We start from the raw sequence: 72,089 nt of genomic DNA on the forward strand, positions 1-72,089 counted from the left end.
GTGCCTTTGTAAGGCTGGGGTGACAGTTGGGGCGTTCGAGGCTAATGTTAATGATGACTCCAATTCGTTGCATCTTCTCTGCAACTGTCGGATCACCGTGTCAATTGCGGAATCTCCTTTGACTTGATCTCTTGTTGTAAGCTTGATGTTGGCCGAAGTTCGTCTGGGGGCCTTCGGAAGCCCGCTTCCAGTCGGCACGTTGTCCAGAAAGATATTCTGATATTTTTCGACCAGCTCTTTAAGTGCTACTAGTCGTGAAGAGTACTCACTTCCAGTGGGTAATGCCGCTTGCTGGACTTCTTCATCTAGGTCGCAAAACTGCTGCCAGAGATCGTTTAACTGATTAAGCTTACCGGAATAGTAGCCGTCTCGGTGGCGTCGGTCGGCAGAATCCTTGCCATAATTCTTAATGAGCTGTTAGATTTTCCCTTGCAGCTCGTTTTGGGTGTCTAGTAATCGATTGTGTAGATCGATTCTTGTGTGACTTGTTTCCTCTATGAATGAAGTAGACATATTGTGTGTCTTGGAAACAAAGAATCTTGTGAAGCTGGATGAAGCTGAGTATCCTGTGAAGCTGGATGCAGCTGAGTATCCTGTGAAGCTGGATGAAGCTGAGTATCCTGTGAAGCTGGATGAAGCTGAGTATCCTGTGAAGCTGGATGAAGCTGAAGTTCCTGTGACGCTGGAAGAAGAAGCGTATCCTGTGAAGCTGGATGAAGCTGAAGTTCCTGTGACGCTGGAAGAAGAAGCGTATCCTGTGAAGCTGGATTAAGCTGAAGTTCCTGTGACGCTGGAAGAAGAAGCGTATCCTGTGAAGCTGGATTAAGCTGAAGTTCCTGTGACGCTGGAAGAAGAAGCGAATCCTGTGAAGCTGGATGAAGCTGAAGTTCCTGTGACGCTGGAAGAAGAAGCGAATCCTGTGAAGCTGGATGAAGCTGAAGTTCCTGTGACGCTGGAAGATGAAGCGAATCCTGTGAAGCTGGATTAAGCTGAAGTTCCTGTGACGCTGGAAGACGAAGCGTATCCTGTGAAGCTGGATTAAGCTGAAGTTCCTGTGACGCTGGAAGAAGAAGCGAGTCCTGTGAAGCTGGATGAAGCTGAAGTTCCTGTGACGCTGGAAGAAGAAGCGAATCCTGTGAAGCTGGATTAAGCTGAAGTTCCTGTGACGCTGGAAGAAGAAGCGAGTCCTGTGAAGCTGGATGAAGCTGAAGTTCCTGTGACGCTGGAAGAAGAAGCGAATCCTGTGAAGCTGGATTAAGCTGAAGTTCCTGTGACGCTGGAAGACGAAGCGTATCCTGTGAAGCTGGATTAAGCTGAAGTTCCTGTGACGCTGGAAGAAGAAGCGTATCCTGTGAAGCTGGATAAAGCTGTGAGTCCTTTAGTGGGAAGGGGGTTGCTTGAGTGTGATCCTTTGTTGTTAAAGGATCACGTCGGGGTCACCAATGTTTGTGCCTAACCGAAGTAGACACTTCCGGGTCACACCGCGGGACAAGGGGGTAATGAGCACTTGTCGCTGGCACGGGGACGCTTTGATGGCAGGACGATCGCGTCGCGGCAATGGTAACGATGGTTACTACGATGCCGGACCACAGGCGATGCTGGAGCTGCGCTGAGGGTGAGCTAACGTGGTTAGCTGCTAGTTGAGATAGTGTATTACGAGCCCTATTCCCAGATGTAGGAAGTAGAACCTCGGAGTTAAGAGGTGTGTTGATAACTGATTTATTCTTCATTTGATACCTGCTTATATACTACTTGGAACACGGAAGTTTAGTGGAATGATTAGTGAAGTGCGCTATATTCTAAAGTAGGTAGGTAGGTCAGGGAGTTTTGATTATGGTAGCAGTTTGTGTGGTTAGCTCGGCAGACACTGCAAAATGTGCTGACTGCATTGGCCGGTCAGTGTGCCGTTGAGTCGGTGAGACGGTGAGTTAGTGAGACATATAATATGCTGATCAGCCATTCTCATATGCAGTGGGTGCTACTGAGCGCCTGGTACTGTTCCCAACTTGGCTACTGCTTGATTTGTTGGGTGTGGTCATGTTGAGTACCTTTGGTACTCTTTTAAATTTCTTTTTAAATTTCAAGTCACATAGCCGTTGAGATTCCTCAACTTTTGATTTATAACACTTTTTGCCCTAAAAATTACCGTTTGGAAGATATTAAGCGATAAGAAGTGCAACTCGTTTCAGCTCCGTATACGAAATATTTCATACTTATTGGAATAAGCAAGAAAAAACCAATTTGATGAAAAATATTCTTATTAGATTTTTTAAACGGAAAATCTGTTATGGTTTTAGGGTCCTTTACTCGCATGAAGCTAATCGAAATAGGAAACTTGACCTATTTGTTCTACCACTTTGGAATAACCCGCTAGTTCGGCGGGAAATATAAGAAACCACAGGTTTCTCTTGGAATCTGAAACTATACAGCACTTGAGATTCCAAACTTGTGCTATTAAAACAGGTAATTGAAGCGATAAAACTTGTTATTAAACAGTTTAATAATACAAAAACACCTCTTAAATTTCTGATATCAACAATTGTGACGAAAAATGATATTACATTCGATAAAATAAATAAGCTATATTAAATTTTTGTATTCGGCACGCTACAACAGAAAATTTTCGTGTAGGTAAATAAATATTTACTGTTGCGGGCCGAAATCATAAATTTAATATAGTTTATGAAACAAATTATAGCTTCGGTGTTTCTTGACATATTATCTTATGCTATTGGGCATAACATTTCTTGTATTTTTAAGAATTACGAATTAAATTTAAGAAAAAACGGATGACTCTAACATATAGCTGGCAAAGAAACGGTCAGAGAAATAATAAGATAAAAAATTATTTTTAAAAAAATGTTGCTTTGCTGATTTTGATCGTATTTTCTTATATTCTGGGTATAGAATATTTTATCTTTTCTGAATTACGAAATTATTTTCACACAAAAATCTGACGACTATAATATTTTGCTATGGGGTGGTGTTGGGACACGAATAACATGGACACAGGTGTTTACCCGTTAATAATATACCCGTTTTTTCTATTTTAGATTACAGTAAAAACCATAACAAGTGTTTGTGCCTAACCGAAGTAGACACTTCCGGGTCACACCGCGGGACAAGGGGGTAATGAGCACTTGTCGCTGGCACGGGGACGCTTTGATGGCAGGACGATCGCGTCGCGGCAATGGTAACGATGGTTACTACGATGCCGGACCACAGGCGATGCTGGAGCTGCGCTGAGGGTGAGCTAACGTGGTTAGCTGCTAGTTGAGATAGTGTATTACGAGCCCTATTCCCAGATGTAGGAAGTAGAACCTCGGAGTTAAGAGGTGTGTTGATAACTGATTTATTCTTCATTTGATACCTGCTTATATACTACTTGGAACACGGAAGTTTAGTGGAATGATTAGTGAAGTGCGCTATATTCTAAAGTAGGTAGGTAGGTCAGGGAGTTTTGATTATGGTAGCAGTTTGTGTGGTTAGCTCGGCAGACACTGCAAAATGTGCTGACTGCATTGGCCGGTCAGTGTGCCGTTGAGTCGGTGAGACGGTGAGTTAGTGAGACATATAATATGCTGATCAGCCATTCTCATATGCAGTGGGTGCTACTGAGCGCCTGGTACTGTTCCCAACTTGGCTACTGCTTGATTTGTTGGGTGTGGTCATGTTGAGTACCTTTGGGTACGAACAACAAGGTTGCCACGAAGCTAGATAACAGTTAATAATGCAGTTACTACGCAATCCTTAAATTAGGTAATCAACATGTCCTTAAAATCAGGAATTGCCGCCATCGAAAGGGTTATACGAAGGTTGATAGCAGGTATGATTCAAACCTATATATTGACTCGTAATCCTAATCCCCGGATTAGTCTGTGAAAACCAGTTGCCGAGTGACAACGTATACATTGTTGTGTGTATGTTTTAAACTCAATCGTAATCCTAATCCCCGGATTAGTCTGTGAAAACCAGTTGCAGAGTGACAACGTATACATTGTTGTGTGTATGTTTTAAACTCAATTAATATAAACACACCGAAAGTGTAAGGTGAAAAGTGAATGAAAATCCACCAAAAATTATAAGGTAAAATGTGAAAATAAGTCCATAAAAAATATAAGGTGAAAAGTGATTAAAAAGTGATCGCGCTAGGGACGCTGAAGCGCACGCAAGCGCCATGTCGAATTCGGAAGAGCGACAACGACAACAGGTGCAAAATACTGCTGACCATGCTACCTGGGATTCGATCGAGCAAAATCCAGGACTCGAGCGCGCACGGGACACTGCAGTGGACGCAAGCGCCAGGTCGGATTCCGAAGAGCGACGACGACAGCAGGTGCAAAAGACTGCTGACCGTGCTACGTTGAGATCGGTCGAGGAAAATCGAGGACAAGAGCGCGCACGGGACGCTGTAGCGCGCGCAATAGATTCCGAGGAGCGACGACGAGAGCAGTCTCGAAACACTGCTGATCATGCTACCTGGAGATCGATCGGGAAAAATCGAGGACCCGAGCGCGCACGGGACGCTGCAGCGCGCGCAATAGTCAGGTCGGATTCCGAGGAGCGAGGACGAGAGCAGTCGCGTAAATACTGTTGATCATACTACCTGGAGATCGGTCGACGAAAATTGAGGACTCGAGCGCGCACGGGACGCTGCAGCGCACGCAAGCGCCAGGTCGAATTCGGAAGAGCACAGACGACAACAGTTGCAAAATACTGCTGTCCATGCTACGTGGAGATCGATCGAGGAAAATCGAGAGACCGAGCGCGCACGGGACGCTGCAGCTCGGGGTCGGGTTCCGAGGAGCGACGACGAGAGCAGTCGCGAAACACTGCTGATCATGCTACCTGGAGATCGATCGGGAAAAATCGAGGACCCGAGCGCGCACGGGACGCTGCAGCGCGCGCAATAGTCAGGTCGGATTCCGAGGAGCGAGGACGAGAGCAGTCGCGTAAATACTGTTGATCATACTACCTGGAGATCGGTCGACGAAAATAGAGGACCCGAGCGTTCACGGGACGCTGTAGCTCATAGGATCACTAGGAACAACCCTATCACTAGGACACAGGAGCAAAGGACCAGCACAGTGCATCATCGGAACATAAGACTTCAGCAAAGACTTCGGGAACAACAAATTCAGGAAATGGAAATGAACGTGGTTTCCATCTCAGGTAATGGTTTGAACATACGTACTATTTCTTCTAAATACATGTCGTCAAGGCGTTTCCAAAGGTAAGATGTCTCTCAAATGGCTTCGACTTTCCAGAGATACCTGAATGCCTTAAAAACTTTACATATCTTGTGGAGCGCCTTATTTTTCATCGAATTCCCTTCATGCGCAATATATCCCTTGGATATGGAAGGCAATGCGGAATAAGAGGCGCTGTAGAAAATGTTTCAATTTCAGTACCGGATACTGTAAGCGTACTTTCGCGCCCTTTAATTCGGCCCATGTAGTCTAGGTTCATTTAAAAAGAATGTTAGAATATTCCTATAATTTAATGACGGAAACTATTCGACCCGCTCGGGTTATTCAAGCTGTCCGATACTTGGTTAAGACTGAGCTCTACAGAAAGCACACCATTTCTTTTGTATGGGATGCATACAAAGTTAGTTTTGGAAACCCTATGGGTGTATAAAGTAGCTTAAATTAGAAAACGTTTGTTCTACGACTTTTGGAAAAACCCTCTAGTTTAGCGGAAAATCAAAAAAAGCTAGATTTAAAATGCTTATAGTATCTAAACAACTAATGCTACAGAAACGTGCTATATATCTCTGATAAGATAATTTAATTTGCTAAATACCCTTCATATAGTAAAGTGTAAAGTGAATGTAATAGATTTCGAGTTATGACAGTAAAGTTATTTTTAAAAACCACTTTTTGACTATTTTCTCCAAATTGAGTCAAACGATTTCTTTTTAAATTTCAAATCATATAGCCGTTGAGATTCCTCAACTTTTGATTTATAACACTTTTTGCCCTAAAAATTACCGTTTGGAAGATATTAAGCGATAAGAAGTGCAACTCGTTTCAGCTCCGTATACGAAATATTTCATACTTATTGGAATAAGCAAGAAAAAAACCAATTTGATGAAAAATATTCTTATTAGATTTTTTAAACGGAAAATCTGTTATGGTTTTTTGGGTCCTTTACTTGCATGAAGCTAATCGAAACAGGAAACTTGATCTATTTGTTTTACCACTTTGGAATAACCCGCTAGTTTGGCGCGAAATATACGAAACGACAGGTTTCTCTTGGAATCTGAAACTATACAGCCCTTGAGATTCCAAACTTGTGCTATTAAAACAGGTAATTGAAGCGATAAAACTTGTTACTAAACAGTTTAATATTCATGGGGACGACTCCTAGTCATGGTATTGGGGTACTTAAACTCTTGTGCAAAAAAAAACTTCTGATATCAAACAAAAACACCTCTTAAATTTCTGATATCAACAATTGTGACGAAAAATGATATTACATTCGATAAAATAAATAAGCTATATTAAATTTTTGTATTCGGCACGCTACAACACAAAATTTATGTGTAGGTAAATAAATATTTACTGTTGCGGGCCGAAATCATAAATTTAATATAGTTTATGAAACAATTATAGCTTCGGTGTTTCTTGACATATTATCTTATGCTATTGGGCATAACATTTTTTGTATTTTTAAGAATTTCGAATTAAATTTAAGAAAAAACGGATGACTCTAACATATAGCTGTCAAAGTAACGGTCAGAGAAATAATAAGATAAATAATTATTTTTTAAAAAAATGTTGCTTTGTTGATTTTGATCGTATTTTCTTATATTCTGGGTATAGAATATTTTATCTTTTCAGAATTACGAAAATATTTTCACACAAAAATCTGACGACTATAATATTTTGCTGAATGGGGTGGTGTTGGGACACGAATAACATAAACACAGGTGTTTAATTTATAAGGTAGGTATCCTACCTTATAATATACCCGTTTTTTTCTATTTTAGATTACAGAAAAAACCATAACAAGGTTGTCACGAAGCTAGATAACATGTAATAATGCAGTTACTACGCAATCCTTAAATTAGGTAATCAACATGTCCTTAAAATTAGGAATTGCCCGCCATCGAAAGGGTTATACGAAGGTTGATAGCAGGTATGATTCAAACCTATATATTGACTCGTAATCCTAATCCCCGGATTAGTCTGTGGAAACCAGTTGCCGAGTGACAACGTATACATTGTTGTGTGTATGTTTTATACTCAATTAATATAAACACACCGAAAGTGTAAGGTGAACAGTGAATAAAAATCCACCAAAAAGTATAAGGTAAAATGTGAAAATAAGTCCATAAAAAACAAGGAAGAACGCTATAGTCGAGTACCTCGACTATCAGATACCCGTTACTCAGCTAAATAGAGATATGCAAGTAGCAAAGCGAGATTAAAATGCGCCACTTACCGGCGGTATACATATGCGTGGCATTTTTTTTTGTTCCAATCGATAGGTATTGACGAGACCAATACATTTCAGTTAAAATTGTTTCTCTAGCATGAAAATTGTGGGCGTCGCGGTTTGTGGGCGGCAAAGTGGGCGTGGCAAACTTTTTTTTGGACCAATCGATAGGTATTGATGAGAACAATACATTTCAGTTAAAATTTTTTATCTAGCATCAAAACTGTAGGAGCCACAGTTTTGGGCGGTTTGTGGGCGTTAGAGTGGGCGTGGCACTCTACTGAAACAAACTTGCGCTGCGCAGGAATCTCAGGAATCTGCGTGCCTAATCCCACTATTGTAACTCTGATAGTTTCCGAGATCTCAGCGTTCATACGGACAGACGGACATGGCTAGATCGACTCGGCTAGTGATCCTGATCAAGAATATATATACTTTATGGGGTCGGAAACGCTTCCTTCTGCCTGTTACATACTTTCCGACGAATCTAGTATACCCTTTTTCTCTACGAGTAAAATAAGGTGATTAAGTGATTAAAAAGTGATCGCGCTAGGGACGCTGAAGCGCACGCAAGCGCCAGGTCGAATTCGGAAGAGCGACAACGACAGCAGGTGCAAAATACTACTGACCATGCTACCTGGGAGTCGATCGAGCAAAATCCAGGACTCGAGCGCGCACGGGACACTGCAGTGGACGCAAGCGCCAGGTCGGATTCCGAAGAGCGACGACGAAAGCAGGTGCAAAAGACTGCTGACCGTGCTACGTTGAGATCGGTCGAGGAAAATCGATGACAAGAGCGCGCACGGGACGCTGCAGCGCGCGCAATAGTCAGGTCAGATTCCGAGGAGCGAGGACGAGAGCAGTCGCGTAAACACTGTTGATCATACTACCTGGAGATCGGTCGAGGAAAATTGAGGACTCGAGCGCGCACGGGACGCTGCAGCGCACGCAAGCGCCAGGTCGAATTCGGAAGAGCACAGACGACAACAGTTGCAAAATACTGCTGTCCATGCTACGTGGAGATCGATCGAGGAAAATCGAGAGACCGAGCGCGCACGGGACGCTGCAGCTTGGGGTCGGGTTCCAAGGAGCGACGACGAGAGCAGTCGCGAAACACTGCTGATCATGCTACCTGGAGATCGATCGAGGAAAATAGAGGACCCGAGCGTTCACGGGACGCTGCAGCTCATAGGATCACTAGGAACAACCCTATCACTAGGACACAGGAGCAAAGGACCAGCACAGTGCATCATCGGAACATAAGACTTCAGCAAAGACTTCGGGAACAACAAATTCAGGAAATGGAAATGAACGTGGTTTCCATCTCAGGTAATGGTTTGAACATACGTACTATTTCTTCTAAATACATGTCGTCAAGGCGTTTCCAAAGGTAAGATGTCTCTCTAATGGCTTCGACTTTCCAGAGATACCTGAATGCCTTAAAAACTTTACATATCTTGTGGAGCGCCTTATTTTTCATCGAATTCCCTTCATGCGCAATATATCCCTTGGATATGGAAGGCAATGCGGAATAAGAGGCGCTGTAGAAAATGTTCCAATTTCAGTACCGGATACTGTAAGCGTACTTTCGCGCACCTTTGATTCGGCCCATGTAATCCAGGTTCATTTAAAAAGAATGTAAGTGTTTGTGCCTAACCGAAGTAGACACTTCCGGGTCACACCGCGGGACAAGGGGGTAATGAGCACTTGTCGCTGGCACGGGGACGCTTTGATGGCAGGACGATCGCGTCGCGGCAATGGTAACGATGGTTACTGTGATGCCGGACCACAGGCGATGCTGGAGCTGCGCTGAGGGTGAGCTAACGTGGTTAGCTACTAGTTAAGATAGTGTATTACGAGCCCTATTCCCAGATGTAGGAAGTAGAACCGCGGAGTTAAGAGGTGTTTTGATAACTGTTTTATTCTTCATTTGGAACATGTTTATATACTACTTGGAACACGGAAGTTTAGTGTAATGATTAGTGAAGTAAGCTATATTCTAAAGTAGGTAGGTAGGTCAGGGAGTTTTGATTATGGTAGCAGTTTGTGTAGTTGGCTCGGCAGACACTGCAAAATGTGCTGACTGCATTGGCCGGTCAGTGTGCCGTTTAGTCGGTGAGACGGTGAGTTGGTGAGACATATAATATGCTGATCAGCCATTCTCATATGCAGTGGGTGCTACTGAGCGCCTGGTACTGTTCCCAACTTGGCTACTGCTTGATTTGTTGGGTGTGGTCATGTTGAGTACCTTTGGGTACGAACATTCTCCCCCCCATTGAGGGGTACCCTCAATTAAGTCGTGATGTTGGTCAGCCCTTGACCGAATTGTATAGGAAGCACCTAACAAATCATTGACCAAGGTGGATCTTTCCTTCAACTGCGGTTTGTGATTCAGGTCCTTCACATCTTCTTGATGCTGCTTAACACTCCCCTTTGCGATAAAATTGACATTACCGTGGGGACTGAAATTGTGCCCTCGTAGAACTTGATCATTTGGCACGTCTATGGTATGTGGACGTTCTGCAACAAAACTAAGATCTTTCTTGGTTAAGTTTAGAAATGGTGAACCAAAGTCAGCCTTCTTGTAGATTTTGAATTGATGAGAAGTAGGTTCTATATTCATCGGATTTTTATCTTTCGTTAGTTCATAAGCAACGTTCGGTCCTGCAAAATCATCTCTGTTTTCTATTAGATTGGGGATGATTTCCGTATCAGATGAGGTTTCTTTATTGAGATAACCTGTGATTACATAACCAAGCCTTGTGCCTTGTGCCAAAGGTTTATTAGGTCCTAGTTCAAGACGTTCACCGGTAATTACACGAGAAAATACTTCAACCCCTAAAGTTAGGTCAATGGGTCCTGGTTGCCGAAAGTCAGGATCTGCTAATGGCAGTCCCTCGGGAATATTAAGATCGGTTGTAATCGGTACTGACGGTTGGTCTGTAATGACTGTGGGCATAATAAATACCTCTAATAGTTTTTCAAACCCTGATGTACAGGATGAGAGCTTTAGTGTTGATCTAATTGCTGTTGATATCTTTCCTCCGATTCCAGATATTTCAATCGGTGAACCTTCCTTAAGAGATAGCAGATCTGCCATTCTCCTTGAGATAAGATTCACCTGTGATCCACCATCTATTACAGCGCGACATGTTTGTAATTGACCGTTTGGCCCTTGTAATGAGACCTTCGCGGTCGCGAGCAGAGTATATCCTCCTACGTTGTCGTAGCCTGCAATGGTTACTGCGCCGGCCACTGGATTGCTAGTTGGTCCTTTGTGTAACAGTGAATGATGCCGTTGTTGGCAGACTCGACAATTGGTCGGTGATCCACAGTTTTCAACCATATGAGCTGTAGACAAACAATTTGTGCATGCTCCTATTTGAATAATGGCTTGGCGCCGTGTTTTGGGGTCCATTTCCAGGAAACGGCTACATGCTCTAAGATTATGTGGTCCTAGGTGACAAATCTTACAGCTCTCTTCGTTGTGAACTGACTGATGGCGTAGTGTTGCTGTAGGTTGAGCGCTTATCGTCTCCAGCATGCAAGCGCGCCGTTCAATAAACGTTAGTACACACCTTAACTTTGGAATTTCCGTTGGTGCATCCGCTGAATTTTCTAGAGCAGCTAGAGACTGCTGGTCTAGTTTTCTTCTGATAAGAAAACACAGGATTGGATCCCAGGATTTTGTGCTGATATCGAGGTTTTTAAGAGTACTCATTGAGTTTTGTATAGTGTCATGTAAGGCCCTTAGTTGGCGCGAGGAGCCGTCTATAGGCCTATGGTCAATAATTTTAGCTATGGAGGCGAATACTAATATTTTGCCGTTCTGGTACCTGGCCTTCAACCGCAACCAGGTGTCGTCATAGCCACCCTGTGAGAAGGCTGTGTCTGTCAAGACGTTCCTCGCTTCACCACGAAGCGAACTCTGTAGAATATGTAGTTTTTGACTGGCCGAATATGGTTTGTTATGTACCAATTCCACAAAGAGATCATGGAACCGTGGCCAGTCTAGATACTCGCCGTTGAACTCCGGAATGCTAATTGGCGGAAGTGTCAAGTTTAGGCTCATTGGCGCGTCGTTTTCTCGTAGCAGGTTCATTTCGTATTCCTCGTATAATGTGTGGAATTGGGCTAGCTCTGCTTCTGCCAGAGCTGCGGCCCCAGGTGTGCTATCCAATTCGTCGTGGGCTTGCCTCAGTAACGCCCAATGGAGATCCAGGTGCCTTTGTAGGGCTGGGGTGACAGTTGGGGCGTTCGAGGCTAATGTTAATGATGACTCCAATTCGTTGCATCTTCTCTGCAACTGTCGGATCACCGTGTCAATTGCGGAATCTCCTTTGACTTGATCTCTTGTTGTGAGCTTGATGTTGGCCGAAGTTCGTCTGGGGGCCTTCGGAAGCCCGCTTCCAGTCGGCACGTTGTCCAGAAAGATATTCTGATATTTTTCGACCAGCTCTTTAAGTGCTACTAGTCGTGAAGAGTACTCACTTCCAGTGGGTTATGCCGCTTGCTGGACTTCTTCATCTAGGTCGCAAAACTGCTGCCAGAGATCGTTTAACTGATTTAGCTTACCGGAATAGTAGCCGTCTCGGTGGCGTCGGTCGGCAGAATCCTTGCCATAATTCTTAATGAGCTGTTGGATTTTCCCTTGCAGCTCGTTTTGGGTGTCTAGTAATCGATTGTGTAGATCGATTCTTGTGTGACTTGTTTCCTCTATGAATGAAGTAGACATATTGTGTGTCTTGGAAAAAAAGAATCCTGTGAAGCTGGATGAAGCGGAGTATCCTGTGAAGCTGGATGAAGCTGAGTATCCTGTGAAGCTGGATGAAGCTGAAGTTCCTGTGACGCTGGAAGAAGAAGCGTATCCTGTGAAGCTGGATGAAGCTGAAGTTCCTGTGACGCTGGAAGAAGAAGCGAATCCTGTGAAGCTGGATTAAGCTGAAGTTCCTGTGACGCTGGAAGACGAAGCGTATCCTGTGAAGCTGGATTAAGCTGAAGTTCCTGTGACGCTGGAAGACGAAGCGTATCCTGTGAAGCTGGATTAAGCTGAAGTTCCTGTGACGCTGGAAGACGAAGCGTATCCTGTGAAGCTGGAGTAAGCTGAAGTTCCTGTGACGCTGGAAGAAGAAGCGTATCCTGTGAAGCTGGATTAAGCTGAAGTTCCTGTGACGCTGGAAGAAGAAGCGTATCCTGTGGAGCTGGATAAAGCTGTGAGTCCTTCAGTGGGAAGGGGGTTGCTTGAGTGTGATCCTTTGTTGTTAAAGGATCACGTCGGGGTCACCAATGTTTGTGCCTAACCGAAGTAGACACTTCCGGGTCACACCGCGGGACAAGGGGGTAATGAGCACTTGTCGCTGGCACGGGGACGCTTTGATGGCAGGACGATCGCGTCGCGGCAATGGTAACGATGGTTACTGTGATGCCGGACCACAGGCGATGCTGGAGCTGCGCTGAGGGTGAGCTAACGTGGTTAGCTACTAGTTGAGATAGTTTATTACGAGTAGGTAGGTCAGGGAGTTTTGATTATGGTAGCAGTTTGTGTAGTTGGCTCGGCAGACACTGCAAAATGTGCTGACTGCATTGGCCGGTCAGTGTGCCGTTTAGTCGGTGAGACGGTGAGTTGGTGAGACATATAATATGCTGATCAGCCATTCTCATATGCAGTGGGTGCTACTGAGCGCCTGGTACTGTTCCCAACTTGGCTACTGCTTGATTTGTTGGGTGTGGTCATGTTGAGTACCTTTGGGTACGAACAGTAAGAATATTCCCATAATTTAATGACGGAAACTAGTCGACCCGCTCGGGTTATTCAAGCTGTCCGATACTTGGTTAAGACTGAGCTCTACAGAAAGCACAACATTTCTTATGTATGGGATGCATACAAAGTTAGTTTTGGAAACCCTGTGGGTGTATAAAGTAGCTTAAATTAGAAAACGTTTGTTCTACGACTTTTGGAAAAACCCGCTAGTTTAGCGGAAAATCAAAAAAAGCTAGATTTAAAATGCTTATAGTATCTAAACAACTAATGCTATAGAAACGTGCTATATATCTCTGATAAGATAATTTAATTTGCTAAATACCCTTCATATAGTAAAGTTGTCTGAATGTAATAGATTTCGAGTTATGACAAAAAGTTATTTTTAAAACCACTTTTTGACTATTTTCTCAAAATTGAGTCAAACGATTTCTTTTTAAATTTCAAATCATATTGCCCTTGAGATTCCTCAACTTTTGATTTATAACACTTTTTGCCCTAAAAATTACTGTTTGGAAGATATTAAGCGATAAGAAGTGCAACTCGTTTCAGCTCCGTATACGAAATATTTCATACTTATTGGAATAAGCAAGAAAAAAACCAATTTGATATATAGATATTCTTATTAGATTTTTTAAACGGAAAATCTGTTATGGTTTTAGTGTCCTTTACTTGCATGAAGCTAATCGAAATAGGAAACTTGATCTATTTGTTCTACAACTTTGGAATTACCCGGTAGTTCGGCGGGAAATATAAGAAACGACAGGTTTCTCTTGGAATCTGAAACTATACAGCCCTTGAGATTCCAAACTTGTGCTATTAAAACAGGTAATTGAAGCGATAAAACTTGTTATTAAACAGTTTAATATTCATGGGGACGACTCCTAGTCATGGTATTGGGGTACTTAAACTCTTGTGCAAAAAAAACTTCTGATATCAAACAAAAACACCTCTTAAATTTCTGATATCAACAATTGTGACGAAAAATGATATTACATTCGATAAAACAAATAAGCTATATTAAATTTTTGTATTCGGCATGCTACAACAGAAAATTTACGTGTAGGTAAATAAATATTTACTGTTGCGGGCCGAAATCATAAATTTAATATAGTTTATGAAACAAATTATAGCTTCGGTGTTTCTTGACATTTTATCTTATGCTATTGGGCATAACATTTTTTGTATTTTTAAGAATTTCGAATTAAATTTAAGAAAAAACGGATGACTCTAACATATAGCTGTCAAAGTAACGGTCAGAGAAATAATAAGATAAATAATTATTTTTTAAAAAAATGTTGCTTTGTTGATTTTGATCGTATTTTCTTATATTCTGGGTATAGAATATTTTATCTTTTCAGAATTACGAAAATATTTTCACACAAAAATCTGACGACTATAATAGTTTGCTGAATGGGGTGGTGTTGGGACACGAATAACATGAACACAGGTGTTTAAATTATAAGGTAGGTATCCTACCTTATAATATACCCGTTTTTTCTATTATGGTTTACAGAAAAAACCATAACAAGGTTGCCACGAAGCTAGATAACAGGTAATAATGCAGTTACTACGCAATCCTTAAATTAGGTAATCAACATGTCCTTAAAATCAGGAATTGCCCGCCATCGAAAGGGTTATACGAAGGTTAATAGCAGGTATGATTCAAACCTATATATTGACTCGTAATCCTAATCCCCGGATTAGTCTGTGAAAACCAGTTGCCGAGTGACAACGTATACATTGTTGTGTGTATGTTTTATACTCAATTAATATAAACACACCGAAAGTGTAAGGTGAAAAGTGAATAAAAATCCACCAAAAAGTAAAAGGTAAAATGTGAAAATAAGTCCATAAAAAACAAGGAAGAACGCTATAGTCGAGTACCTCGACTATGGAGATATGCAAGCAGCAAAGCGAGATTAAAATGCGCCACCTACCGGCGGTAGACAGATTTAAGCGTTATGGGCGTTAGAGTGGGCGTGGCCAATTTATTTTTGGATCAATCGATAGGTATTGACGACACCAATACATTTCAGTTAAAATTTCTTATCTAGAATGCAAATTGTGGGCGTCACAGGTTTTCGCGGTTTGTGGGCGTTTAAGTGGGCGTGGCAAACTTTTTTTTAGGTCAATCGATAGGTAGGTTAGGTTAGGTTAGGTTTGGGCGGCTGTCGGACTATAGTCCGACACACTTAGACCTCAACGGGTCCGTTGTGATACCGCATGATCTCGTTTCTTCCTTCTCTAGGGTCAGGTTTCTAGTAGTTTCGGCTTGTGTTAAGCTGATCAGCATGTCTTCCACCCGGAAGATTTAATAAAGGCACTTATGCTTTTGAGATTAATCTCCGATATTTCGGTAAGATCGTCGATGAAGGGGCTTCCTAAGTGTTTCAGTCTGAGTCTGCATAGGGCTGGGCAGAAGCAGAGAAGGTGTTCTACCGTTTCCACTTCTTCCTCATCCCTACAGCTTCTGCAGAAATCATTTTGCGGGGCTTTTAGCCTGCCGGCATGCGCGCCAACAAGCCAGTGGCCTGTAAGAGCTCGGATCAACATGCCACACTCTGTGCGGCTGAGCTTGAGTAACTCCGAGGTTTTCTTGTTGTTTATCACAGGCCATGTCTGGTGAGAGATGCGACACTGTGGTGCGTTTTGCCAATGGGTGTTGGCTAGTGTGTTGAAGTGGTTTTTTATGTTTAGCTTGCAAGTATCCATGGGCATACCGACATTTTCCTCTCCTGGTAGGAGAGGCTTGGTGGTGCCCTGCCTGGCTAATTCGTCCGCTATGCAGTTGCCTACGATGTCCCGGTGACCCGGAACCCATATTAGGCTGATAGTAAACTGATTTGCCATCTCGTGGAGAGATCTGCGACAGTCTGCTATTGTACGAGAATTGGTGTTTGTCGAGTAGATCGACTTAATAGCCGCTTGGCTGTCACTATATATGTCTAGGTGTCCTCTCTGGAGGCTAAGGTTCCTTAAACAGGTTAGTGCTTCTTTTATAGCGTGGACCTCCGCCTGAAAGACGCTACAGTGGTTCGGGAGCCTGAATGACTTCCTGATATCTAATTGTTCGGAGTATACACCTCCGCCGACTTGTCCTTCTAATTTGGAGCCATCTGTATAGAAACAGATTGCGTCCGTCGTGCCCGGTCGGCCCTGTTCCCATTCCTCTCTATCAGGAATCAGCGCCTCAAAGGGTGTGTGACTATACTCAATAGATTTGCATAGATCCGTGATTTTCGGACTCGATTTATCATGCTGGAGAATTTTAGCATGGCCATATAATTGGGCTTTCCACTGCCCTGTGTCCATCAGTCGAATAGCTGCCGATTTGGCCCTTTCCATGCCTGCTAAGTCCAGGCTAGGGAGGTTCAAGATCGCATTCAGCGCTTCATTCGGGGTGGTTCGAAGGGCTCCACTAATACACAAAGACGCCATTCGCTGTACTTTGTTTAGAGGAGTCAGTATGCATTGTTTGTGTAAGGCGGTCCACCGCAGAGCCACTCCGTACAGTAGGATTGGCTTGACAACCGCTGTGTATATCCAGTTAACTATTCTTGGGGACATGCCCCATCTTAGCCCGATTGCTTTTTTACAGGAGTAAAGTGCAATGGTCGCTTTTTTGGTTCTCTCTTGGTTGTTTAAGCCCCATTTGAGGCGTTTATCTAGTACTAACCCCAAGTACGTGATCGCTAAAGGAGAGATTACAATTGTTTAAAATGGGTGGGTTAAGTTGAGGAATATTGACCCTATTCGTAAATAGAACAAGTTCTGTTTTCGAGGGATTTACCCCGAGTCCGTTCGCTATCGTCCATTCCGATAGCATTTTAAGTTTAGCGGTCATAAGATCGCAAAGTGTTTGTGGATATTTTCCATTAAAGATGATGGCGACGTCGTCTGCGTATGCCACGACCTTACAACCTCCTCCCTCCAGAATCCGCAGTAGTTTATTTACTGCGATATTCCACAAGAGGGGTGATAGTACACCTCCTTGCGGGGTGCCTCTGTTCACTAGTCTAGTCTGGGTTGAGGTCCCTAGTGTGGCTGTGACCATTCTGCTTATCAGCAATTTATGGATTAGCCTCACCATTGGCGGCTCAACCCCTAGTTCTGTGAGAGATTCTGTTATAGCGGTGGGAAGCACGTTATTGAAGGCTCCCTCTATATCCAGGAAGGCGATCAGTGTGTATTCCTTGATGTTGAGTGATTTCTCGATGCTGTTTACCACCAAGTGTAGCGCCGATTCGGTTGACTTACCTTTGGTGTAAGCGTGTTGTGCTTCTGATACTTGTGTCGGGTCTACGGTGGCCCTTATGTGAAGGCTAATCATTCTTTCAAAGCTCTTAAGCAGGAATGATGTTAGGCTTATTGGCCTAAAATCCTTTGCTGTGGTGTGAGTGGCCTTCCCTGCCTTGGGAATGAAGACCACTTTTGTTTCTTGCCATGCTGTTGGTAGTTCTCCTACCGCCAGGATGGATTGGAAGATTTTTTTCAACCAGTTTATGGCTATTTGTCCTGCTTTCTGGATGTGAGCCGGTGTTATCCTGTCCGGTCCCGGCGATTTGTATGGTTTGAAACTATGAATGGACCATTTCATGTTGCGGTCTGATAGGAGTGGATCTATTTCGATTCCCTCTCCTGTTCCTCTTTCAGGTGGATGACCTGCTTGTTGGCTCCCCGGGAAGTGAGCGTCTAGGAGCAGGTCCAAGGACTCTTTACTGGAGTCTGACCATGATCCATCTGCTTTTTGAAGATAGCCCAAAGGCGCGGCTGTCTTAGAGAGTATTTTCCTGAGCCTTGCGGCATCAGTTGTTTTTTCTATGTCAGAGCAGAAGGTCTGCCATGCCATTCGTTTTGCTCTTCTAATGGCCTTTTTGTAAGAGGCTAGTTCAAACTTGTAGTTCAGCCAATTGGTGTCCTCATTTCCCGCCTTTGCTCTGTTAAACAGGCATCTGCAGTTGGTTCTGAGGATACATAGTTGTTGGATCCACCAGGGGGGTTTTTTCCTTCCTCTTGGTTTCTCTGTGGGGCATGCCACTTTGAAGGCAGTGTTGCATGCCTCTGTGAATTTGTATACTGTTTCGTCCAGCTCATGTGGGTTTGTGATGCTTTCTGACGGTTCCATGGGGAGGATATTTGTCAGAACTTCTTTGTACCTGTGCCAGTCTGCTCGTCTGGGGTTGGCGAAGCTGACCGGCAAGGGCGAATCAAGGGACAATACGGTTTCTATGAATCTATGGTCCGAGAAGGAGTGCTCGTCAGAGACTGCCCAGTTTTTGACTGCGCCTACGAGGGAATCTGATACCAAAGTAAGATCTATGATCGTTTGGCAAGCCTTAGTTATGAAAGTAGGGGCATTGCCCCTATTGCATAAGAATAGGTTCGAATTTAGAATAAAATCAAAAAGAGACTCACCTCTGTCGTTGTTGTTTGGGCAACCCCACTGGGTGTGATGGGCCTTGGCGTCACAGCATATTACCAATCCGTACTTGAGCTTTTCGCATTCCTCTGCTAGTCCTCTGAGCAGCGCATCTGGGGGGTTTTCCTTCTCAAAGGCCAAAAAGGCCGATAGAACCCTTATAGAGCCACTCTGCAGCTCCAGGCTTACTGCGGTCTTGTCTCCGTTGCTGTAATTGCGAAGTAGAAATATACTAAGATGCCTTTTGGCTAATATGCAGGTTCGAATTGTACCTTCTTTGGTGTCAAGCATAAGCTTGTATTCCTTTGTTCCTAGTCCAGCAACCTTGCCTCCTACCACCCAAGGTTCCTGTACGAGGACTAGGTCGGCTCCGCCTTCTGTCAGGCGAAGCAGAAGTGCAGCAGACGCTGCTTTACTGTGGTGAAGTCTTAGTGACATCTACAGCTTCAACCTCCACCACAGTGACGTCGGCCTCCTCTGTGTCGCTGACTCCTCGATTGCCGGTCCGAGTAGCCGTCCTCCGGCCCACCAGGTGCCTCCAACTCCTCAGCAAGCACCTGCTCGGCTGGGTTGCCGGCAGAGCTGCTAGCGGCGTTGGAGTCGCCCTTATACACTTTGATGTGTATCGCACTGAACCCGAAGTTCAGCACTCCACGAGCAGTCTCGATCGGAGCTACTGACTCCTTGTTCAGGACCAAAACCGCCTGGTTGACATCCCCTTCATGCTCCTCCACCTTGACGACTTTCCAGTCCTTCGTGGGGAGGTGCGGGTTGCATTGTTGCAACATGAAGAGGATGTCCTCCGGCGTCTTGATCGCTGCTGGAATCCAGATCCTGGCTCGGGGTCTACTGGGGACATCTCACCAGTCAAGCGCAACGATGTTCGCCCCTTCGTAAACCTCGCCGAGCTTCCTTGTCGCCTCTTTGTACATATCAGCCGACCGCTGACTGTCGCATGCTACCACCTTGACGCTGGGCGAGGTGCCTGGCTTCTCTCGTACCATGCGCAGGCAAATGAGGGAAAGGTGGGACTCCACTGCCTTCCACTTGTTTCTGGGGATCCTGCTCTCCGGGTTTCCCCTGTCAATCAGGCCGAGTAGTACACGATTCTTCGTGATTTCGGCGAAAGAGACCGATGGCTGGATCTTTGATCTCTTCGCCGATGGCCCGGGTAGTTCGAGGGATCGCTGCCTTTTCGCCTGAGTCGCCTCTTGAGTGGGCTTTTCCTGCCCGTAGTTTGGGAGCACCTTCCTTGCCCACTCTACCTTCTTTAGCCATTCAGGCGAAGGCGTGGCAACGGTGCTCCTGGCGTGTGAGCGCAGAGTCTGGGCGGCAGTCCGCCTTTCTGCGTATGTATATTTTGCACCAGCGGGTGGCCCGAGCGCCTTGGCAGTGCCTACCGTTGCTTTCGGCGCAGATGCGCACGTCGCGGAGGCGTTTGCGGTTGGCTTTCTGCCACCCATCATCCCCAGTTTGGGATGCGGCCCTTTCTGGGCCGTGCTGGTATGGAAGGTGGAACCAGTGTTCGTCTTATCCATGGGTTTTTTAAGAGTACCCGTCTCTATGTTTTTTGTCTTTTTTTCTTCTGTTTTTGATCCATAATTAGGTCCCTCGAGTTGCGGAGAAGGGGAAAAGTCCGCCCGGGCAGAGATCTGCGATTCCCGGGTAAGGCGATAGTTAGAACAGGAGGTCGCCATGTCCCTGAGCACACCGTTTGAGACTGGGCTATTTTTGATCCGGGCCCCCAGCCAGGCTGACTCTTGGCACGGTCCGTATTACACCGTAGTCCGGCCCGGAGTGAGATGTTGTTTGGGAGGGGAGTTGGGTAGGTGTTGTGTTGGGAGTGGGTTTGTGTAAAGCAACTATTTAGATGCGGCTGAACAACTCGCATCGTGGGTATTGCTTCGTTGCAAAATACCCGCTGGCTGTCCGGGACTGTTTATTTACTGGGGTTTCCGTCCACGGTACCGTGTTTGACTTATCCCACCAGCTTATTCACAGTTGACCTCGAGAGAGGTCGTCCGCTATCCGCAACCTGCGACCCGCTCGGTTGCCCCAGCTAGGCGACTTTGGAACCATCTCACAAGTTCCTCAGCCGTCTCACAAGTTCCTCGATAGGTATTGTTGAGAACAATACATTTCAGTTAAAATTTTCTATCTAGCATCAAAACTGTAGGAGTAACAGTTTTGGGCGGTTTGTGGGCGTTAGAGTGGGCGTGGCAGTCTACTGAAACAAACTTGCGCTGCGTAAGAAGCTCAGGAATCTGTACGCCAAATCTCAATAGCCTAGCTCTCATAATTTCCGAGATCTCAGCGTTCATCCGGACAGACAGAGAGAATATATATACTTTATGGGGTCGGAAACGCTTCCTTCTGCCTGTTACATACTTTCCGACGAATCTAGTATACCCTTTTACTCTACGAGTAACGGGTATAAATATAAGGTGAAAAGTGATAGCGCTAGGGACTCTGAAGCGCACGCAAGCGCCAGGTCGAATTCGGAAGAGCGTCAACGACAGCAGGTGCAAAATACTGCTGACCATGCTACCTGGGAATCGATCGAGCAAAATCCAGGACTCGAGCGCGCACGGGACACCGCAGTGGACGCAAGCGCCAGGTCGGATTCCGAAGAGCGACGACGACAGCAGGTGCAAAAGACTGCTGACCGTGCAACGTTGAGATCGGTCGAGGAAAATCGAGGACAAGAGCGCGCACGGGACGCTGTAGCGCGCGCAATAGTCAGGTCGGATTCCGAGGAGCGACGACGAGAGCAGTCTCGAAACACTGCTGATCATGCTACCTTGAGATCGATCGGGAAAAATCGAGGACCCGAGCGCGCACGGGACGCTGCAGCGCGCGCAATAGTCAGGTCAGATTCCGAGGAGCGACGACGAGAGCAGACGCGAAACACTGTTGATCATACTACCTGGAGATCGGTCGAGGAAAATTGAGGACTCGAGCGCGCACGGGACGCTGCAGCGCACGCAAGCGCCAGGTCGAATTCGGAAGAGCACAGACGACAACAGTTGCAAAATACTGCTGTCCATGCTACGTGGAAATCGATCGAGGAAAATCGAGAGACCGAGCGCGCACGGGACGCTGCAGCTTGGGGTCGGGTTCCGAGGAGCGACGACGAGAGCAGTCGCGAAACACTGCTGATCATGCTACCTGGAGATCGATCGAGGAAAATAGAGGACCCGAGCGTTCACGGGACTCAGCAGCTCATAGGATCACTAGGAACAACCCTATCACTAGGACACAGGAGCAAAGGACCAGCACAGTGCATCATCGGAACATAAGACTTCAGCAAAGACTTCGGGAACAACAAATTCAGGAAATGGAAATGAACGTGGTTTCCATCTCAGGTAATGGTTTGAACATACGTACTATTTCTTCTAAATACATGTCGTCAAGGCGTTTCCGAAGGTAAGATGTCTCTCTAATGGCTTCGACTTTCCAGAAATACCTGAATGCCTTAAAAACTTTACATATCTTGTGGAGCGCCTTATTTTTCATCGAATTCCCTTTATGCGCAATATATCCCTTGGATATGGAAGGTAATGCGGAATAAGAGGCGCTGTAGAAAATGTTCAAATTTCAGTACCGGATACTGTAAGCGTACTTTCGCGCACCTTTGATTCGGCCCATGTAATCCAGGTTCATTTAAAAAGAATGTAAGAAAATTCCCTTAATTTAATGACGGAAACTATTCGACCCGCTCGGGTTATTCAAGCTGTCCGATACTTGGTTAAGACTGAGCTCTACAGAAAGCACAAAATTTATTTTGTATGGGATGCAAATTTAATTCGTCGTTAATAGATGAATTAAAAAATTTATTTTTTATCTTTAAAACTCGGGTGATAAACCTTTATTCTTAAATCCAATTAATACAAGACACTTTTTAAAAATTGTGAACCGATCGCGGTCTCGGATAAAATAGGACTCGCTCTTAATTCTAAAAAATTATCCAATGAACCTCGGCCAGAAGCTTTCATTTTCTTAAGCTTCCAGAACTTTAATTTTTGTTTAAAATAAAAGCTTATGCTGAAACTGTCGCATCTCGTTGTGAAATGAAATTATGCTGACCGATGCAATTTGATTGAAAATCGGAACGCAATATGTTCTGAACTTAGAACGCAATACTGTGGGCTTCGAACGGAAGCTTGTGTTTACTTTACGATTGGTTTACTTATTTTAGCAGGACGGTCAAGCGCGGCCCTCGAAGTGAATGGCAAAGGCAAAGGCAGAATCTTAAACAAAGGCAAAGGCAATGTCGCTTAAGGCAAGGGTAACATAGCTGAGATTGAATTCAAAAATTTGTTTATAAATTCCATAAGTGGAACCGTTTCACGGGTTGGATAACTCTCCCCCTTCTAAAATGGATCGTCCCGATTCAATATGTAATTCATTTAATTGATCTCTTAATTCTGTTAAAAAATTTTCTTGGTTAATAGATTTTTCTGGTTCTGGCCGTTGTTTTTTGGTTACAAATAATATGACATTTTTGTATTTTATAATAAGTAAAAAAATCAAATATATAATGATTAAAATTAACCGTTTAAATGAGAGTTGTTCACAATATTGTTACCATTTATAAGAATGGCACCATCTTGTATGATGTCTACTTTTTTATTTTTCTCTCTTATTTTTTTACAAGTGGATTTCTCGCCATTTAATAAGCGGGTAAAACAAGTTTTTTCATTATTTAAAGTGCAATAATTATTAAAAAGTTCGTTCTTAAAGTTAGACATTTCATAAAACATATTTGCGCATTTTGCGACTTGATTGCTTAATACTAGTTTCCCATCGATTTGGGAAATCGCTCTAGCGTTATATATTTCGCATCTTTTTTTTATTATTGGGTATTTTATATAAATTATTACAATTTTTTTATGCAGTGCGATTTTAAAAACAGAGATGTCCATTAGGTCAGCGATAATTACTGGTTTTTGTTCATGTTTTAATATTTCCATGATGTCATCATTGTTTAATATTTTGGTATTAAAACGTCAATTTTTGCTAGTATGATTGTGTCAATTAAATTTTGCAGATCAAATGTTAATAATCGTAAGCGATGTTTTCGCAGTGGTAAATCTTGATCAATAAAAACATTTTTAAAATCATCTGAAAGAGATTCTATTTCTTTAAACAGTTTGGAATTGATAATAAATTGCTTATTATTATTTTCAATTAATTCATCGATTTTATTCTGTATTTTAATAAAATCATCATGATCCGGAGTTCCAGCTAACCATTTCCACACAGTGCCTATCTCATTTAGCCTATCCCTTTTTGACCTAGTTGATATTAATTGTGATAAAATTAATTCGATTACTTCTGTGTCATATTTAATTTCCCATTGTGACCTTTTATTAGTATCCCTTTTTATATTAACTGATTCCAATTTTATTATTTCTTTATAAAAACTTAAGTTAGTTACGTGGAATAATTCTGCGTATGAATCGTACGTCAATACGTCTTTATTGTCCTTGAATAAAAGATACTCGTGACTTGTATAGTCTATTATTTCTGATTTTGTTAATAAAATAAGGTGTAGTATGAGAACCTGATAAAACATTTTCTGGAAAAGGAAAAAAAAGTAACATATAAATTTTTAGAATTTTATATTATCTTTGTGAATAATTCTATTTCTATTGTTGATTATTATTTTGTTAGGTAAATTTTCTTTACCTACTTGTTTTTTATATCTAGTTTTAAGTTTATTTCTTTCCCCGTGTTTCTTTTCATAAATTACCTGTCCTACATGATATACTTTTTCTTTTCTGTTTTCATTATGTGTTTCTAACATTTTCTCTTGTGTATTTTTTAAAATTTGAGGAATGTTATCGTGCTCTATTTTATTATATAGTACGTCAAAAGGTTTTTGGTTCGTTGTAGAATAAATGCTCTGATTATATTCTTGAGCGGCTCTTATTACTATTTCGGAATAGTCGGTTAGATTAAATTCTTCTTTAATGCATCGAGCTAATTCTGTTAGTGTAGAATGTGCCCTTTCAACTTGTCCGTTTGAGGTACTGTCATTATTACTTTGGCTTGTGGAAATTGTCGAAGAAGTTCCATTACTTTGTTTTCGATATTTAATTTATTTTGGATTTCTTTTACTACTAAAAATGTTGAGTAAGCGTCAATACAAGTTATGAAAGTTAGACTTTGCGCGTAATATATGTCGATGTGTAAATTTTCGCCTTCTTCACTCGGGATTGGGGCTTCTCCAATTGGAATTTTAGTTGGGTGTCTGTTATAGTTGTTTTCATTGCAAATTTTACAATTTTTTACATATTCTTTTAATTTTGTAAGTAAGTTTGGCCAATAATACAATCTACTGATTTGTTTATAATTTTCGTCAAGTCCCCTGTGTGCTCTGCAATGTGTTTCTTCGATTATAAGTGCTCCGTCCTCAGGAGTTTCTAAATCTTGTACAAATATTTTTGTATACAAAAATTTATTCACAAAATTACCTTTAAGTGGTTTTTGAATTCTATAAAAGTCCTCTAAAGTACAATGAATACCTACCGTTAAATTAGGAGGAATATATTCTCTTATGATTGATATCAAATTTTCGGGAGTGTCAAATTCTATTATATTTCTGGTATTTTCGAATATATTAATCGACTCATGTATTGTATACCTCCCCGTTGCTAATAGCAATTGTTGCTTAAACTGGTTTAAGGGTTTACGGGTTTCTTGTATAACATTCTCAAAACTACTCTCTGCTGAATGCTGACTGTTTTGATCTGAGACCGATTCGTTACTGTCAGTTAAGTTGTTGATCTGAATTCTTGATAAGGCGTCTGCAACTACATTAGTTGTACCTGGCTTAGAAATGACTTTAGGAGTGAAACTTTCTATGAAGGAGTACCAGCGTTTCATTTCAATATTAGGATTTTTATCAGAGATTGCGAAAGATAATGGTTGATGATCGGTTTGGATTTCAATTCCAATCACTCCGTATAAGTAGTTTCTTAGATTTTTAAGAGCCCATACTATGGCTAAAAGTTCCTTCTTATTAGTTGCATAAACTTGTTCCGTTTTAGTCAAGGTTTTTGAAATATAAGTAATTGGTTTACCTTCTTGAGATAATACTGCACCAATTGCGACGTCCGAAGCGTCGGTGGTCAGGGTACATTTTTTATTATAATCCGGTTGAACTAATTCTACTTGAGCAATGAGATTTTCTTTCAGCTCGTTAAAAGCATTAATAGCTGGGTCATCCAGCTGAATTAAAATTTTTGTTGACATTTTTTTTGAAATTTTGCCATTTTGACCTCCAAGATATTTTGTTAGAGGTTTGGCTATAGAGGCGTAATTTAAAACAAATTTTCTATAATAGCCCGTAAGGCCTAAGAAACTTCTTAGTTCCCGAATATTATTTGGAAGCGGATATTTAATTATGGTGTCAATTTTTTCTGGGTCTGTCTTGATGACGTTATAAGATACGATGTATCCTAGAAAACTGGTTTCGCGTTTAAAAAACTTTGATTTTTCTAAAGAGATTGTCATGTTTGCCTTTAATAATATATTTATAATTTTGTTTAAGTCTTTATAATGTTGTTCAATCGAGTTTGAGAATATTATAATGTCGTCCATGTAGACATGACATGTTTTCCCTATTTGTTCTCTTAGGATGTCGTCCATTGCTCTCTGAAAAATTCTTGGTGCATTTGTTAGTCCGAATGGCATTCTTAAAAATTCGTATTTTCCATTATTTATTGAAAAGGATGTTTTTTCTACATCAGATTCTTTCATTAATATCTGATGAAAACCTGATTCTAAATCTATTGTTGAAAAATATCTTGCTTTTCCCAAATTAGATAGAATTACTGATGGGTCTTGCATTGGGTACCTGTCAGGTATGGTATTTTCATTTAATTTTTTATAGTCAATGACGAGTCTTAATTTACGGCTTCCGTCTTGATTTTCTCCTTTCTTTGGTACTACCAGAACTGGTGAATTATACGGGCTTCGACTAGGCCTTATAATTTCCTCTGCTAACATTCTACTGATTTCGCTGTTCACGAAGTCGGTGACAGAAAAAGCGTACGGATATTGTTTCCCGTATATTGGCCTGTCGTGAATAAGATTTATTTCCCCCTTTATGTCTGTTCTAAAAGGAATTTGCAAATTTATCTTTGAATGGTCTTTTTCAATATAGAGAACTATTTTTTCCTTTAGTCCGTCTAATTGATCAGTACCTATATTGTTTATCTGTTGTTTGTCGGATAACTCAACGACGGCGTGCTTGAAATTTTTATATTTCAAACTATTTCTATTTATTTGATTTTTAACGGTAATTTCTTCGTCGGCACTCTTTGGATTTTGAATTTCCAAGACATTTGTATTTTTATTGACGGTATTAACTTCGCCGGCACTCTCAGGATTTTGACTTCCCAAGACATTTGTGTTTTTATTGACGGTATTTACTTCGTCGGCACTCTCAGTATTTTGAATTCCCAAGATATTTGTATTTTTATTGACGGTATTTACTTCGTCGGCACTCTCAGGATTTTGAATTCCCAAGCTTTTTTCACTATTTTCCACAAATAATGAATCTGTGTTTTCGCTATTTTTTTCATCAAAATATTTTTTTATAATAAATTCTTTTAACGGAAGAACATTATTTTCTTCAATTAAACCTATTTCATTTTTTTCCTCATTATCATAATATTTTAACTTTTCTGTTTTTCCTTTATATTCCAAGACTCCCTTTTCTATATTTATTATAGCTCCAATTTTTCTTAATAAATTAAATCCAATTAGCAGATCAGATTCTAATCCTTCGATTTCATAAAATAATTGTCTTGTTTCAAATATATTTATAATATTGTAGTACCTAATAATTGAATACCCATGAACTGTAGTTACCTTTTTGTATATTGATAACTCATTTTTATTTTCGAAAATTCCCTTTTTTATATAACAAGCAGTGGCTCCTGTATCTATTAAAATCTTTAACTACTTCTTGGTTTTTCGGTCTGTCCTATTTAAATAAGGCATTCCCCTGTAGGGGTCTGGTCTAAAAAATGATCTTCGTTGATATTGTTTAATCTGGTTACTTTATTAGCTGGTTGATTTACTGTTCCATCTGGTTCCCTTTTCTGAGCTTGAGTTTGCTCTTTATTTTGATTAGCGCGATAGTTATTTGATCGATTATTATTTTGATAATAATTATTATTGTATCTACCTCGATTATTATTCGCCTGCCAATTATTATTCGGCTATCGATTGTAACTAGGTTTATTCTGGAGTTGAATCAATGGATCAACATCCATTGGCTCGACGGCTTGTTGCTTTTGATTATTATTATGATTATCGTTTTGCCAAAAATTTCCCTTTTGTGGCCAATTATAATTCTGGTTATTACTCCAATAATTTCCCGTTTTATTAGTATTATTGTTCTGTCTTTTTTGATCAAATCGTAAGTTGTTTCCCTGATATTTATTTTCATTTTTAAATCCATTAAACCTGTTGGCAAATTGAGCACGGAAATTGTTTGATTCTAGTTCTTGGACCTTTGCCAAAGCATTGGGTAAATCTGGTGGATTTAATGAGAAAAGAGTTTCTGAGATAGATCCATTTAGCCCACATATAAAAATTCGTAATGCATTGCTCCTTATAGTTTTGTTTGTTTCTTTGGCAATTAAGCTGTCCTTTCCGTATGTCATTATGGTTTTGTTTATTAGTAGTGTCATTTTTTATTGACTTCATTATAGTATTCTGTAACTGTCATTCGTACCTGCCTGAGGATACTTAGTTCTGACTCGAGAATATGTATTGGTCGTTTATTGCTATATATAAAGTCCAATCTAGATAAGATTGCTCGACAGTTTAAAACAGTGCCATGATTGGTAAGAGCATCATGGGCATAAGGCGATAAAATATTGTTCACTTTGAATTTTATAGAGACTCATTACAGTTTCTGCGGCTTCCCTCCAACCTACATATTGTGTTGGTTCCCCCGTGAATTTTGGTAAAGATTTTACCACTTCAAGTGTTGTGTCGCATTTTATAGTTGAGTCGATTATTTGTATTTTATAATCCTCCACAGTGTTTGCATCTGCGGCTAACTTTCCTTCTAAACCTTCTATTTTCCTGCTCACTTCATTTAATTGAACATTTATCAATCTATTTATTAATTCCACTGTTAAGCCGCCTGCTGTGGCTATACTACCTGCAGAAAAATTTGGTGCTGAACCTCCGGTTGCCATGGTTAGATTTATTTCACCAAAGCTATTTATTAAATCATCCAGATTGTTTCTCTATATTTTTTATTAAATCGTGAATCTATCTCACTTTCTATCAATGTTTAAATCTTATATTATTTTTTTTTAAATTCCCTAATCTTAGATTATAATTTTTAATTTTTTTTTTTTTTGAAAATGAATTTCTTACGAGACTGTCCCGATGGGGTCTTCCTTCTGTGAGGTTGTGGGTTGATCTTCCTTCCTGAATTCAGTAGAAATGATTGGCAATAGAATGCCCTTCCTTCCTTCTTTAATTTTTCCTGTTTCAACGAGTTGTGATTTTGTTGTTGTTGTTGTAAGAGCTGGTTTGTTTAACTGTTTTTGTTTAGTGCGTTTCTGGTTTTGCTTTATTTTGTGTTATTGTATTTTTTTTTATTTAAGATTTTGGTCCACCTTTTTTTAAAGTTCACCTTTAAATGGATTATTTCATTTTTTAATTTCCATTTAATTATTGTTAACGACCACTGTCACTTTGTTGTGATGTTTGGTGGATTTTTTAATTTCTCCACTAGAAATGTTGAGTTGTTGGCCGCGCGAGCTCCGTTTATATTTAACTTATTTTTCACTAAATAATTTTTGGAACTTTTTATTTAACGCGGCCCCACGTTGGTCGCCAATTTAATTAGTCGTAGATGATTTAAAAAAATTTATTTTTTTATTTTTAAAACTCGGGTGATAAACCTTTATTCTTAAACTCAATTAATACAAGACACTTTTTAAAAATTGTGAACCGATCGCGGTCTCGGATAAAATAGGACTCGCTCTTAATTCTAAAAAATTATCCAATGAACCTCGGCCAGAAGCTTTCATTTTCTTAAGCTTCCAGAACTTTAATTTTTGTTTAAAATAAAAGCTTATGCTGAAACTGTCGCATCTCGTTGTGAAATGAAATTATGCTGACCGATGCAATTTGATTGAAAATCGGAACGCAATATGTTCTGAACTTAGAACGCAATACTGTGGGCTTTGAACGGAAAAGTTTGGGCTTCGAACGGAAGCTTGTGTTTACTTTACGATTGGTTTATTTATCTTAGCAGGACGGTCAAGCGCGGCCCTCGAAGTGAATGGCAAAGGCAAAGGCAGAATCTTAAACAAAGGCAAAGGCAATGTCGCTGAAGGCAAGGGTAACATAGCTGAGATTGAATTCAAAAATTTGTTTATAAATTCCATAAGTGGAACCGTTTCACGGGTTGGATAACAAAGGCAAAGGCAATGTCGCTGAAGGCAAGGGTAACATAGCTGAGATTGAATTCAAAAATTTGTTTATAAATTCCATAAGTGGAACCGTTTCACGGGTTGGATAACTTGCATACAAAGTTAGTTTTGGAAACCCTATGGGTGTATAAAGTAGCTTAAATTAGAAAACGTTTGTTCTACGACTTTTGGAAAAACCCGCTAGTTTAGCGGAAAATCAAAAAAAAGCTAGATTTAAAATGCTTATAGTATCTAAACAACTAATGCGACAGAAACGTGCTATATATCTCTGATAAGATAATTTAATTTGCTAAATACCCTTTATATAGTAAAGTTGTCTGAATGTAATAGATTTCGAGTTATGACAAAAAGTTATTTTTTAAAACGCTTTTTTGACTATTTTCTCAAAATTGAGTCAAACGATTTCTTTTTAAATTTCAAATCATATAGCCCTTAAAATTCCTCAACTTTTGATTTATAACACGTTTTGCCTAAAAATTACCGTTTGGAAGATATTAAGCGATAAGAAGTGCAACTCGTTTCAGCTCCGTATACGAAATATTTCATACTTATTGGAATAAGCAAGAAAAAAAACCAATTTGATGAAAACTGTTCTTATTAGATTTTTAAACGGAAAATCTGTTATGGTTTTAGGGTCCTTTACTTGCATGAAGCTAATCGAAATAGGAAACTTGATCTATTTGTTCTACCACTTTGGAATAATTGAAGCGATAAAACTTGTTATTAAACAGTTTAATATTCATGGGGACGACGCCTAGTCATGGTATTGGGGTACTTAAACTCTTGTGCAAAAAAAAACTTCTGATATCAAACAAAAACACCTCTTAAATTTCTGATATCAACAATTTTGACGAAAAATGATATTACATTCGATAAAATAAATAAGCTATATTACATTTTTGTATTCGGCACGCTACAACAGAAAATTTACGTGTAGGTGAATAAATATTTACTGTTGCGGGCCGAAATCATAAATTTAATATAGTTTATGAAACAAATTATAGCTTCGGTGTTTCTTGACATATTATCTTATGCTATTGGGAATAACATTTTTTGTATTTTTAAGAATTTCGAATTAAATTTAAGAAAAAACGGGTGACTATAACATATAGCTGTCAAAGAAACGGTCAGAGAAATAATAAGATAAATAATTATTTTTAAAAAAATGTTGTTTTGTTGATTTTGATCGTATTTTCTTATATTCTGGGTATAGAATATTTTATCTTTTCAGAATTACGAAATTAAATTAAGGTAGGTATCCTACCTTATAATATACCCGTTTTTTCTATTTTAGGTTACAGAAAAAGCCATAACAAGGTTGCCACGAAGCTAGATAACAGGTAATAATGCAGTTACTACGCAATCCTTAAATTAGGTAATCAACATGTCCTTAAAATCAGGAATTGCCCGCCATCGAAAGGGTTATACGAAGGTTGATAGCAGGTATGATTCCAACCTATAAATTGACTCGTAATCCTAATCCCCGGATTAGTCTGTGAAAACCAGTTGCCGAGTGACAACGTATACATTGTTGTGTGTATGTTTTACACTCAATTAATATAAACACACCGAAAGTGTAAGGTGAAAAGTGAATGAAAATCCACCACAAAGTATAAGGTAAAATGTGAATATAAGTCTATAAAAAATATAAGGTGAAAAGTGATTAAAAAGTGATCGCGCACAACGACAGCAGGTGCAAAATACTGCTGACCATGCTACCTGGGAGTCGATCGAGCAAAATCCAGGACTCGAGCGCGCACGGGACACTGCAGTGGACGCAAGCGCCAGGTCGGATTCCGAAGAGCGACGACGACAGCAGGTGCAAAATACTGCTGACCATGCTACTTGGGAATCGATCGAGCAAAATCCAGGACTCGAGCGCGCACGGGACACTGCAGTGGACGCAAGCGCCAGGTCGGGTTCCGAAGAGCGACGATGACAGCAGGTGCAAAAGAAACACTGTTGATCATACTACCTGGAGATTGGTCGAGGAAAATTGAGGACTCGAACGCGCACGGGATTGTGCAGCGCACGCAATCGCCAGGTCGAATTCGGAAGAGCACAGACGACAACAGTTGCAAAATACTGCTGTCCATGCTACGTGGAGATCGATCGAGGAAAATCGAGAGACCGAGCGCGCACGGGACGCTGCAGCTCGGGGTCGGGTTCCGAGGAGCGACGACGAGAGCAGTCGCGAAACACTGCTGATCATGCTACCTGGAGATCGATCGAGGAAAATGGAGGACCCGAGCATTCACGGGACTCAGCAGCTCATAGGATCACTAGGAACAACCCTATCACTAGGGCACAGGAGCAAAGGACCAGCACAGTGCATCATCGGAATATAAGACTTCAGCAAAGACTTCGGGAACAACAAATTCAGGAAATGGAAATTAACGTGGTTTCCATCTCAGGTAATGGTTTGAACATACGTACTATTTCTTCTAAATACATGTCGTAAGATGTCTCTCTAATGGCTTCGACTTTCCAGAGATACCTGAATGCCTTAAAAACTTTACATATCTTGTGGAGCGCCTTATTTTTCATCGAATTCCCTTCATGCGCAATATATCCCTTGGATATGGAAGGCAATGCGGAATAAGAGGCGCTGTAGAAAATGTTCCAATTTCAGTACCGGATACTGTAAGCGTACTTTCGCGCACCTTTGATTCGGCCCATGTAATCCAGGTTCATTTAAAAAGAATGTAAGAATATTCCCATAATTTAATGACGGAAACTATTCGACCCGCTCGGGTTATTCAAGCTGTCCGATACTTGGTTAAGACTGAGCTCTACAGAAGGCACAACATTTCTTTTGTGGGCGTTACAGTGGGCGTGGCACTCTGGTAAAACAAACTTGCGCTGCGTAAGAAGCTCAGGAATCTGCACGCCAAATCTCACTAGCTTAGCTCTTATAGTTTTCGAGATCTCAGCGTTCATCCGGACAGACAGTCGGACAGACGGACTTGGCTAGATCGACTTGGCTAGTGATCCTGATAAAGAATATTGTTCGTACCCAAAGGTACTCAACATAACCACACCCAACAAATCAAGCAGTAGCCAAGTTGGAAACAGTAACAGGCGCTTAGTAGCACCCACTGCATATGAGAATCGCTGATCAGCATATTATATGTCTCACTAACTCACCGTCTCACCGACTCAACGGCACACTGACCGGCCAATGCAGTCAGCACATTTTGCATTGTCAGCCAACTACGCAAAGCCAACTACGCAAACTGCTACCATAATCATAATTCCCTGACCAACTTTAGAATATAGCTTACTTCACTAATCATTACACTAAACTTCCGTGTTCCAAGTAGTATATAAACATGTTCCAAATGAAGAATAAAACAGTTATTAACGCATCTCATAACTCCGCGGTTATACTTCCTACAACTGGGAATAGGGCTCGTAATACACTATCTCAACTAGCAGCTAACCACGTTAGCTCACCCTCAGCGCAGCTACCATTGCCGCGACGCGAGCGTCCCCGTGCCAGCGACAAGTGCTCATTACCCCCTTGTCCCGCGGTGTGACCCGGAAGTGTCTACTTCAGTTAGGCGCAAACATTGGTGACCCCGACGTGATCCCTTAACAACAAAGGATCACACTCAAGCAACCCCCTTCCCACTAAAGGACTCACAGCTTTATCCAGCTTCACAGGATACGCTTCTTCTTCCAGCGTCACAGGAACTTCAGCTTAATCCAACTTCACAGGATTCGCTTCTTCTTCCAGCGTCACAGGAACTTCAGCTTCATCCAGCTTCACAGGACTCGCTTCTTCTTCCAGCGTCACAGGAACTTCAGCTTAATCCAGCTTCACAGGATACGCTTCTTCTTCCAGCGTCACAGGAACTTCAGCTTAATCCAGCTTCACAGGATACGCTTCGTCTTCCAGCGTCACAGGAACTTCAGCTTCATCCAGCTTCACAGGATACGCTTCTTCTTCCAGCGTCACAGGAACTTCAGCTTCATCCAGCTTCACAGGATACGCTTCTTCTTCCAGCGTCACAGGAACTTCAGCTTCATCCAGCGTCACAGGATACTCAGCTTCATCCAGCTTCACAGGATACTCAGCTGCATCCAGCTTCACAGGATACTCAGCTTCATCCAGCTTCACAAGATTCTTTGTTTCCAAGACACACAATATGTCTACTTCATTCATTGAGGAAACAAGTCACACAAGAATCGATTTACACAATCGATTACTAGACACCCAAAACGAGCTGCAAGGGAAAATCCAACAGCTCATTAAGAATTATGGCAAGGATTCTGCCGACCGACGCCACCGAGACGGCTATTATTCCGGTAAGCTAAATCAGTTAAACGATCTCTGGCAGCAGTTTTGCGACCTAGATGAAGAAGTCCTGCAAGCGGCATTACCCACTGGAAGTGAGTACTCTTCACGACTAGTAGCACTTAAAGAGCTGGTCGAAGAATATCAGAATATCTTTCTGGACAACATGCCGACTGGAAGCGGGCTTCCGAAGGCCCCCAGACGAACTTCGGCCAACATCAAGCTCACAACAAGAGATCAAGTCAAAGGAGATTCCGCAATTGACACGGTGATCCGACAGTTGCAGAGAAGATGCAACGAATTGGAGTCATCATTAACATTAGCCTCGAACGCCCCAACTGTCACCCCAGCAATACAAAGGCACCTGGATCTCCATTGGGCGTTACTGAGGCAAGCCCACGACGAATTGGATAGCACACCTGGGGCCGCAGCTCTGGCAGAAGCAGAGCTAGCCCAATTCCACACATTATACGAGGAATACGAAATGAACCTGCTACGAGAAAACGACGCGCCAATGAGCATAAACTTGGCACTTCCGCCAATTAGCATTCCGGAGTTCAACGGCGAGTATCTAGACTGGCCACGGTTCCATGATCTCTTTGTGGAATTGGTACATAACAAACCATATTCGGCCAGTCAAAAACTACATATTCTACAGAGTTCGCTTCGTGGTGAAGCGAGGAACGTCTTGACAGACACAGCCTTCTCACAGAGTGGCTATGACGACACCTGGTTGCGGTTGAAGGCCAGGTACCAGAACGGCAAAATATTAGTATTCGCCGTCATAGCTAAAATTATTGACCATAGGCCTATAGACGGCTCCTCGCGCCAACTAAGGGCCTTACATGACACTATAAAAAACTCAATGAGTACTCTTAAAAACCTCGATATCAGCACAAAATCCTGGGATCCAACCCTGTGTTTTCTTATCAGAAGAAAACTAGACCAGCGGTCTCTAGCTGCTCTAGAAAATTCAGCGGATGCACCAACGGAAATTCCAACGTTAAGGAGTGTACTAACGTTTATTGAACGGCGCGCTTGCATGCTGGAGACGATAAGCGCTCAACCTACAGCAACACTACGCCATCAGTCAGTTCACAACGAAGAGAGCTGTAAGATTTGTCACCTAGGACCACATAATCTTAGAGCATGTAGCCGTTTCCTGGAAATGGACCCCAAAACACGGCGCCAAGCCATTATTCAAATAGGAGCATGCACAAATTGTTTGTCTACAGCTCATATGGTTGAAAACTGTGGATCACCGACCAATTGTCGAGTCTGCCAACAACGGCATCATTCACTGTTACACAAAGGACCAACTAGCAATCCAGTGGCCGGCGCAGTAACCATTGCAGGCTACGACAACGTAGGAGGATATACTCTGCTCGCGACCGCGAAGGTCTCATTACAAGGGCCAAACGGTCAATTACAAACATGTCGCGCTGTAATAGATGGTGGATCACAGGTGAATCTTATCTCAAGGAGAATGGCAGATCTGCTATCTCTTAAGGAAGGTTCACCGATTGAAATATCTGGAATCGGAGGAAAGATATCAACAGCAATTAGATCAACACTAAAGCTCTCATCCTGTACATCAGGGTTTGAAAAACTATTAGAGGTATTTATTATGCCCACAGTCATTACAGACCAACCGTCAGTACCGATTACAACCGATCTTAATATTCCCGAGGGACTGCCATTAGCAGATCCTGACTTTCGGCAACCAGGACCCATTGACCTAACTTTAGGGGTTGAAGTATTTTCTCGTGTAATTACCGGTGAACGTCTTGAACTAGGACCTAATAAACCTTTGGCACAAGGCACAAGGCTTGGTTATGTAATCACAGGTTATCTCAATAAAGAAACCTCATCTGATACGGAAATCATCCCCAATCTAATAGAAAACAGAGATGATTTTGCAGGACCGAACGTTGCTTATGAACTAACGAAAGATAAAAATCCGATGAATATAGAACCTACTTCTCATCAATTCAAAATCTACAAGAAGGCTGACTTTGGTTCACCATTTCTAAACTTAACCAAGAAAGATCTTAGTTTTGTTGCAGAACGTCCACATACCATAGACGTGCCAAATGATCGAGTTCTACGAGGGCACAATTTCAGTCCCCACGGTAATGTCAATTTTATCGCAAAGGGGAGTGTTAAGCAGCATCAAGAAGACGTGAAGGACCTGAATCACAAACATGAACCTCAGTTGAAGGAACGATCCACCATGGTCAATGATTTGTTAGGTGCTTCCGATACAATTCGGTCAAGGGCTGACCGACATCACGACTTAATTGAGGGTACCCCTCAATGGGGGGGAGAATGTTCGTACCCAAAGGTACTCAACATAACCACACCCAACAAATCAAGCAGTAGCCAAGCTGGAAACAGTAACAGGCGCTCAGTAGCACCCACTGCATATGAGAATTGCTGATCAGCATATTATATGTCTCACTAACTCACCGTCTCACCGACTCAACGGCACACTGACCGGCCAATGCAGTCAGCACATTTTGCAGTGTCAGCCAACTACGCAAAGCCAACTACGCAAACTGCTACCATAATCATAATTCCCTGGCCAACTTTAGAATATAGCTTACTTCACTAATCATTACACTAAACTTCCGTGTTCCAAGTAGTATATAAACATGTTCCAAATGAAGAATAAAACAGTTATTAACGCATCTCATAACTCCGCGGTTCTACTTCCTACAACTGGGAATAGGGCTCGTAATACACTATCTCAACTAGCAGCTAACCACGTTAGCTCACCCTCAGCGCAGCTCCAGCATCGCCTGTGGTCCGGCATCACAGTAACCATCGTTACCATTGCCGCGCCCGATCGTCCTGCCATCAAAGCGTCCCCGTGCCAGCGACAAGTGCTCATTACCCCCTTGTCCCGCGGTGTGACCCGGAAGTGTCTACTTCGGTTAGGCACAAACAAATATATATACTTTATGGGGTCGAAAACTCTTCCTTCTGCCTGTTACTTACTTTCCGACGAATCTAGTATACCCTTTTACTCTACTTTTGAAATTATTAAACGCAATAGAGAGCAGTATGATTTGTTTGACGACATGGAGTTAGAGAGTTTGTAACGAACTGATTTTGTGTGTCTGCTCGCTACGAGATTCGTGCGGCTAGCTCAGAAGATTGTGCGTTCGTCCCACCAAATTTATATGACGTGATTGCCCGTAGATCAGTGAGAAAACAAAGGGTTCAAATGGAAACAGAGGGATTTATTCTCGTGGTATTAGTACAGCGGGTGTGTGGCTGGGCCGGCTTCGGTATCTCTTGGCTCTGGTTCCGCCGGCTGCTGGCGCTCCTCTTTCTGGCTCCTCGACGCGTTGACTCGTCCTCCTCTGGATCTTGGGTCTCGGGACGCTCGTAGTGGCCGCCTCTGCTTGCTTGCCGACGCGTTGCCTCGGGGTCGCTTGTTGCGCCTTAGACCCGCAGAGAGTTCGGCCTTGTGGGCTTAGGGAAGCGTCACCGTTCTCAGACTAGGGTGAACAAGCCTTGCTCTCCAGGCCGACGCCTTTCGAAGCAATACCTGTCCCTTGCTCTGTCCCGGACGGTCCCGCTAGGTTCTTGCTCAGTTCGCGCTGACAGTCGAGGCTGCCGCCCGGAGGCTGTCTAGCGGTCCACTTCGCTTTACGCCTTGCGCAGACGAACGTTCCGCCCTGCTTTACCCTAATGCGTGACGTCCGCGACGCTCCTGCGCTCCCCAATGAGCACCGCGCGGCGATGGTAACGTGGCTGCCGGAAATGTCTGCTGGTGTCGCTGTCGATGTCCTCTGCGCTGTCTTCTGACCAGTATCTCGTCGTTCTGGCGCTCAGGGAGCTGGGCGGTCGCTGCTCGGGAACTTCGCCGGTAATCGCAGGGCTCTCCAGGCTGCCGCCTCTTGAAACCGCAAATCGATCTACCGCTCGTCCGTCACGCCAGGACCTGCTTGGTCGGGCAAGGTACGCTGGGTCGCAGGCAACCTTCCTCCCCAAGCTGACGGCTCTTCGTCGTAGGACTCTTTTGCTTGTCTCTGACAGACCCGCCGGGCGACTTGCCAGGGTGTGGTCGTGACAAAGTTAGAAAACAAACGCCTTGACTTAGCCGCGTGATGCCTTCCAGAACTCAGCCACCTGTGTCTCAATTCGGAGATTCCTGATGTCCTAATCCCAAACGTCTCGACGTGGCGATCTTGCTCCTTCTATGCTTCCCACGGCGCTGCTTCCGACGACTCGCTTGGTTGTAGCTCCCTCGTAGATTATTTGCTTGACTGACTGTTTACTTGGTACTTTAACTGATCTTGAAGGTTTGACTCCTCGTGATCGACTGATCCAGCTGCCAGCGCTCTGCGGCCGTATATAGGGCTTCCGGGAACCGTTATTTCCCTTTTGCGCACGGCACTCTTGCTCTGCCCACGAAGTCTCCATTCTCTCTCGATCTCCATCCTTGGTCTCCAATCTCTCTCGCTCTCCTTCATTGGTCTCCAAACTCTCTCGCTCTCCTTCGTTGGTCTGCAAACTCTCTCGATCTCCACCCTTGGTCTCCAAACTCTCTCGTTCTCCTCGCCGCGCCGTTACTACGCGAATTCGCCGCGTATCTGGTAAGCGGCCGGCCATCTGCTGCTGCTTCTATTTGTGGGGAGTTATTCAACTCCTCACAAGTTCTTCAAGATCTGCAAAATATGGATAGAGAAGAAAACGACCCTCTTCCCGAAGGGCCAGCCCCTCAATACCTTGATGAAGAGTTCAGGGCTTTTGCAGTACCAGACGTCGGACGTCGATGAAAATGATTCAAATAATCCAGAAGAAGGCGATCTTCCTCTTATAAGACTTTCTCCGATGGTATCTGACGATAACCTTTGCTCGCTTACCCGGTCTCTCAACTTTAAGCAACGCCAGTATTACGCCCACGTAGTGCATAATGTTGCAGCCAAAAGAACATTTTATAAATATGTTGGTGGAGGGGCCGGAGTGGGAAAAAGCAGAATCATTTCTACAATATTTCATTATATAACTTGGCGAGCAAATAAACTTGCTGGGACAACAGATTCCACAAAGCAGCTTTTGGGATTGGGGTACTAACGATTCATGCAGTTTTCTTCCTTCCTGTTAATCAAACATCTGGTCCTTTAAGACCCTTAAGCAATGACACTTTAAATACAATGCATTGCAAGTTGATTGATATCCAATTAACTTTTATAGATGAGATCTCGATGGTCAGATCAAAAATGCTTGGATACTTAGATCAAAGACTTAGTCTAATTTTTAGAAGTCAAGATGAAAGTTTTGGGGACAAGTCTATAATAGTGTTTGCAGATCTGAAGCAGCTTAGCCCAGTTGGAGATCGTTGGATATTCGCAGAAAGTGCATCTAGTCCCTTTAATATTCTGGCATGAGCTAACCTTTGGAATAACTTTAAGTTTTTCGAGCTAACGGAAATAATGCGGCAACGTGACGACCACGCTTTTGCTTTGGCTTTGAATAATATGTCTGAAGCCAACATGACAGATGCAGATATTGAGCTTTTCAGGACAAGAGTTCTTCCAGTAACCGATGTTCCTGACGACGCAATTCACTTATTCTGTTCTAATGCTGACGTAAACCATCACAACTCCCTAAAGCTTGCCCAAATTAGAACTGAAGAATTTGTGTCAACTGCAGTAGATATGGTTAATTCAGCTAATATGTCTATAAAAAGTGGAGAATCAACTCTTAGGCATGCACAAAACAAGACCTCTGAAACTCAGGGTCTACCATATATTTTACACCTGAAGACAACTGCAAAATATGTGGTTACCGTCAATATTGACACAAATGTTGGACTTGTAAATGCCGCAACTGGTCAATTAATGTGAATTGATAACTGTATGGTGAACCGCTAATTATTAGTTACTGGACTGTGGATTAAGTTTACAGATGCCACTGTCGGTATTATAGTATATATACAATTTATAAAACAGCCCGAGTATTCCAATGCGGAAATTCGGGACATTCTTCTATTGATCAAAAACAATTTCTTGTTGTTCCTGTTGATGCTATTACCATCCATAAGAGCCAAGGAGCAACCTACAGCAAAGTCGCAGTGCATCTTAAAAGAGGCATTAAGCGAGCTTCGTTGTACGTAGGTTGCAGCAGAGCAACTAGCGCATCGGGTCTTTTCCTTTTAGGAGACTTTGTCCCTCCAACTAGATTTGGAGCTACAAATGTCCAAGCAGAAATTGCACGTTTAGGAGGGGAAAAGGCTTTGACTACGCATTATGAATTTTTGGTCAATGAAATCCTCATGATATTTCTTTATATTGCCACAACGTGGAATCTCTTCGCGCTCATCGCGAAGATGTTGCCAACGACACATTATTTGTTCTGCCAACTTTTTATGTTTTGTTGAAACCTGGACTCTTCCACAAGAAGAGTACACTTTAAGGGATTTCGACATTATAAGAAGAATAGATTGCAATCGTTTGAATGGTATTGGGAAGAACGGAATACTTATTTATGCTAAACAAAACATTTCGGAAAATGTATTATTTCTGTTTGAGACAAAGAAGCCCACAAACACAAGGGCAACGTATCAATCTATTGTAATTATCATTTATAGTTGTTTATAGGAGTTCCGGATTTCCTATTGCAAGATTTCGAAATGATATTATATCTGACATGGAAAAAGTGCGTAGAATGGATAATACTAAAGTAATAATATTAGGAGATTTTAATATTTGCAGATCCACAGGGCCTGATATTCTGGAGGAACATTTGAATCTATAACCTCTTTTCAATCTCCCACAACAAAACAAATAACACAAATTGATTGGATATTTTCAGGTTCTCGAATTCCACAAGCTCTTGCCATTACTTATGAGACACCATATAGCCACCACGATGGAATTTTTTTAAGTATAGCTTGTAGAAGGTAATATAATAAAATATATATAAATTGTAAAATGTATTTATTTATTTCTATCTATCTAGTTTTCAAAATTGTATATATATATATATATAAATGATAATATTTTCCCCCTCGTGGATTGTGACCTTGACGTGGTATGGGGGCTGAGTACGTGAAATTTTTTTAATATCACTGAAGCTAGCAACAATCCTTAAGATGTAAGATTGAATTTCTAACAATGATTATTTCTTATAACTGCATGGGTATTCAAACTTCGCCTTGCCGAAGCTAACTTCCTTTCTTGTTTTATTCTTACAATTAAATTAATACAAATTATTAAGCCATCAGAGATGATAATGTTTTTGTGATAATATCCCATGAATAATACATAATTCTTATTTGCATATTTGCAAAATTATTTATTTCAGAAAATTATTCATAATTCGCATTTAAATAATTTTCATAATATATCTTACAATTTTTTAGATTTATCAATAGAGTTTCCCTATCTATTTTTAAGATTAAATATTAAGCTAGGATCTTCCTCGCGAGACGTACCGCTGACCAACTCACAATGGTCTGCCTCACCATTAAATTTAAGACATTCTAAGTTAGAAATTGAGTCAATTATTTGAAAAATTATCTCCTTAACTTCCAGTAGGAGTCGTGACAGCGGATTGTTTTCGATCTCCGCATCGAGAAGCTCAATTTGTTGTTGAAACTTGGTTGTCTCCATCATCAGCTCGGTGATTCGATTTTCCACGTTTTCAATATCAAAGCGATGGGGCCCGAAGTTGTAATCGCTCTGCAAATCCACCAAGCGCCATTTCAGGATGTCCAACTCTTCTGTAGTATCGTAATAGATACTACCGAGTTCTCGTCGCGACTCCTTGGAAACTTTTAAAATTTCCTTAAAGAATCGTATCTCAGCCAACAAATCCTCATTTATTTGAACGTCACAGTGGTTGATTTGTCTGCTGATTTCAGCCATCTTTAGACTTTCTGGTCAAATTTTGTACTGTTTAAGGTCTTGTAATCTCATCAACCAGAAAAAGACAGAACGTAGAATCGAGCAGGTACTTTATCTCCAAGGAGCAAATATGGAAATATCTTAAATATGAAATAAAAGTACCCATCTATGTTTGCGGAGGTTGGTCGTGGTCTGCAAACCATCATTATTAAATATGAGCAACATATATTTCACCGGCGGGGAATAAGAGGGATCCACAAAATCAATTTTATGAGAGAAGACTAATACTGTTTTTGGTAAATTAAATAGGCACATGAAAACAAATTACTCAATTAGTTACAGAATATCAAAAAACTAGTTTTATCAAGCATTTTGATGGAAAAATCAAAGTATTGAATTAATATATATTTTTTTATTATCCAAGTAGAAGAAATTTTCGTTTAATATTTTTGTTGTTTTTTTTTGGTCAAGGAATAATATTTTATGAATTTTTCCATGACCTTGACATTTGCGCCTTCGTCGAGGGATTTTAGCAATCCTTGTAATAAAACTATTTGTGTTGTTGGTAACAGTTATAAATGGTTCGCAAATAAAAAAATCTTTCCTAATTATATTTTTTATGACCTTTTTTATGAAGGGATAATATTCCATGAACTTTTTTCCAATACCTTGACCTTTGCGCCTGCGTCGAGTCATTTCAGCAATCCTTTGTAACATAACTATTTGTGTTGTTGGTAACAGTTATAAATGGTTCGCATATAAAAAATACTTTCCTAATTTCATATTTTATGACTTTTTTATGGAGGGATAATATTTCATGCATTTTTTAGCGATTTCAATAACTTTCCCAATTATAGTTAGTTTCAAATCGTTTTTTTACATTCATATATTTTGTTCTTTTTAGACATTTTACTGTAGCTAATAACTATAGTTATGGGATGTAAGGCTAGCTATCGTAGTTAAGGATACATTTATTACACCTACATAAGACGAAAGTATATGGAAAAAGGAAATGTTTTATTTTTACAATATACTAGTTAAAGTTTAGTATATACTAGTAGTTATATATTCTTAATATCTGTCATTATGAATCAAAATTGTTTATCAAAACAGCTTCTAAACAGCTTTTAGACAATTTCTGAACAACTAATTTACAAGCAAGGGATACATCTTTCGCCATCATAATCGGATACTTTCCTTTAAGATTCATTTATCAATCTTAAGATATTTTGGTTGTGCGTTTTTTATCACGTACACAGCAAACACATTGAAAATTAGAGTGAAAGTATTTACTTCACATTGAAAGTGGTCTAGTGATCAAGAATTTTTTATCATTCTTAACAAAAGACTATAACAGCTCGTAAATGTTAATAACAACCAGTAACCAGCTAATAACAATTACTAAACTTTATATAAACAGATACTAAAGAGCTAATAACCAGCTAATAACATCTAGTAAACAACTTGTATACATCTAATAAACATATAGAAACCAGATACTAAACAGCTAGTAACCAGCTAATTACATCTAGTAAACAACTTGTATATATTTACTAAACAGATAGTAACCAGCTAATAACTAATAATAGCTCATAACAGTTAACAACAGCTAGTAATCAAAGTCCAAGCAGCTCAACCGCCATCATGAATCACAAAAACCAGATGACTATTGTAATTAAAGAGTTTATTAAACTTATTCAAAATCTTAGACAATGATGCTTAACTCATACAATAAGTATACAAATAGAAAAGAAATAGAAAACTAGAGCTAGAAAAATAGTTGGAAGCAAAACCAGATATTACCAGGTCCCAACACCTCTATCATAAACTTGAATCAGAAATTAAATTAAAAGACGCTCCTATGTTAGGAAAGGATGTCTTCGAAATGTGTTACAATGTTAATATGGAATAGAACAAATTAATGCTTTAAAAATAATCCAACATCTGAGAAACATTAAATTGTGAGAATTATTTTACATATATCTATAAGAACCAAGCGAAAATCTGCATTTGGAACGAAGATTAATAACCGATATATTTCTTACAGAGGGATGGAGTCAGAAAATTATTTATATACGAATATATATAAAAAAGAATTTAATAAAATATGTTTACAATAATAGAATATATAAAAATATATTAAATGATCCAACAAAATTTGTTTCTGACTGTAATTAAAACTACAGGTACAAATGAAGGAAAAGCATTTTATTCAATGAGGTCAATGGTCTTGAGATGTATGATCTTATCAGTCGTCCTGCGCCTTGGGTCTTGGGCATGTGACTTTGATGACGGTCAGGTAATGATAGTTCACTGCAAGTTTGTTTGGCTAAAACATCTGAGAAACATTAACTTGTGTGCTTTTATAATTCTTAATAAGAGACTATAATAACTCATAATACTTGTTAACAGTTAGTTGCCATCTAAAACCAAGTACTTTACAGATAATATTCAGATAGTAACCATCCAAAACCAAGTACTGTACAGGTACTATACAAAAAGTAACCATCCAAAAACAAGAATAAACAGAAAGTAAACATCAAAATACTCCTAGATAACAACTAAATACAACGTGTCAAGTCCATGTCGGTCTGACTACTACTCTTAAAAATGTTACATCTCTGGATAATCTTCATAGTCAATATCTATAAAATTCTGGATGGAGAACTGGAGACGAAATTTCTACGGTACCCCACTTTAACTTTTCTGTACCATTAAAAAATTTGTTGGGACTTGCTGAGGACTATAAAAAAGTTTTGTTAAGTTGTAAACACGAACTAGTGTTGATGCTAACTAAGGATCTTGGCGATGTTTTTAAGCAAATCAGAAATGAACAAAACTTTTAAACTAAAAATTACGAAGATAACCTGGAAAATTCCCCATGCAACTCCGACCGATTTTGCAAAAATTTAGATGGACGATTTTATTAAAAGTGGTGTAAGCATACCAATCGAATTCCGAAGTCTGGATTCATATCACTGTGCACGGCAGTACACGTAGTGGCGAAGCGCGCAAGAGAGCGTGCGACGACAACTACTATATATAGCCGCAGAATTGAAAATCCGCCAGTATGGTCCGATCGTAACGAGTGATTCATCAATCGAAAGGTATCGCACTAACTAAGAAGATTGCATGCCAAGACTTTCGAAATATAGATTTGTTTGGGAGAAAAAGCGATGAAAGTGTAAAAGTAAATATCTCGAAAATTGGAGCTGCTGGATACGGTGGGGATAAAAGCCTCCGGCCTGTTTAGCTAGTTTTATTCTTACTGAGAATACGCGTCGAATGACACCTCATTTGTTGAGATCCGATGTCCCGTTCAAAAGTTATTCAAAAAACAAGATTTTCTTCTTCTTTCCAAAATGAAAATGTTTGTCCCTTTGTTTGTGGGTTTGTATGCATCCCATCTTAGTTTTAGGGTTTTGGAAACTCTATGGGTGTATAAAGTATCTTGAATTAGAAAACGTTTGTTCTACGACTTTTGGAAAAACCCGCTAGTTTAGCGGAAAATCAAAAAAAGCTAGATTTAAAATGCTTATAGTATCTAAACAACTAATGCTACAGAAACGTGCTATATATCTCTGATAAGATAATTTAATTTGCTAAATACCCTTCATATAGTTAAGTTGTCTGAATGTAATAGATTTCGAGTTATGACAAAAAGTTATTTTTTAAAACCACTTTGACTATTTTCTCAAAATTGAGTCAAACGATTTCTTTTTAAATTTCAAATCATATAGCCCTTGAGATTCCTCAACTTTTGATTTATAACACTTTTTGCCCTAAAAATTACCGTTTGGAAGATATTAAGCGATAAGAAGTGCAACTCGTTTCAGCTCCGTATACGAAATATTTCATACTTATTGGAATAAGCAAGAAAAAAACCAATTTGATGAAAAATATTCGTATTAGATTTTTTAAACGGAAAATCTGTTATGGTTTTAGGGTCCTTTACTTGCATAAAGCTAATCGAAATAGGAAACTTGACCTATTTGTTCTACCACTTTGGAATAACCCGCTAGTTCGGCGGGAAATATAAGAAACGACAGGTTTCTCTTGGAATCTGAAACTATACAGCCCTTGAGATTCCAAACTTGTGCTATTAAAACAGGTAATTGAAGCGATAAAACTTGTTATTAAACAGTTTAATATTCATGGGGACGACTCCTAGTCATGGTATTGGGGTACTTAAACTCTTGTGCAAAAAAGAACTTCTGATATCAAACAAAAACACCTCTTAAATTTCTGAAATCAACAATTGTGACGAAAAATGATATTACATTCGATAAAATAAATAAGCTATATTAAATTTTTGTATTCGGCACGCTACAACAGAAAATTTACGTGTAGGTAAATAAATATTTACTGTTGCGGGCCAAAATCATAAATTTAATATAGTTTATGAAACAAATTTTAGCTTCGGTATTTCTTGACATATTATCTTATGCTATTGGGAATAACATTTTTTGTATTTTTAAGAATTTCGAATTAAATTTAAGAAAAAACGGATGACTCTAACATATAGCTGTCAAAGAAACGGTCAGAGAAATAATAAGATTAATAATTATTTTTAAAAAAATGTTGCTTTGTTGATTTTGATCGTTATTTCTTATATTCTGAGTATAGAATATTTTATCTTTTCAGAATTATGAAATTATTTTCACACAAAAATCTGACGACTATAATATTTTGCTGAATGGGGTGGTGTTGGGACGCGAATAACATGGACACAGGTGTTTAAATTATAAGGTAGGTATCCTACCTTATAATATACCCGTTTTTTCTATTTTAGATTACAGAAAAAACCATAACAAGGTTGCCACGAAGCTAGATAACAGGTAATAATGCAGTTACTACGCAATCCTTAAATTAGGTAATCAACATGTCCTTAAAATCAGGAATTGCCCGCCATCGAAAGGGTTATACGAAGGTTGATAGCAGGTATGATTCAAACCTATATATTGACTCGTAATCCTAATTCCCGGATTAGTCTGTGAAAACCAGTTGCCGAGTGACAACGTATACATTGTTGTGTGTATGTTTTATACTCAATTAATATAAACACACCGAAAGTGTAAGGTGAAAAGTGAATGAAAATCCACCAAAAAGTATAAGGTAAAATGTGAATATAAATCCATAAAAAAATATAAGGTGAAAAGTGATTAAAAAGTGATCGCACTAGGGAAGCTGAAGCGACTCGAGCGCGCACGGGACGCTGCAGCGCACGCAAGCGCCAGGTCAAATTCGGAAGATCACAGACGACAACAGTTGCAAAATACTGCTGTCCATGCTACGTGGAGATCGGTCGAGGAAAACCGAGAGACCGAGCGCGCACGGGACGCTGCAGCTCGGGGTCGGGTTCCGAGGAGCGACGACGAGAGCAGTCGCGAAACACTGCTGATCATGCTACCTGGAGATCGATCGAGGAAAATAGAGGACCCGAGCGTTCACGGGACTCAGCAGCTCATAGAATCACTATGAACAACCCTATCACTAGGACACAGGAGCAAAGGACCACCACAGTGCATCATCGGAACATAATACTTCAGCAAACACTTCGGGAACAACAAATTCAGGAAATGGAAATGAACGTGGTTTCCATCTCAGGTAATGGTTTGAACATACGTACTATTTCTTCTAAATACATGTAGTCAAGGCGTTTCCAAAGGTAAGATGTCTCTCTAATGGCTTCGACTTTCCAGAGATACCTGAATGCCTTAAAAACTTTACATATCTTGTGGAGCGCCTTATTTTTCATCGAATTCCCTTTATGCGCAATATATCCCTTTGATATGGAAGGCAATGCGGAATAAGAGGCGCTGTAGAAAATGTTCCAATTTCAGTACCGGATACTGTAAGCGTACTTTCGCGCACATTTGATTCGACTGATGTAATCCAGGTTCATTTAAAAAGAATGTAAGAATATTCCCATATTTTGATGACGGAAACTAGTCGACCCGCTCGGGTTATTCAAGCTGTCCGATACTTGGTTAAGACTGAGCTCTGAGAAAGCACAACATTTCTTTTGTGGGCGTTACAGTGGGCGTGGCACTCTGCTAAAACAAACTTGCGCTGCGTAAGAAGCTCAGGAATCTGAACGCCAAATCTCACTAGCCTAGCTCTTATAGTTTCCGAGATCTCAGCGTTCATCCGGACAGACAGACGGACAGACGGACTTGGCTAGATCGACTTGGCTAGTGATCCTGATAAAGAATATATATACTTTATGGGGTCGGAAACGCTTCCTTCTGCCTGTTACTTACTCTCCGACGAATCTAGTATACCCTTTTACTCTACTTTTGAAATTTTTAATCGCAATAAAGAGCAGAATGATGTGTTTGACGACATGGAGTTAGAGAGTTCTTCAAGATCTGCAAAATGTGGATAGAGAAGAAAACGACCCTCTTCCCGAAGGGTCAGCCTCTCAATACCTTGATGAAGAGTTCAGGGCTTTGGCAGTACCCGACGTCGGACAAAACGTAAATGTACTCCAAGATGAAAATGATTCAAATAATCCAGAAGATGGCGATCTTCCTCTTATAAGACTTCCTCCGATGGTATCTGACGATAACCTTTGCTCGCTTACCCGGTCTCTCAACTTTAAGCAACGCCAGTATTACGCCCACGTAGTGCATAATGTTGCAGCCAAAAGAACATTTTATAAATATGTTGGTGGAGGGGCCGGAGTGGGAAAAAGCAGAATCATTTCTACAATATTTCATTCTATAACTTGGCGAGCAAATAAACTTGCTGGGACAACAGATTCCACAAAGGTTTTACTTTGTTCTCCTACTGGAAAAGCAGCTTTTGGGATTGGGGTACTAACGATTCATGCAGTTTTCTCCCTTACTGTTAATTAAACATCTGATCCTTTAAGACCCTTAAGCAATGACACTTTAAATACAATGCATTGCAAGTTGATTGATATCCAATTAACTTCTATAGATGAGATCTCGATGGTCAGATCAAAAATGCTTGGATACTTAGATCAAAGACTTAGTCAAACTTTTAGAAGTCAAGATGAAAGTTTTTGGGACATGTCTATAATAGTGTTTGGAGATCTGAAGCAGCTTAGCCCAGTTGGAGATCGTTGGATATTCGCAGAAAATGCATCTAGTCCCTTTAATATTCTGGCATGAGCTAACCTTTCGAATAACTTTAAGTTTTTCGAGCTAACGGAAATAATGCGGCAACGTGATGACCACGCTTTTGCTTTGGCTTTGAATAATATGTCTGAAGCCAACATGACAGAGGCAGATATTGAGCTTTTCAGGACAAGAGTTCTTCCAGTAACCGATGTTCCTGACGACGCAATTCACTTATTCTGTTCTAATGCTGACGTAAACCATCACAACTCCCTAAAGCTTGCCCAAATTAGAACTGAAGAATTTGTGTCAACTGCAGTAGATATGGTTAAATCAGCTAATATGTCTATAAGAAGTCGAGAATCAACTCTTAGGCATGCCAAAAACAAGACCTCTGAAACTCAGGGTCTACCATATATTTTACACCTGAAGACAGCTGCAAAATATGTGGTTACCGTCAATATTGACACAAATGTTGGACTTGTAAATGTCGCTGTACGCCGGGGGGCAGCGGGGTACCGTGCTGGCGCTGGTGGAATGGCGTGGGAGGCGACGGCGGGAAAACGTTCGGCGTCGGCGGGCTGGTTCGAAGGGCTTCGCTGGCTTGCTGCTGGTGCGGTTTGCTGCTGGTGCTGATGAAGCTGTAGGGGAGAAACCACTCGAACGCGTATTTGCCCCTTAGTCGGAAATAAAAAGTTCACAAGAAGTTAAACTGGGTAAAAAGTAGGCGGGGGTACGACCGCGGTTTATTCGCTTGCACTTCAGAAATCGAACTGACTTAGTCTAAGCTCCGCTCTGCGCTCCAAAGCGCAGCGGAGACTTCATGGCGGGAGCTAGGAACAGCGCAGGAGAGCGGGAGCGCTAGAGAGCGGGAGAGCGGGAGAGCGGGAGAGCGGTAGAGCGGTAGAGCGGTGCAGCTGGTGCAGCTGGATAGCGGGGCCAGTCCAGATTCGCCGGACAGTGGGCCTGAACATTCCGCCCCCCTTGCAATCGCTAGCGTTGCAAAAATAATAACGGGGACGGAACTTCGGCCAGCCGCCTACGCCTCAAGCCTGCGTACAGGCGCCGGAGACGATCCACCCGAACACCGTCTTCTGGGCTACCGGCAGTCCCTCGTCGACCATGTGAAAGCCCGGCTTTATCACCTTCGGGTAGACGTCTGCGCCCAGGATCAATGAGATCGTGGCTGGCCGGTGGAAAACCTCATCCGCGAGCGGTAGCTCCTTAAATTTTTGGACGACGCTCTCACTGAGCGCACGGATGGGAGTGCGGATGCGCACGTTAGGCTCGATCTTGAGGACCACCTCCAGCTTGATGGCCTCGTCGACCCTCGAACGAATCGTCGCCGTGCATATGCTCTCGTCGCCCACGTTCGTTGTCGGCAAACGCAACGCGGCGGCCAGGGATGCATCAATGGAGCTTGTCGGGGTGCACGGATCGATGAGTGCGGCGGTGTCGAACTTCTTCTCTCCGGTCTCGACGATCACCACAGCAGTCGGGAGGACATTAACGCTATGCCGCTGGAGAAGTGCGGCGAGCGACGGAGCTGGTGTCGAGAATGCTGAGCGCGGTGGAGGAGCAGGCGTTTGGCGAGTTGGCGGATCTTGCCGGCGCGAACGCTGCGGAGAAGCGGGCTGTGGCTTGGAGCGGGACTTTTGCTTAGAGCGGGACTTTTGCTTGGAGCCGGACTTTTTCCGGGAACCAAGGTCATGCATGTGCAGCAGCGTGTGATGATCCCGGTTGCACGTTCTGCACCGGTCACCGCTACGACAGCTCCCAGTGGAGTGCTCGTGTGCGAGACAGTTCGCGCAGTACTTGTTAATAAGCACTGCCCGCAGCCGCTTCTCTGCGCTCAGCTTTAGGAACCTCTGACACTTCCGAAGAGGATGGATTCCGCGGCAGACTCGGCATCGGTAGGACTGAGTACCTCGAGTACGTCTGCTATCCAGAGCCTGAGCGCTACGTGGACGGGGAGCCATTTTCCTGTTTAGAGTGTGGATAAGGAAAAAAACAAACGGCTGATTAACACTGACGTGGAAAATGGCTACGGACTAGGGTGTGTAAGAAACGCGGCTCGTTACGAGGTAGTTTTGGGCGGCTCTCTTGGAAGAAGAACCACCTTGGTCACTGGACGTTTGACAATGCCGCGTGTCGTACGAATGTCGACTACGCGGACATTACCATCGGCTCCCGGAAAAACGGAGTCTATTCTTCCGAGTCGCCACTCATTTGAGGGCAAATTGTCATCCTTAATGACGACCAGATCGCCAACACGCAGATTTTCTGTGGGGACTTGCCACTTGTTGCGCTTGTGGAGCTCCTTAAGGTACTCATCCTTCCATCGAGTGCGGAATTGTTGATGGAGAGACTTTAAGTGCTGCCACCGGTTCAGAATGGACTTGGATTCGCCCTTTACTTCAGGTTCCACTATGGATAGAAGAGGTCCACCAACAAGAAAGTGCCCTGGTGTCAACGCTAAGAGATCAGTTGGATCCTCGGACATGGGAGATAGCGGTCTGGAATTCAGACAAGCTTCGATTCTCGCTAGGAGGGTGGACAGCTCTTCAAAGGTGTACTTCCGCGTAGCGGTGGACTTGTAGAACAAGGTCTTGAAGCTCTTGACACCAGCTTCCCATAGGCCTCCCATGTGGGGTGCCCCCGGAGGAATGAATTGCCAGGTGAGCTGCTGATGACTATAGGCATCGGTCACAGACTCCTTAACGGCTTGCAGGAAGTCTCGGGAAAGCACGGTGGAGGCGCCGACGAAGGTCTTTCCATTGTCGGATTGGACTTGGCGAGGACACCCTCTTCTAGAGACGAAACGAGCGAAAGCGGCCAGAAACTTTTCAGTCGTTAAGTCGGATGTAGGCTCTAGATGGATGGCCTTTGTAGAAAAACAAACGAAAACCAACACATACCCTTTCGTAATGAGACAAGCTCTTCCGGTATAATTTTTTATGTCAAACGGGCCGGCGTAGTCCATCCCTGTGTACGTGAACGGGCGGGAAAAGGACACTCGCTCTTTCGGAAAACTTCCCATCATCTGGACTTGCAATCTCTTTTTGTGGATAACGCAGACCTTGCAGGAGTTAACCACTGCCTTCACCAAGTTCTTTATTCTCGGAACCCAGTATCTGGACCGAGTGAGACGCACCACTAACTGGTTGCCACCATGCAACGTAATGAGATGCGTGAATTTGACCAGAAGCCGCGAGAGTGCACATTCGTACGGCAGGATTATCGGATGTCGTTCATCATACCGCAAACTGTCGGAGGCCGTTACGCGGCCGCATGCCCTGATTACCCCTTTCTTATCTAGAAAGGGGTTCAGGGAGAGAATCGAACTCGCCGCGGGCACAGGACGCTTCTGACTCAAGCAGCGGTATTCTTCAGAAAAATACCTGCGCTGAGTGCAAATCGTCATGAGTTCTTCCGCGGCGGCAACGTCCTGGGCCTCTAGACGGACCCCGGAAGGCGGTGATTGTCTTCGACATCGTTGGACAAATCGATGGACATACGCGAGGACCCGCAAAGCTCTATCTAAATTGGAAAAGCGATCTAGGAAATCTTCTGACGGCATAGACGCCACATGGACTTTAACGGCACGCTTTTCGATCTCAGTCACCGGCAGGTCGGTTCCCTGGCTGGGCCACTGATCGCGTGGACGTTGCAGCCAAGTGGGTCCATGCCACCAAAGCGGGTTATCCACCAGCTCTTGAAGGGGAACTCCTCGACTAGCCAAATCAGCTGGATTATGTTCGGATTGAACGTGCGACCAATTGGCCGCCTCAGTGGACTCGGTGATCTTCGTCACCCTGTTGGCAACGAACGTAGTCCAATGGCACGCTGGTTTTGCTAACCATGCTAGCACAATCGTGGAATCGGTCCAACAGTGGAATTTTGAGGTCAGCCTCGGCATATTTGGAAGAATGGCTTCGGCCATCTCGGACAAAAGGAGAGCCCCACATAACTCCAGCCTGGGAAGGGACACCGTTTTGACTGGCGCCACACGCGTCTTGGCCGTGAGCAAGTGCACCATCGTCTTATGGCCCACTTCTACGCGCACATAGATCGCAGCACCGTATGCCTTTTGCGAGGCGTCACAGAATCCGTGATGCTCTACGCGGAACTCTGGACGGAAGGAAACCCATCTGGGTATTCTGACCTGGTCTAGGACCGAATAGCTCTGGAGAAAGCTGTTCCACTTTTGGCACAGCTCAATTGGAAGTTTATCGTCCCAGCCTAGATCCTGAAGCCAAATCTCTTGCATAAAGATTTTGGCACACACAACAAATGGAGCGAGCCAGCCTGCTGGATCAAATAGCTTGGCAATTTGGGAAAGGACTTGTCGTTTCGTGTGGGAGATTTCCGTTGCTAAATCTGGTGGGACGAAAAAGAACTCATCGGAAGTCGCCTTCCATCGTACGCCGAGAGTTTTGGCTGTGCTCTCAGTGTCGATCTCGAGGAAGTCGGCTGTCAGAAGATGATCGCTTTGGATATGAGCTAATATTTCTTTGTTGTTGGAGGTCCATTTTCTCAGTGGAAACCCCGCGGAATCTAGAGCACTTTGTAGCTCGCGAACAATGGACTTAGCGTCCTCGGCGGAGTCAGCTCCCGCAAGGACATCGTCTACATACATATTATTTCGAATGACATTGCTCGCTCTTGGATGGCTGAGCTGCACGTCAGTTGCCAACTTTTGCAGGACTCGAATGGCCAGGAATGGCGCGCAATTGACTCCAAAAGTTACCGTCTGTAATTCGAAATCTCGAATGTGCCCCTCGCTGTTGCGGAATAAAATGCGTTGGAACGGGGAATGCTTCGGATCTACCCATATCTGCCGATACATTTTCTCGATATCGGCACTGTAGACGTATCGGAAATATCGCCACTTCAGGATCTGGATAGTTAGATCGGACTGTAAGACTGGGCCAGCATGAAGGATATCATTTAAGCTGACCCCATTCTCTGAAGGGCTGGAGGCATTGAAAACCACACGTAACTTAGTGGTTGTACTTTCCGGCTTGAGCACGGCATGATGCGGAAGGTAATAACTGGCAGAATTATGGGTGGGACGGACCTCTTTCATGTGATTGAGGTCGAGATACTCTTGAATCACGGAGTCGTATTTGGCTTTCAGCTGACAGTCCCTCTTCAGGCGTTGCTCGGTTCTTAGGAACTGCGACAACGCGGAGGATCTGGAGTGACCGAGGGCGGATTTTACGTTTTGAGGATCACGAAACGGAAGACTTACGACATACCTGCCGTTATCGTCTCTCGTAGTCGTTCGGAGAAAATATTCCTCACAAGCCAAATCGGAAGATTTTGTCACTTTTACTGGCAGATCCTCCACCTCCCAAAATTTGGTGAGAAGCCTATCCAGGGACGTGTCAACTGTGTGGGAGATTCGTGTGGAAAAAACGGAAATCTGATTTTCCCTTGGAGCAGGGACGGGTCCTGTTAGGATCCACCCGAAAATGGTTTCTTGCCCGAGAAGAGAGCCACAAATATTCGGCCGGGTGCCGCTTAGGAGAATGGATGGCAGTATGTCGGCCCCGACCAGAATATCTACCTGTGCACTCTCGTAGAACTTTGGATCCGCTAGTGACAGTTCGGGAAGATCCCGTAGAAACTGTTGCGGAATCGGACAAGATGGAAGGTTTCCCGCTAATTGAGGAAGAACATAGGCCGTCGTGTTTATTTGCAAGCCAGGCCTGGTCGGAGAACGGATGGTAAACTGACAGAGCTTTTTGGATTCAGCGGATACTGTCTGGTTTAAGCCTGATACTTGGGCTCGGATTACCTGGTGAGGCAACTTAATTAGATTGAACAGCCGCTCAGAAATGAAGGTTGCCTCTGATCCTGAATCTATCAAGGCACGAGCTTTAAAATTCGACCCCAAGTGACATATGTCAATTATGGCGGTGCCCAGCAAGACGGATCTATACCCCGTCGCGAAGTAATTTTGTACTGTCGAGTCCGTGGACCGGGAAGCGGTGGCAACTGGTGTACTTGGTCTTGATCTGGGTCTTGGGGCGGGATTCGAAGGCGATTGGGAGGAGTTGCCTCTGTGTAGTAAGGTGTGATGGCGGCCGCGGCACGTAAAGCAACTATGAGTGCTCTCACAATCACGCAGCTGGTGCCCTCGTGCGAAGCAGTTTAGACACAGCTGCTTCCTCTTTATGTATGCCGAACGCTCGTCGACCGTCATCTGGAGGAACCGTGCACATGTGCGGACAGGATGGTTTTCCTTCTTACAAAGGTCACATCCTTTTGGCTCGTAAGAATTTATTCTTCGAGGCGCTGCAGTGGGGGCGGATGTTTTTGGCAGAGATTGACTCGATCCCGACGGCCGTACGTCGTCTATGGCTTCTAAGGTCCGGTGACGCTTCGTAAGGAAGGCGTTCAGTTCCTGCCACGTCGGAATCTCTGCCTTGTTGTGCAGGGACTGTTCCCACAAGGATAGCGTGAGCTTAGGAAGCTTGGAGGAGCACATGTACACTAGGAGGCAATCCCAATTTTCTGTTTCAATTCCGGACATTTCTAAAGCCGTAAGGCAACCCTGGATGGTACGTTGAAGTTCACGGATAGCTGACCCAGATTCCTGATTAACGGACTGCACATTGAAAAGTATTTTCAATTGGCTATTTACTAACAACCGCTTGTTTTCGAAACGCTCAGTTAGGTTAGCCCAAGCTGAGCGAAAGCCGTCGTTAGTAAGGGGGGAGTTTGACACTATCGTGTGTGCATCGCCGCTTGTTTTGGCATTTAGGTGGAACAATTTTTCGACTGGCGTCAGCCTTGGATTGTTTATGTAAATGGCCGTAAACAGATCCCTAAAGGTCGGCCACCGCAGATAGTCTCCGGTGAAAACCTCGGTATCGCACGGAGGCAGCCGACATCCAGAGGGAATGTAAGTCTGGGTAGGAACAGCTTGAACTTGGGGAGCCTGGGCTATCATATCCGCGATCTGAGCCCCACATCTCTCGTAAACGGAATATTTAGCCTTGAGAACTGGCAAACTATCAGCTGCACTGTCTCCGGCTTCTGCTATGCACCCGGTGCATTCATCGTATTCTGCCTTGATGCGGTCCCATAACGCGCGTATTTCTTCGCGGCGGATGTTCAGCATAGACAGAGTAGGAGGGATCGGCGAAGGAGTGTTTGCTCTGGATTCAAACTCACTCAGCCGATCTGAGACCTCAGTAAATTTGCTTAGAGCGATCTGGGAAGGTGTTAGTGCCATTTTGACGTTTGCACGGGTGACCCTTTTTCGGGGCGACGAGGTCTTGGCAGTTAGTTCGGGTGTGGGCGGATCTACGGATATGCCTGGGACTACGGCAGGTGGAATAGACAACTTGTTGTTATCACTTCCAGCGGACATTTAAAGAGAAATTACCTTTATTTGGGTCTGAATCTGTTCGCCTTTGTTTATGTCGGATAAATAGGAAACCTGGCCCACTTCTGGAACAGTGGAACGAGGTGTCGACAAAAAAGTAGTGGATCGGAGAAATAGAAATTGGAAGCAAGCACCGACCTGGTTACTTTGCGGAATTAAACCCAATAATACGGATTAGGAACAGTGAGTGATGAGTTCGAATATCACCCGTTGAGAAGTAATTCTATAATATTTAACCCTTTTGGTATATGTATTATGGTTGGGATCAAGTTTGGTATATTTTGCTGGTATTTTTGCGTTTGGATAAATTGAGGGGGGAAAATACCAACTATGTGTATATATATAGTCCCCGGTGGAGTAATTGTAATATTTTCGCCTTTATTTAAACTTCTAAATGAAGAAAAAATACCAAAATTTGTTGGTCGGAGGATGCGATCGGTTGATTATTCAATATTGGAGTATTGCTTTAATTTGATTTAATATTTCGAGGAAAAAATACTAAAAATATACCAAAAAAATGGTGGACGGAGGATGCGATCGGTTGATTATTTAATATTGGAGTATTGCTTTAATTTGATTTAATATTTCGAGGAAAAAATACTAAAAATATACCAAAAAATGATGGACGGAGGATGCTATGCATGCAGTGGAGTGCTGGTATTTTTCCCGTTTAAATAAAATAAATTTGACGGAGTAAATACCAAATACCAAAAAAATACTAAAAAAGTTTGATGGTAAATAAAACACAATGACCAAAAAATTTTCTCGTCGGTTGGTGTAATTTTTGTATTTTATTATTTTTTACCGGATGGCCGACGGAAAACTTTAATTAGTCGGAGCGGGATGGTGGAGTTAAAAATTATATGTGACTGTATGTAGATATGTGTATATATGTAGATTTTTGTATGGATGTAGATATTTGTATGGATGTAGATATTTGTATGGATGTAGATATTTGTATGGATGTAGATATGTGTATATATGTAGATATTTGTATGGATGTAGATATTTGTATGGATGTAATATATTTGTATGTATGTAATTTTCGCCGGTTTTAAATTTGTTAAATAATTATTGCCGGCGGGGTATGTGTTGTTGTGGAAGTTTTCGATTTATTGTGTGTGGACTGTATTTGGAAAAACGAAAAAATATGTGCAAGTATTTTAGCGGCTGCGGATATACAGAGAGAAAAATCTTGAAAAGTTTTGGGGGCCTGAATTGGCAGAACACTAGAAATTTAATAATTCTCACTGTATGCTTGGCTTATATTTGCACAATATTTTCTCTAAGCTTGGAATTTTTTTTCTCGATTTTGTATATGTGTATGTAAGTATGGATGAGCGGCCAAATGCAATTAAAAAAGGAGTCGGAAAAAATTGGCAATATGGCCGCACGTAGCAAAAGGAAAATCGAAGAAAAAAATGGCGAAGTAATTTTTAATTGCCGTTGTCGGATTTAATCGGACTAGGATTTTAGACAAATCGTACAGAAAGTCAAACGAATTATTTTCGAGTGGCTGACTGCAGACCGGCAATTAATATAACGAAAAGCTTTACTTATCTTATCGGCTCGAATGGATCAAAATGTACGCCGGGGGGCAGCGGGGTACCGTGCTGGCGCTGGTGGAATGGCGTGGGAGGCGACGGCGGGAAAACGTTCGGCGTCGGCGGGCTGGTTCGAAGGGCTTCGATGGCTTGCTGCTGGTGCGGTTTGCTGCTGGTGCTGATGAAGCTGTAGGGGAGAAACCACTCGAACGCGTATTTGCCCCTTAGTCGGAAATAAAAAGTTCACAAGAAGTTAAACTGGGTAAAAAGTAGGCGGGGGTACGACCGCGGTTTATTCGCTTGCACTTCAGAAATCGAACTGACTTAGTCTAAGCTCCGCTCTGCGCTCCAAAGCGCAGCGGAGACTTCATGGCGGGAGCTAGGAACAGCGCAGGAGAGCGGGAGCGCTAGAGAGCGGGAGAGCGGGAGAGCGGGAGAGCGGTAGAGCGGTAGAGCGGTGCAGCTGGTGCAGCTGGATAGCGGGGCCAGTCCAGATTCGCCGGACAGTGGGCCTGAACAGTCGCAACTGGTCAATTAATGTGAATTGATAATTGTATGGTGAACCGCTAATTATTAGTTACTGGACTGTGGATTAAGTTTACAGATGCCACTGTCGGTACTGTAGTATATATACAATTTATAAAACAGCCCGAGTATTCCAATGCGGAAATTCGGGACATTCTTCTATTGATCAAAAACAATTTCTTGTTGTTCCTGCTGATGCTATTACCATCCATAAGAGCCAAGGAGCAACCTACAGCAAAGTCGCAGTGCATCTTAAAAGAGGCATTAAGCGAGCTTCGTTGTACGTAGGTTGCAGCAGAGCAACTAGCGCATCGGGTCTTTTCCTTTTAGGGGACTTTGTCCCTCCAACTAGATTTGGAGCTACAAATGTCCAAGCAGAAATTGCACGTTTAGGAGGGGAAAAGGCTTTGACTTCGCATTATGAATTTTTGGTCAATGAAATCCTCATGATATTTCTTTATATTGCCACAACGTGGAATCTCTTCGCGCTCATCGCGAAGATGTTGCAAACGACACATTATTTGTTCTGCCAACTTTTTATGTTTTGTTGAAACCTGGACTCTTCCACAAGAAGAGTACACTTTAAGGGATTTCGACATTATAAGAAGAATAGATTGCAATCGTTTGAATGGTATTGGGAAGAACGGAATACTTATTTATGCTAAACAAAACATTTCGCAAAATGTATTATTTCTGTTTGAGACAAAGAAGCCCACAAACACAAGGGCAACGTATCAATCTATTGTAATTATCATTTATAGTTGTTTATAGGAGTCCCGGATTTCCTATTGCAAGATTTCGAAATGATATTATATCTGACATGGAAAAAGTGCGTAGAATGGATAATACTAAAGTAGTAATATTAGGAGATTTTAATATTTGCAGATCCACAGGGCCTGATATTCTGGAGGAACATTTGAATCTATAACCTCTTTTCAATCTCCCACAACAAAACAAATAACACAAATTGATTGGATATTTTCAGGTTCTCGAATTCCACAAGCTCTTGCCATTACTTATGAGACACCATATAGCCACCACGATGGAATTTTTTTAAGTATAGCTTGTAGAAGGTAATATAATAAAATATATATAAATTGTAAAATGTATTTATTTATTTCTATCTATCTAGTTTTCAAAATTGTATATATATATATATATAAATGATAATATTTTCCCCTCGTGGATTGTGACCTTGACGTGGTATGGGGGCTGAGTACGTGAAATTTTTTTAATATCACTGAAGCTAGCAACAATCCTTAAGATGTAAGATGGAATTTCTAACAATGATTATTTCTTATAACTGCATGGGTATTCAAACTTCGCCTTGCCGAAGCTAACTTCCTTTTTTGTTTTATTCTTACAATTAAATTAATACAAATTATTAAGCCATCAGAGATGATAATGTTTTTGTGATAATATCCCATGAATAATACATAATTCTTATTTGCATATTTGCAAAATTATTTATTTCAGAAAATTATTCATAATTCGCATTTAAATAATTTTCATAATATATCTTACAATTTTTTAGATTTATCAATAGAGTTTCCCTATCTATTTTTAAGATTAAATATTAAGCTAGGATCTTCCTCGCGAGACGTACCGCTGACCAACTCACAATGGTCTGCCTCACCATTAAATTTAAGACATTCTAAGTTAGAAATTGAGTCAATTATTTGAAAAATTATCTCCTTAACTTCCAGTAGGAGTCGTGACAGCGGATTGTTTTCGATCTCCGCATCGAGAAGCTCAATTTGTTGTTGAAACTTGGTTGTCTCCATCATCAGCTCGGTGATTCGATTTTCCACGTTTTCAATATCAAAGCGATGGGGCCCGAAGTTGTAATCGCTCTGCAAATCCACCAAGCGCCATTTCAGGATGTCCAACTCTTCTGTAGTATCGTAATAGATACTACCGAGTTCTCGTCGCGACTCCTTGGAAACTTTTAAAATTTCCTTAAAGAATCGTATCTCAGCCAACAAATCCTCATTTATTTGAACGTCACAGTGGTTGATTTGTCTGCTGATTTCAGCCATCTTTAGACTTTCTGGTCAAATTTTGTACTGTTTAAGGTCTTGTAATCTCATCAACCAGAAAAAGACAGAACGTAGAATCGAGCAGGTACTTTATCTCCAAGGAGCAAATATGGAAATATCTTAAATATGAAATAAAAGTACCCATCTATGTTTGCGGAGGTTGGTCGTGGTCTGCAAACCATCATTATTAAATATGAGCAACATATATTTCACCGGCGGGGAATAAGAGGGATCCACAAAATCAATTTTATGAGAGAAGACTAATACTGTTTTTGGTAAATTAAATAGGCACATGAAAACAAATTACTCAATTAGTTACAGAATATCAAAAAACTAGTTTTATCAAGCATTTTGATGGAAAAATCAAAGTATTGAATTAATATATATTTTTTTATTATCCAAGTAGAAGAAATTTTCGTTTAATATTTTTGTTGTTTTTTTTTTGGTCAAGGAATAATATTTTATGAATTTTTCCATGACCTTGACATTTGCGCCTTCGTCGAGGGATTTTAGCAATCCTTGTAATAAAACTATTTGTGTTGTTGGTAACAGTTATAAATGGTTCGCAAATAAAAAAATCTTTCCTAATTATATTTTTTATGACCTTTTTTATGAAGGGATAATATTCCATGAACTTTTTTCCAATACCTTGACCTTTGCGCCTGCGTCGAGTCATTTCAGCAATCCTTTGTAACATAACTATTTGTGTTGTTGGTAACAGTTATAAATGGTTCGCATATAAAAAATACTTTCCTAATTTCATATTTTATGACTTTTTTATGGAGGGATAATATTTCATGCATTTTTTAGCAATTTCAATAACTTTCCCAATTATAGTTAGTTTCAAATCGTTTTTTTACATTCATATATTTTGTTCTTTTTAGACATTTTATTGTAGCTAATAACTATAGTTATGGGATGTAAGGCTAGCTATCGTAGTTAAGGATACATTTATTACACCTACATAAGACGAAAGTATATGGAAAAAGGAAATGTTTTATTTTTACAATATACTAGTTAAAGTTTAGTATATACTAGTAGTTATATATTCTTAATATCTGTCATTATGAATCAAAATTGTTTATCAAAACAGCTTCTAAACAGCTTTTAGACAATTTCTGAACAACTAATTTACAAGCAAGGGATACATCTTTCGCCATCATAATCGGATACTTTCCTTTAAGATTCATTTATCAATCTTAAGATATTTTGGTTGTGCGTTTTTTATCACGTACACAGCAAACACATTGAAAATTAGAGTGAAAGTATTTACTTCACATTGAAAGTGGTCTAGTGATCAAGAATTTTTTATCATTCTTAACAAAAGACTATAACAGCTCGTAAATGTTAATAACAACCAGTAACCAGCTAATAACAATTACTAAACTTTATATAAACAGATACTAAAGAGCTAATAACCAGCTAATAACATCTAGTAAACAACTTGTATACATCTAATAAACATATAGAAACCAGATACTAAACAGCTAGTAACCAGCTAATTACATCTACCATTAGATTTTTCCAATATATCGTCGAATAATCTTACCACCAATATTGGGAGTGATAACAGGTCGTACTGCTCAACCAAAATTCCTAGAATTTCACACGCGGATGTGCGGATGCGGACGGGTTTGAAAATTATAGCACTTTTTGCAGGGAACGAACCGATCTCGGGAGAAGCTTGCGACAAAGAGGAGGAAATCATGGCGTCTAGAGTGGATGTAGGATGCACAAAATCCCCAAAATCCATAAAAATGGTATTTTTGGTATTCTAGCGAGGATCGGATTCTTGCTACTGAAGGGTTGCATCTGGGCTATTTATGTTAATTACCATGGGTAATGTCTTGACTAGGAATGCCAACTTGGCCGAAAATACTGACTCCCACAACCACAGTTTTGATTTTTAGTCCCTGTGACTAATAATAAAAACTGAAAAAGGAGTCAGGAGGGATCACCAGATGTCCTGAATTGTTACGGAATTCGTGCTGCGTATTGTTATCCACAAACGTAGACCTATTCAATTGGCTAAACATCTGAGTCATTTTTTCTGTGATTGTATCTGTCATGGTTACTTGAAATGTTCTCTGGTTCTCTAACATGCTTTTTTGAAATGCTCGCATTTGATTCGCAAGACTTTGCTGATCTGGGTCTTCGGTTACATCTGAGTCAATAGTTTGCCTATTGTCTTGATGGGGATTCGAGTTGCCGTTCTGAGAGACGATAATATTGTTCTGATTATCGGCGTTACGAGACCTAGATCTGGTCATCATTCGATTTTGCATACCGGAATTCGGATTAGATACCGTCTGGGACTGAGAACATGGTTGAGAGCATGTTGGACAAGTGTTCCTATCCTGAAGCCAGTTTTGTAGACAAGCCTTATGAAAGCAATGTTTACAAGCAGTTTCCATTAAATCCAATTCGAAAACTACTCCATTGCAGAGCGTGCACGTCACTGAGTCATCATCACCTAGAGAAACTAGGTTCTCGTTGCTGTGCCTAACCGACATTTTTAAACGATTTCAAACCTAACTAACAACTAACTAAACTCAAAAACTTAAAAAGAGAAATGGAAGATATACGATATGCGATAGAAATGTACGATATGCGATAGAAGTATACGATAATCATTCAACAATGACAAGACGAGAAAGATCCTTGAGAAATACGGAATGCGGTAGTATCATAAAAATAAGAGGGGCTTATCCTGAGGAGTAATGTAGCAGCAGGTTGATTTTCGTTCGATAGGTACTAATTATTAACTGAAAATGTTTGCGGAATTAATTATATAAAAATAGTATTTTGAGGTCTAACCAATCAAAAGAGGGACTTTTTTTAAGTATAGCTTGTAGAAGGTAATATAATAAAATATATATAAATTGTAAAATGTATTTATTTATTTCTATCTATCTAGTTTTCAAAATTGTATATATATATATATATAAATGATAATATTTTCCCCCTCGTGGATTGTGACCTTGACGTGGTATGGGGGCTGAGTACGTGAAATTTTTTTAATATCACTGAAGCTAGCAACAATCCTTAAGATGTAAGATGGAATTTCTAACAATGATTATTTCTTATAACTGCATGGGTATTCAAACTTCGCCTTGCCGAAGCTAACTTCCTTTTTTGTTTTATTCTTACAATTAAATTAATACAAATTATTAAGCCATCAGAGATGATAATGTTTTTGTGATAATATCCCATGAATAATACATAATTCTTATTTGCATATTTGCAAAATTATTTATTTCAGAAAATTATTCATAATTCGCATTTAAATAATTTTCATAATATATCTTACAATTTTTTAGATTTATCAATAGAGTTTCCCTATCTATTTTTAAGATTAAATATTAAGCTAGGATCTTCCTCGCGAGACGTACCGCTGACCAACTCACAATGGTCTGCCTCACCATTAAATTTAAGACATTCTAAGTTAGAAATTGAGTCAATTATTTGAAAAATTATCTCCTTAACTTCCAGTAGGAGTCGTGACAGCGGATTGTTTTCGATCTCCGCATCGAGAAGCTCAATTTGTTGTTGAAACTTGGTTGTCTCCATCATCAGCTCGGTGATTCGATTTTCCACGTTTTCAATATCAAAGCGATGGGGCCCGAAGTTGTAATCGCTCTGCAAATCCACCAAGCGCCATTTCAGGATGTCCAACTCTTCTGTAGTATCGTAATAGATACTACCGAGTTCTCGTCGCGACTCCTTGGAAACTTTTAAAATTTCCTTAAAGAATCGTATCTCAGCCAACAAATCCTCATTTATTTGAACGTCACAGTGGTTGATTTGTCTGCTGATTTCAGCCATCTTTAGACTTTCTGGTCAAATTTTGTACTGTTTAAGGTCTTGTAATCTCATCAACCAGAAAAAGACAGAACGTAGAATCGAGCAGGTACTTTATCTCCAAGGAGCAAATATGGAAATATCTTAAATATGAAATAAAAGTACCCATCTATGTTTGCGGAGGTTGGTCGTGGTCTGCAAACCATCATTATTAAATATGAGCAACATATATTTCACCGGCGGGGAATAAGAGGGATCCACAAAATCAATTTTATGAGAGAAGACTAATACTGTTTTTGGTAAATTAAATAGGCACATGAAAACAAATTACTCAATTAGTTACAGAATATCAAAAAACTAGTTTTATCAAGCATTTTGATGGAAAAATCAAAGTATTGAATTAATATATATTTTTTTATTATCCAAGTAGAAGAAATTTTCGTTTAATATTTTTGTTGTTTTTTTTTGGTCAAGGAATAATATTTTATGAATTTTTCCATGACCTTGACATTTGCGCCTTCGTCGAGGGATTTTAGCAATCCTTGTAATAAAACTATTTGTGTTGTTGGTAACAGTTATAAATGGTTCGCAAATAAAAAAATCTTTCCTAATTATATTTTTTATGACCTTTTTTATGAAGGGATAATATTCCATGAACTTTTTTCCAATACCTTGACCTTTGCGCCTGCGTCGAGTCATTTCAGCAATCCTTTGTAACATAACTATTTGTGTTGTTGGTAACAGTTATAAATGGTTCGCATATAAAAAATACTTTCCTAATTTCATATTTTATGACTTTTTTATGGAGGGATAATATTTCATGCATTTTTTAGCAATTTCAATAACTTTCCCAATTATAGTTAGTTTCAAATCGTTTTTTTACATTCATATATTTTGTTCTTTTTAGACATTTTATTGTAGCTAATAACTATAGTTATGGGATGTAAGGCTAGCTATCGTAGTTAAGGATACATTTATTACACCTACATAAGACGAAAGTATATGGAAAAAGGAAATGTTTTATTTTTACAATATACTAGTTAAAGTTTAGTATATACTAGTAGTTATATATTCTTAATATCTGTCATTATGAATCAAAATTGTTTATCAAAACAGCTTCTAAACAGCTTTTAGACAATTTCTGAACAACTAATTTACAAGCAAGGGATACATCTTTCGCCATCATAATCGGATACTTTCCTTTAAGATTCATTTATCAATCTTAAGATATTTTGGTTGTGCGTTTTTTATCACGTACACAGCAAACACATTGAAAATTAGAGTGAAAGTATTTACTTCACATTGAAAGTGGTCTAGTGATCAAGAATTTTTTATCATTCTTAACAAAAGACTATAACAGCTCGTAAATGTTAATAACAACCAGTAACCAGCTAATAACAATTACTAAACTTTATATAAACAGATACTAAAGAGCTAGTAACCAGCTAATAACATCTAGTAAACAACTTGTATACATCTAATAAACATATAGAAACCAGATACTAAACAGCTAGTAACCAGCTAATTACATCTAGTAAACAACTTGTATATATTTACTAAACAGATAGTAACCAGCTAATAACTAATAATAGCTCATAACAGTTAACAACAGCTAGTAATCAAAGTCCAAGCAGCTCAACCGCCATCATGAATCACAAAAACCAGATGACTATTGTAATTAAAGAGTTTATTAAACTTATTCAAAATCTTAGACAATGATGCTTAACTCATACAATAAGTATACAAATAGAAAAGAAATAGAAAACTAGAGCTAGAAAAATAGTTGGAAGCAAAACCAGATATTACCAGGTCCCAACACCTCTATCATAAACTTGAATCAGAAATTAAATTAAAAGACGCTCCTATGTTAGGAAAGGATGTCTTCGAAATGTGTTACAATGTTAATATGGAATAGAACAAATTAATGCTTTAAAAATAATCCAACATCTGAGAAACATTAAATTGTGAGAATTATTTTACATATATCTATAAGAACCAAGCGAAAATCTGCATTTGGAACGAAGATTAATAACCGATATATTTCTTACAGAGGGATGGAGTCAGAAAATTATTTATATACGAATATATATAAAAAAGAATTGTAACGAACACACTCTATGAGCGTTGTCCACCCTAACACCTCTGTCTACGCTTTGACCGGCCTGCTCAGGGAGATGGGTGTGGGTTTGTGTTAAGATGAAACAAGAGTGTCACAGAACTAACAATAGTAGACAGAGAGACGGTAACGATAAGGATTTTTAACCCATCGGCTAAAATTCGGACGAGAGACTGTACCTATCGAAGACGGAGGCCCAGATGTTATTGGCCACCTTCTATACCCACCCTACCTGTGAAGTCTCATTAGACTCCACCCTTAAAACAACCGCTGCGCTACATCCTCTAAGGTGCCCTCAAAAGATCACAACTTAGATCATCTTAAATTTCATTTAATACGGCAAACACGATAATATGGTTCATGGTTCTTAATACTACAAATCCTAACACTAAAGCCTTAAGACTAAGCGTTCTTTACGCCAAAAGACTCTCTATATGACCAAGTGTCAGTACAAGATTATCAAATAAGAAAAGAAATGGATATTTTGTTTACGTTAAATTATTACGAAACTGATTACATATTTTATCGATATGCGGCAAGCTTATTCAAAAATTACAGGAAATCACTTAGGCGGATTACGTTAAATTATATAAGTGCAAACGATTCTTATTTAATATTTATATCAATACGCGAATGTGGAAAAATTATATATATTGGTATCAAAAGTGTGCGGGCTCAGACAAGAATGAATATATATGTAGGAATGTAAATGATTTACGGCTATGCCGTACTTACGAACTCTCCAACGAAGTCAGCAGGCCTGATGACGATCGATGTGCGCTGTAGGATAATTTAATTTAAGTGTATATATGTCATACTATGTCGTAAGCACACACGCAAGTATAAAAGCTAAATAGGAATCGTAAATTAAATTAGAAACTTGTCGTACAAATATTTAAAATAAGAAAATTAAACTACAATCGCTTTAGCGATACAAAAACGAGTTGGCAGTCCCGGCCAAAATTATCTGGAAGCGGAATTGGAGCTCAAATTCCGATTGGGATGCGGCGTCCGCCTCCGCTGTCTTGCCCGAATTACGCCGAATCGGCGCCGGTGCGTTTTTCGCCCGAACTGCAACGTGATCTGACTTGTAGATCATCGTGCGGACTTGGCAAGGTCAAAACCTCACGGGGGTTCACTGCGGCGATCCTTGAAGCCGCTTATGGTTTGCCGATGATGAAATTAATCCAGGTGTGGCAAAGAAGACAGATTCCTTTTACGCGGTGTGCGGTATAAGAATCCCAAATGGCGATTATGGCCTGGCGCTGAAGAAATGTATGGTTCCGCTGATGAATCGCTGCACGCGGCACCTGCTCCTTGCTGTGCGCAGAGGGAGGACTGTAAAACTTCCGTCAATTCCGAGAATTTGCACGTGTCTCTGGTCACTGCTGTTTTCCGGGAATTACCATTAGATTTTTCCAATATATCGTCGAATAATCTTACCACCAATATTGGGAGTGATAACAGGTCGTACTGCTCAACCAAAATTCCTAGAATTTCACACGCGGATGTGCGGATGCGGACGGGTTTGAAAATTATAGCACTTTTTGCAGGGAACGAACCGATCTCGGGAGAAGCTTGCGACAAAGAGGAGGAAATCATGGCGTCTAGAGTGGATGTAGGATGCACAAAATCCCCAAAATCCATAAAAATGGTATTTTTGGTATTCTAGCGAGGATCGGATTCTTGCTACTGAAGGGTTGCATCTGGGCTATTTATGTTAATTACCATGGGTAATGTCTTGACTAGGAATGCCAACTTGGCCGAAAATACTGACTCCCACAACCACAGTTTTGATTTTTAGTCCCTGTGACTAATAATAAAAACTGAAAAAGGAGTCAGGAGGGATCACCAGATGTCCTGAATTGTTACGGAATTCGTGCTGCGTATTGTTATCCACAAACGTAGACCTATTCAATTGGCTAAACATCTGAGTCATTTTTTCTGTGATTGTATCTGTCATGGTTACTTGAAATGTTCTCTGGTTCTCTAACATGCTTTTTTGAAATGCTCGCATTTGATTCGCAAGACTTTGCTGATCTGGGTCTTCGGTTACATCTGAGTCAATAGTTTGCCTATTGTCTTGATGGGGATTCGAGTTGCCGTTCTGAGAGACGATAATATTGTTCTGATTATCGGCGTTACGAGACCTAGATCTGGTCATCATTCGATTTTGCATACCGGAATTCGGATTAGATACCGTCTGGGACTGAGAACATGGTTGAGAGCATGTTGGACAAGTGTTCCTATCCTGAAGCCAGTTTTGTAGACAAGCCTTATGAAAGCAATGTTTACAAGCAGTTTCCATTAAATCCAATTCGAAAACTACTCCATTGCAGAGCGTGCACGTCACTGAGTCATCATCACCTAGAGAAACTAGGTTCTCGTTGCTGTGCCTAACCGACATTTTTAAACGATTTCAAACCTAACTAACAACTAACTAAACTCAAAAACTTAAAAAGAGAAATGGAAGATATACGATATGCGATAGAAATGTACGATATGCGATAGAAGTATACGATAATCATTCAACAATGACAAGACGAGAAAGATCCTTGAGAAATACGGAATGCGGTAGTATCATAAAAATAAGAGGGGCTTATCCTGAGGAGTAATGTAGCAGCAGGTTGATTTTCGTTCGATAGGTACTAATTATTAACTGAAAATGTTTGCGGAATTAATTATATAAAAATAGTATTTTGAGGTCTAACCAATCAAAAGAGGGACTAGCCGAATTTTTCCAGCTAGAACAAATCTCGATTTTAATTGGATAGAAGATGTGGTTTGAAAACTGAAAACTTGGTAAAGAACCGACCTTAAATCAGAACTAAAATTCCGAAGTAACAAATAATCAAAATGGAATGTTTTAAACTATAATGTCCGAGTATGACCGAACTGATAGAAAAACATGTAAGAAAAGTATAACATTTCTGCTGGTATGGCTCCGAATCTATCCAGAGTACCATCAAATCCAAGTCAAAAATGAAATACTAACTGAAACTACAATTTTACAAAAATGGATGGATTGAAATATTTTCGGGAAGCTCGGCTGTCAAACGACAGATGCCTGATCAGGCATCGGGCTTGCTCCATTGTTGGGCGCCATTTAATTCTGTAACGAACACACTCTATGAGCGTTGTCCACCCTAACACCTCTGTCTACGCTTTGACCGGCCTGCTCAGGGAGATGGGTGTGGGTTTGTGTTAAGATGAAACAAGAGTGTCACAGAACTAACAATAGTAGACAGAGAGACGGTAACGATAAGGATTTTTAACCCATCGGCTAAAATTCGGACGAGAGACTGTACCTATCGAAGACGGAGGCCCAGATGTTATTGGCCACCTTCTATACCCACCCTACCTGTGAAGTCTCATTAGACTCCACCCTTAAAACAACCGCTGCGCTACATCCTCTAAGGTGCCCTCAAAAGATCACAACTTAGATCATCTTAAATTTCATTTAATACGGCAAACACGATAATATGGTTCATGGTTCTTAATACTACAAATCCTAACACTAAAGCCTTAAGACTAAGCGTTCTTTACGCCAAAAGACTCTCTATATGACCAAGTGTCAGTACAAGATTATCAAATAAGAAAAGAAATGGATATTTTGTTTACGTTAAATTATTACGAAACTGATTACATATTTTATCGATATGCGGCAAGCTTATTCAAAAATTACAGGAAATCACTTAGGCGGATTACGTTAAATTATATAAGTGCAAACGATTCTTATTTAATATTTATATCAATACGCGAATGTGGAAAAATTATATATATTGGTGTCAAAAGTGTGCGGGCTCAGACAAGAATGAATATATATGTAGGAATGTAAATGATTTACGGCTATGCCGTACTTACGAACTCTCCAACGAAGTCAGCAGGCCTGATGACGATCGATGTGCGCTGTAGGATAATTTAATTTAAGTGTATATATGTCATACTATGTCGTAAGCACACACGCAAGTATAAAAGCTAAATAGGAATCGTAAATTAAATTAGAAACTCGTCGTACAAATATTTAAAATAAGAAAATTAAACTACAATCGCTTTAGCGATACAAAAACGAGTTGGCAGTCCCGGCCAAAATTATCTGGAAGCGGAATTGGAGCTCAAATTCCGATTGGGATGCGGCGTCCGCCTCCGCTGTCTTGCCCGAATTACGCCGAATCGGCGCCGGTGCGTTTTTCGCCCGAACTGCAACGTGATCTGACTTGTAGATCATCGTGCGGACTTGGCAAGGTCAAAACCTCACGGGGGTTCACTGCGGCGATCCTTGAAGCCGCTTATGGTTTGCCGATGATGAAATTAATCCAGGTGTGGCAAAGAAGACAGATTCCTTTTACGCGGTGTGCGGTATAAGGATCCCAAATGGCGATTATGGCCTGGCGCTGAAGAAATGTATGGTTCCGCTGATGAATCGCTGCACGCGGCACCTGCTCCTTGCTGTGCGCAGAGAGAGGACTGTAAAACTTCCGTCAATTCCGAGAATTTGCACGTGTCTCTGGTCACTGCTGTTTTCCGGGAATTACCATTAGATTTTTCCAATATATCGTCGAATAATCTTACCACCAATATTGGGAGTGATAACAGGTCGTACTGCTCAACCAAAATTCCTAGAATTTCACACGCGGATGTGCGGATGCGGACGGGTTTGAAAATTATAGCACTTTTTGCAGGGAACGAACCGATCTCGGGAGAAGCTTGCGACAAAGAGGAGGAAATCATGGCGTCTAGAGTGGATGTAGGATGCACAAAATCCCCAAAATCCATAAAAATGGTATTTTTGGTATTCTAGCGAGGATCGGATTCTTGCTACTGAAGGGTTGCATCTGGGCTATTTATGTTAATTACCATGGGTAATGTCTTGACTAGGAATGCCAACTTGGCCGAAAATACTGACTCCCACAGAATTTAATAAAATATGTTTACAATAATAGAATATATAAAAATATATTAAATGATCCAACAAAATTTGTTTCTGACTGTAATTAAAACTACAGGTACAAATGAAGGAAAAGCATTTTATTCAATAAGGTCAATGGTCTTGAGATGTATGATCTTATCAGTCGTCCTGCGCCTTGGGTCTTGGGCATGTGACTTTGATGACGGTCAGGTAATGATAGTTCACTGCAAGTTTGTTTGGCTAAAACATCTGAGAAACATTAACTTGTGTGCTTTTATAATTCTTAATAAGAGACTATAATAACTCATAATACTTGTTAACAGTTAGTTGCCATCTAAAACCAAGTACTTTACAGATAATATTCAGATAGTAACCATCCAAAACCAAGTACTGTACAGGTACTATACAA

General features: G+C 41.0%; 1 protein-coding gene across 1 annotated transcript; it reads left to right on the forward strand.

The window, feature by feature from the left end:
- Window positions 1-4,177: 4,177 nt before the first annotated feature.
- On the forward strand, window positions 4,178-32,809 carry LOC139354274 (uncharacterized). Its single transcript, XM_070998494.1, has 10 exons — window positions 4,178-4,362; window positions 5,063-5,172; window positions 7,997-8,206; window positions 8,350-8,772; window positions 8,868-9,081; window positions 21,028-21,492; window positions 21,576-21,988; window positions 31,772-32,045; window positions 32,129-32,514; window positions 32,592-32,809. Exons 1-10 carry the CDS (start codon window positions 4,178-4,180, stop codon window positions 32,807-32,809), a joined length of 2,898 nt encoding a protein of 965 aa, XP_070854595.1.
- The last annotated feature ends 39,280 nt before the right edge of the window (window positions 32,810-72,089 follow it).

The sequence above is a fragment of the Drosophila suzukii genome (genome assembly GCF_043229965.1).
Source record: "Drosophila suzukii chromosome 2 unlocalized genomic scaffold, CBGP_Dsuzu_IsoJpt1.0 scf_2c, whole genome shotgun sequence".
Classification (NCBI taxonomy): Eukaryota; Metazoa; Arthropoda; class Insecta; order Diptera; family Drosophilidae; genus Drosophila; species Drosophila suzukii.

Coding starts and splice junctions, on each gene's coding strand:
- LOC139354274 (XM_070998494.1), top strand. CDS start 4,178: ATGTCGAATTCGGAAGAGCGACAACGACAACAGGTGCAAAATACTGCT. Junction 4,363..5,062: donor AAGACTGCTGACCGTGCTAC/GTTGAGATCGGT, acceptor CCCTATCACTAG/GACACAGGAGCAAAGGACCA. Junction 32,046..32,128: donor AAGAGCGACGATGACAGCAG/GTGCAAAAGAAA, acceptor GGGATTGTGCAG/CGCACGCAATCGCCAGGTCG.